Genomic DNA, 69,688 nt, shown 5'->3' on the forward strand with positions numbered 1-69,688 from the left:
GCTTCAACAAACTCCAAACAGTTTCACTGCCACACCACTGAACATTTTCTTTCTTTTGTTTCTTCCTTTCTTTGAACTTCAAACTTATTGACTCTCCTGCCTTGACCTCCTGAGTCCTGGGATGTACACTACTTGATGGGATAAAACTGATTCAATCATCCAGAAATTATTTTAAGAGAAAAGGCAGTCCAGAAATGAAAGACACATTATGTACAAGATAAAAATCCCAAGGACTTTCCATTAGAAACCATGGAAAATGGAAATCACTGGAAAATGGAGAACACAAACAAAAGTTGTGTCTGTGCAGGGAGTGGAGATACCCAGAAAATGCTAGATGGAAACCCAGACCGGCAGACCTGGAGACCTGGCATGGTGCTGGAAGGCAAAGGTCTCTCTGGCTGACATAAAAATACATCTTCTAATAGTTCTACTGAAATGATTTAAGTAAGGTGGGGGGACATCCAGGTATTTTCTTGATGGTTTACAACATAAAGAGAAGCAAAATATACCCAGCAGTGGGAGGAGCAACAGAATTGTAGTGGCAGGTGCACCAGTGGTAAATCCTAGATTGGGACTGTGCGGTCAGCCAGGCTTTTTGTTTTTACCCCTACAGCCTGTAACGAGAGTAGGGTGATTTTGGCTTGGCAAGACTGCATCCATGACTGGGGCCTGAGGCAGCACCTGATGACAGCACGTGGCTTAACAGAACTGCTCACCAAGGCCCAGGAAGAGGAGAGGCTGGGCTCACCCACGTCCAGGAAGCTCTTATCTCCAATTAAGCCACAGAAAAGCCAGAAGAGGAGTTGTGGTTCAAGTGGCAGAGTCCAGCCGGGAGCAAAACAGCTAAGCGACAGTACCCAGGCCCCCGAGTTCAGGCCCAGAGCTAGTGTGCATGCACACACGCATACACGCATGCACACACACACACACACACACACTTCAAAATAAACACACCGGGTGAGTAAAGGGGTGATACTGTCCCAATAAAAATGTACTTTATTTATTTCCCAGTCCTGGGACTTGAACTCAGGGCCTGGGCACTGTTCTTGGACACGTTTTTCTCAAGGCTAGCACTCTACCACTTGAACCACAGCACCACTTCTGGCTTTTTCTGTGTATGTGATACTGAGGAATCAAACCCAGGGCTTCATGAATTCTAGGCAAGCACTCTACCACTAGACTACACTCCTGGCTAGAAATGCACTCTTTCCCTGACTTATAATATCACCTTAATAGTAACAGAACCAATAACCAAGAAAACCCACACCAGGACATGCCAATGCTAGGCCAAGAAACAAGTCTGACAAATGTGAAAGGTTTAGAGTCATACAATCTTGTGGCTAATCACAAATGATTTAAGGAAAAAAAAAATTAGTAAAAAAAAGTTAATCTGGAAAACTTGTTAACATCTTGTATCTGGTGTACTAAAGGCAGGGTGGGATAAATATATTTAAGTGCCACCCAGAACTTGCATTATCTTTTAAAAAGTGAAAATGACGAGCCATCTGTCTCCTAAATGTGCGCTTGGAGCAGCACAAGCCCAGCCCTTCTTGTGACAATGTCCTCTGGCTGCAGGCGAAGGTGGCTTGTAGAGGTGCTTCTGGAGCATCCCACGAGGCAGACACCACCCTCGTACTCCAGAGAAAACCACAGAGGGCGCAGGGTCAGATGTGAGTGGAAAGCTTCTTTTTTTCTTCAAACTGCTTGTCCACTGCCATAGCCAGGGCCTGAAGGAAGCCCTCGATGGTGACGGTGGGTGCCTGGAAGGACACGGTCACGGCAGGTGGTCCTGGGCTCAGGAAGGGTACCGGGCAGCCACCATCCACCATGTGTGGACCCCCTGGATCACACCAGCTCCAGATGCAGCTCAGGCCCACAGCTGGGACCCACAGTGTATCTGTTCTTTTCATACAACGTGAGAACTGTGAGGACATAACTTTGTCTCCAACAGAATGGAAGAGGTGCCAGGTGAACAGTCCCCACCAACTCATTGGGGCTGTGGGACTCCAGGCATTGCTACTCAGTAACCGAGAGCGGCTAGATTCTGGTGTCCTGTGTCAAATGGCTCCACCCATGGCCAGAACAGGGGCTGCCACTGGCTGGGCGGTACACCAGGCCAGTGCCCTTCCTAAAAGAACCATTTCAAGGCGCATGCTTTCTTGTCCATGATACCAGCCTGTCTGTTCTAACGGACATTCAAGAGGCCCCACTGACCTCTGGTGGGAAGGAAAGGACAGGTAAGAACCTCTGGGTAGAAGGGCCAGGACTGGACAGGAAGGGATATGACCTGAGGTCATGGGGCAGGAGGAGGTATGAAGTTCCTCCAGACTCAGGGTGGCTTTGGCCACAGCTCAACACATGTGCAGATCTAAGTGTGTATGTGGGCATGTCTACATGGTGGAGCCACTTCCTTCTGAGAACTCACTGCCCTAGGACCATGAGGGGCCAAGGCCCTCAGAAGGACGGCATGGGACTCACCTGGATATACAGCGCATGAGCCAGAAAAGGGAGCTTCCTCAGGACCCGGCCACTGAGCCCCTGGCTCTTCCTGTGAAAGTAGCTACGTTCAGGGATGTAACTTCACACAGGAATACATACATTTCAGGACTAACCCTCCTTGTCACTGTGAAACCTACATGCAAAGGCTGGCTGAGTAACCCAGAAGTACAAGCCCCTAAGCCCCTCGGGTGGGGCAGGTTCCCTTATTCTGGGTTCCAGCTACAAGGGGGACTCGGCCGAGTTCGCCACAGAAGAGGCATGATGTCACAAGGAAGCAGCCACTGGGACAGTCTCCAAGTACACAGGCAGGTTCACATCTCTGACTTCTTTAATTTTTTGGTGGCAGTCCTGGAGTTTGAACTCGGGCCCTGAGTGCTGTCGCCGAGCGTTTGTGCTCAAGGCTAGCACATTACCAGCTGAGCCGTAGCTCTGCTTCTCCACATTTGGTATTTAACTGGATGCAGGAATCCAATGGATTTTCCTGCCCTGAATGGCTCTGAACTATGATCCCCAGATCTCCATCTCCTGAGTAGAGAGCCACTGGCACCAGCTATACATCTTCAATTTAAGTCTCTTCAAAAGATGAGCTAAGGGATCGGGAGTGTGGCCTAGTGGTAGAGGGCTTGCCTAGCACACACGAAGACCTGGGTTCCTCTCCTCAGTACCACATATGTAGAAAAAGGCGAAAGTGGCGCTGTGGCTCAAGCCGTAGAGCTCTAGCCTTGAGAACGTCCAAGGACAGTGCTCAGGCCCTGAGTTCAAGCCAAGACTGGCAAAAAAAAAAAAAAAAAAAAGATCTAAATCTTAGGAAGACTGTACTTTTTCAGTCAAAACCTCCCACACACTATTTCAGAATAACGTTCAACCTCTGGCCAAAGATTTGACTCTCCCCACCATGACTTCAACCCTCAGAGCCAGGCTCCATCCAGTGGGCCAACACTATGGCCTGCCTCCCCTCCAACCTCACCTTCCTCACTCAGTCCTTTCCCATCAGGCTCTGCCTCTGGGGCACATGCCAGCTGTGCTGAGGCTCGTGTGCTGAGGCGGCTGCATGTTTACACACATGTGTGCACTTGCATATCCACCTGTCTACCTCCTTGGCCCTCTCAAGGAAACATCACCAGTTAATTCAGAAAGTGTTTCAAACAAAACAAAACCACCACCCCTTGATTCACACCTTGAAATTTCACTCAGAAGCAGGCTCAGCTTTGACACGTTGTTCTCAATGAAGCCAATCATCTCCAGCTCCCGGAGGGTCAACAGCTGCTGGCGGGGGTAGATGATCTGGCACTGAGGGTCAGAGGCACAGGTGGTGACAACACAGTCCACACAAGGCAGGGAAGGAGCCTGCCAACAGCATTTACAAGGTCGTGCACCTCAACTTACGCAATCTGATTAGCAAGCCCTCCTCACTCACCACTCCACCCCCCCGACCCCACTCCTCTGATACATGTCTTGGCTTCTTCAGAAAAAGATACTACAAACAATAAAACCACTCTTTGCTAAAGTGTTTCCTTGCTGTACTTCAGGCTTTTCAGACCAAAGGAGTGCAAACCCAGGGGGTAAAGCTACAGGTTGGAACCAAGACCTTGAAGGCTTATCGAGTCCTAGTGTTTGTCTTTAGCAGCACCTGTGTCACTTTAGCAACGTGTTCCCCTCAGAGAGCCATCACTTACAAGTACTACCTGTTGTCCAGGTAGCACTGCTGAACTGTCAGGGTGGCATACTATTCTCCACCAATGACAAACACGAAACGCCTTCCGCCCATTTTGGGGAGCAGGTGCAGGCTCTGGGAGTGCTAAGCAGCAGGGTCCTTCCCATCTGACTCTCCAAGCTCCAGTGGCAGACAGGGTGGGTAGGGTAGCCAGGTGCTCACTCCACGTGCCAAGGCCTCACTGGCCCTTTGCACTTGTCTTCTGGGTCACAGAGACAAAGGGCCAGACAATAGATTTTTGAACAAGTAGGGCCCACTTATTTACCAGTAGCCTTTATGACTGAATAAATGTTCACGATGTTTAAATGTCTTAAGACATGCTGGGCTTCCAGAAAAGGTTTCCACCTCTACGTCAATCGTCAGCTCACCCCCAAGTTCAGTGCTCAAGCCATACCATGACTGACGACCATATCCAAGGTGCTTTGATGGCCTCCAGCACAGCCGGCTTGCTCACAGGACCTGCCCCAGGAGGGCTGTCCTCAGCAGAAATGTTGATCGACACTGCCTCACATTACATGCACCGAGCCCCGCCTGTGCAGGACAGTGCTGACCTGGGCACCCTGTCTCCGTACAAAGGAGGCCGTCAGCCTTGGTGAGGACTCTGGATTTACACAGTGCTCACAGGATGCAGGATCAACTCTGCCCCGTCAGCTGATGGCAGCACTCTACCAGTTACCACTATCAGTGCTTGCCCACTGGCCGGCTTGGTCACTACCCAGGCTCTGTACCCCAGGTTCAAAGCAAAAAACATTTTTTTTTCTTTGCCAGTCCTGGGCCTGAGCACTGTCCTTGGGTTTTCTCAAGGCTACAGCTCTACCACTTGAGCCTCAGCACCACTTCCAGGGTCTTTGTGCATGCTAGGCAAGCACTCTACCAAACTCCCGGCCCCTTATTATTATTTTTTTTTTTGCCAGTCCTGGGGCTTGAACTCAGGGCCTGAGCACCGTCCTTGGGCTCTCCTCAAGGCCAGCGCTCTACCACTTGAGCCACAGTACCACTAAAACATTTGAAACATTAGATGCTTGAGAATCACAACTTTTAGTCAGTGACAGTCTTGTGAGCTGCCCGACATTGTCCAGGTAAGGAAAGCTGGGCTAGCAAGCCAACCACACGGTGTACACTGGGTCAAAAGGACACTGAGCAGGGAGCCACAAATTAGATCATCAGTTCGACCTGCCAGACTTTCAGTGTTACTCAATTATCTTAACTACGCCAATTAACTAAGATATCTAAGAAATCTAGGAGTGAAAAAGAATAAAAAAAAGACCTTCATTAATTCTTCCAAACAAGAGAGGTAGATTTTGAAGATGGCTGCTGCAGAGGGCGGCCCGATGTACTGTTTGATGTCAGCTCTGTCCACAAAGGCCACGTCGATTTTCTCAGTGATGTTGGAAGTGGTCAGAATCACCACGTTGGAATGCCTGTGGTGGCCACAAGAACTGAGGTCACTATGTGCCTGAGGCCCTGCCCAGAATGAGGGAGCCAGGCAGGAGGCCTGGCTGCCAGGCCTGTGGTGTGAGAAAAGCTCAGCAGCCTCCTCCTGACAGACCTGCACAGCCAACACAGAATGCCTCTGAGCCTCTGAGAAGGGCTCTTCGGGCTGTGCTCCACACTATGTTGAGTGGGAAAAGACTCCAGGGAAAGACTGACTGCTGCTTTGCTTCTAGAAAGCTCTCTGAGATCCTGCATTTGTTCCCTTGCCTCCTTCCATTTTGGTCGCAATTTCACATTGGTGCAGCACTCCTATACACTTGGGAGGGCCTGGCCTCAAAGCCGCCCCAGAACCACCGTGCAGCAAACACACTTTAAAAGAGCTTGGAGCAGGACCCAAGGTGTGGGGTTGTCACACTTTTCCATCACCTCCCACATAAATCTCACGGCCAGTCCCAACACTACCTCTTAATCTGGTCAATCTGGGTCAAGACGGCGTTGACAACACGGATTGCATCGGATGGCTCAGCACCTGCTCTACAGGCGTTGCGAGCAGCTGTGAGACTTTCTACCTGTGGAACAGACAGAACAACAGGTCAAAAAGAATAGTGCCTTGCAACTCACTGGCAGCTGGCGCTCGGGGCATTCTGTGGGAAGAAAGGGTCCGGCAGTCCAGGCAGCAGAACACAGCGTAGGTCAGAACAGTGGAGGAAGAAGGAAACACGGAGCACCCAGACACAGGCTGACTGCTGGCAAGCGCTCACCTCATCGATCAGGACAAACACCAGCGCTTCCTTATCATCAATCAAGTCTTGGATCTTCTGGAACATCCTGGTCACCAGCTTGCCACTCTGGAACCAAAGCATTCTCTGAGCAGTGCAGACTTGCGCCGATGTGTTACAGGGGCATGTGAGCATTGCTGGAGCCCCCTGGGCCCCATAGGACCACCTCTCCTGAGAGCTCCCCAGATGCCTCCATAGAACCAGGCCAGCCCAAAGGGAGGTCAGCTTGCCTCCTGAGCCGGGGCACTTGGACTGGCGCCCACCACTGGATTCTGCTCAGTGTTGTCTGACACAGGTGGCTCCCATTTCTAGTCACCTGTGAACTTACAACCAGGAACCAGAGCACCAATACTCCCCAGGTCCTCCACCACCGACTACGTCCTGCTTTGTCATGCTGACACTGGGGTCCCTGGGAGCCCCGCATTAAGGATCGAGGCGTACCCATGAGATACTCTGTGCCTGGACAGTCACACGGGAATGGAAAACCTGATGGCTATTACAGGTGATCCCAATGTCCCATCCCGCCTAGCCCGAGGCTGGTGATGTGGTCAGCGGGGCTCTCAAGCTCCCTGTGTCTGCAATCAGAGGTAGTTCTGAGTTCTCTAATCAATGTTAGTCCATCGTCCACTTTCCATTTTACCCATTTCTCTAAGGAAGCTTTGGCATTTGTCTAATATATAAGATACTGTTTTTAAAGTACAAGTAGAGTAATACTTACTTCTGAAAACCACTTAGAAAACAAGCTGTGGCTGTTTATTTCAACTAACTGGCCATACCGGTACCTAAGATGACAAGAACACAGGGAGAAAATACTTTATGACCAGTTCCATGCTGGAGCCTGTGTTGCTTAACATAGCCACCCAGCTCTACGGCCACCACCTCTGCTTCCCCAGCCAACTCAGCCAACAAGTATCTGATGAAATTTAAATAAAAAAATGGTGCCCATCTACATGCTACATAATTATGAAAAATGCAACAGTTGCAATCAATAGCCTTAGATTACACAACTGAATTCTTCTAACTTCACCTGAATAGTAGAAATTCCTACTCCAATCTATTTATACTTTATATTCTACATTTAAAAAGAATTATTAATACTAATGTTGCAACATAGCAAAATAGAAGCATCAAGAGATTTTTGGCCTTTCTCCCTCCTTCCATAGACCCCTAAAACATGTAACAATACTTCTTCTAAGGTGACCCTAGAGCACACCTGACCCTGCCTGGCTCCTCAAGTCTATATCTCAGAAGGTTAGCACATACTCTATCCCATAAGCAAACAGAAGTCAGGATGGAGATGAGAAGACAGCCAATGCCCAGGCCTCTAGTTTTCTCATGTCACACACAGAAGTACTTATGGCATTACATAAATCAAAAATCACATATTATTACATAAATTGTTACTGCTTCATAGTAACAGTTAACAGTAATATGTTATAAGGAGTCTAATAAAGGTAAGGTTGAAAAGGAAACAAAATTAACTATGAAAAGGTAGTGCTGAAAATGAAACAAAATTAATTTATAAAACGTTTTGCACATTTAACAGAAAAAGGAACAAAAAATGTTAAGTTATGAAATAGACATTTCTTATAAATAAGACATTTTTTTGGCCAGTCCTGGGCTTGGGCTCAGGGCCTGAGCACTGTCCCTGGATTTTTTTCTCAAGGCTAGGTCTCTACCACTTGAGCCACAGCACCAATTCTGGCTTTTTATTATGTATGTGGTACCAAGGAATTGAACCGGGTCTTCGTGCATGCTAGGCAAGCACTCTACCACTAGGCCAAACTCCCGGCCCATAATAGACATTTCTTATAAATAATATTTCCCTCTTTGGTGCTTTAGGGTATTGTTTCAGGACATCTTTAAAACACAGATGTAGCTTGACACGAGTGGCTCATGCCTCTAATCCTAGCTACTCAGGAGGGAGAGCTAAAGATCATGGTTCAAAGCCAGCCTGGGCAGGAAAGACTCTTATTGCCACTAAACTACCTAGAAAGAGCCTAAAGTGGTGCTGTGGCTCTAGTGGTAAAGAGCTAGCTGTAAGCCCAAAGAAACTCAGGGACAGCACCAAGGCCCCGAGTTCAAGCCTTAGGACCAGCAAAAACAAACAAAATAAGGGCCAAACTGCCCAAAACAGAGTAAAACCAAAGTATTCTCCCTATGTAAAAAAATATTTATAAGAAATCATTGGAAAGAAACAAGACAGACCAGCAACAGTCCATCACCAGTACCTCTCACGGGCTTGCTCTTCATCCTATCTCAGACAATGAAAAAACTAGACAAAAATCAGTGCATCTGGTAAAGATGCTGTTCACAAGCAGCGGAGGTCCCCGACACTGAGAAAGGGGACATGACCAAGCTCAGGGCTGCCCTGGCTCTCTGTCAAGGCTGTCTTCCACCTCAGAGCTGGAAGGAACCCAGGAGAGCACCCTTACAGGTGCAGACTGGAGGGAAAAACTGGGAAAGAGTCAGGGAAGGGTGACACTGTCTAAAAAGAAATGCACTCTGTACCACTCATGAGACAGTAACCCCTTTGTACATCACCTTTATAATAACAATTTTAAAACTAAAACACAATCAGGAACTAGGGAAATACAAATCAATAGGAACAGAATATTAAAATTGCTTTTAGAACTTGCAATATCAGACTGGTAGGCAAAAATACTAAAATTTCTGTTGTCAACTTATTCAGGTCTTTAAGTAGGAGAACATGAGAGAAAGGGAATGTATAAAAAACTATATAGAGGGCAGGGAGTTTGGCTTAGTGGTGGAGTGCTTGCTTCTCAAGCACACAGACCCGGGTTTGATTTCTCAGTACCACATATACATAGAAAAAAGCCAAAAATGGTCCTGAGGTTCAAGTGGTAGAGCTCTGGCCTTGAGAAATCCCAAAGACAGTGCTCAGGCCCAAGCCCAGGCCTGGCCAAAAAAAAAAAAATTCTAAGGATATCACCAAATGGAATTAGCAACAGGTTAGATACTGTCGAAAACCAGTGAACTTAAAGATGTAGTGATAAACACTGTTCAATACTAAACAGAAATATTTTTTTAAAAACCCGAAAAAATGAATATAAAACACATCGGTGGCGTGTGGATATCATATCAAGTAGTTTAACACGTCAATAAATGACCCTTGAAGAAATGTTTTCCACATGTGATGAAAATCTAAGTCCTGAATCTGAAAGAACTCAAGGAAAAGCAGTCAGGTTTACAAGATTTCAGCTTCCCAGTACACGAGGAAACAATAGGTAGAGAGAAAACACAGAAGGCTGTGGGGCGCCCTCTGCCATTGCACAACCACACACTCACAAACACCAACTCTCAAGTGTCCTTGTGAAGTGCACCAGGACAGACAAGGCTGCTGTTATATTAGAAGGCCTGATGCTCTGTAGGCGACTGAATCAAACTAGAGGTCATGCTGGAACAGAGAATGAAGTGAAGGAGTAACCTGTACAGTGATTTATGACTTGTGCATGGTGATGGCAATAAAACAGTTTTAAACTAACTGAATCCCATTTCTGTGGCTTTTCCTCCTCAGATCACGTTACCTGCTAGACAGTCGGATGGTCAGTTTCTGGGCCAGGGCCTTACACAGTGATGTCTTTCCAGTCCCTGGGGGACCTGTGGTAAGCAAACCATACCCATTTTAAGCCAGCACTGCCACATTTCTTTAAATAGTAGCTGTAAGAGCCAGGCATGGTGGCTCACGCCTGTAATCCTAGCTACTCTGGAGGCTGAGATTTGAGGATCATGGTTCAAAGCCAGCCCTGGCACAAAAGAATCGGCACGAAAGAATCTCTCTCTGAGACTCTTCTCTCCAATTAACCTCTCCAAAACAGGAAGTAGGGCTTGGCTCAAGGGTAGGGCGGTAGCCTTGAGACAAGAGCTCAGGGACAATGCTCAGGCCTAGGGATAGGGCGGTAGCCTTGAGCCAAAGAGCTCAGGGACAGTCCCCAGGCCAAGTTCAAGTCCCATGACCCACAAAAAACAAAAAACAAAACAAAACAAAATCAGCTATACTGACAGAACATAAAGGAAAAGCTATTAGAAATATGCTATTAACTTAGACCGGAGAGGCTATGTCCTATTACCAAAAGAGTTTCCATGCCTTATCTCTTTCTTCCTAATCGAGAGTCAACCTGTATCCAGCACACTGCTTCCTGACCAGCTCCGGTTTTCAACATGCCCATAAACACTGTACCTTCCTGTCTATGTGGATCTTTGTCCTCACCTTCCTCTATGGAACTCACCCCATAAGGCACCCTTCTTGATAAATGGATGTAGATGGCCACTTCTCTGCACTCTGCACGAGACCAGAGAAGTGGTAACACAGTCTGGATCTCAAGTGTCCTGCAGAGGACTATTCTCCAACATGAGGCGCTGGGAGGAGATGGGCCCTTTGGAAATGGGCCTGCAGGTTGTAGCTTTGGGAGTGTGGCCCTTAAATGACACCGTGGGAACCATCTCTTCCTCCTTTTTACAACTTCCCTCTGTCACGTGCTGCTGCCATGTGGGCAGCCTCTCCGTGGCCCACACAGTAAGGCTGTGATCATGGACTAAGCCCAAATAAAACTTTTCCTTTGCCTAGCTGACACAGCAGGCACTCTACCTAGGTCTCTATTGTCCTGAGGGTACACTGAAGTGGCAGGGTCGGAAGAATGCTCTACCACAACACGGGGCCATATTCAACACGGTGTTCTAATGCGGTGCCAAGTGTAAGAGGAGACCATACACAATTCCAGAGAAGCAGTTCACTAACTAAAACACCCACACTACCTTCTCTGACCTGGACGCTGTGCTGGTGACACCTGCCACTTACAAGACACCTTTTTAAAACGATCACAGACAGCCAGGCACAGTGGCTCACGCCTGTCATCCTAGCTACTCAGGAGGCTGAGATCTGAGGATCACGGTTCAAAAGCAGCCCGGGCACAAAAGTCTGTGAGACTCTTATCTCCAATAAACCACCACAAAACCAGAAGTGGCCCTCTGGCTTAAGGTGTAGGGCGGTAACCCTGAGCGGAAGAGCTCAGGGACAGTGCCCAGGCCCAGGGGCCGGGAGTTTGGCCTAGTGGTTAAAGTGCTTGCCTAGCATGCATGAAGACCCGGGTTCGATTACTCGGTACCACATACATAGAAAAAAGCCGGAAGTGGTGCTGAGGCTCAAGTGGTAGAGCTCTAGCCTTGAGAAAGTCCAAGGACAGTGCTCAGGCCCTGAGCTCAAGCACAGGACTGGCAAAAAAAAAAAATTGTAACCCCTCGGTACAACACCTTAATAAGAAAATTGTTTAATTTACTCTGTCATTTTCCTTGCTGCAATTTTGTATGCTTTTGACTGTCATCAATTTTTTTTTTTTGCCAGTCCTATGTCTTGAGCTCAGGGCTAGGCACTGGCCTTGAGCTTTCTCAAGGACAGTGCTCTAACAACTGAGCCACAGCACCACTTCTGGCTTTTTTCTATGTATGTGGTACCGAGGAATGGAACCCCAGTTTCCATGCCTGCTAGGCGAGCACTCTACCACTAGGCCACACTCCCGGCCCTGCCATCCATTTTCTATCCACTGAAACTGAGGGGTGGGAGGGAGCCTCTAAATCTATTATAAGATGGAGTGGGGAAGGGTGAGGAAATGCAGTCATTGTACTCAATGTACCCTATGTAAAAATGAAATTATGTAGCTGAGGGTAGGGAGGCTATGGGGAGAAGGATGGAAGGGTGACGTTAATCAAGACCAGTGCACTTGCACCTGACTTCTGGAATTGCCACACCTACCACGAAGGTTTGGTAAGAGAAGGCTGTGCCACAAAAGGACTTCAGGAGAACAAACAGCTATACCCATGCTGAAAGTCAGAGTTACAGGTAAAGTCAGGTCCCCGTGACCCTCCTGTCACATGAGCACGGCCATCTCACCATGCAGAAGCACCACACGGTTCCAGGTAATGAGGTTGCTGTCAACATTCTTGTCTGAGAAGAGTAAGGTGGTCATCACATAGTCCAGCAGCTAGTGTAGAAAAGCAAAAGTGAAGCAAAACAACAAATTAAGGCACCACTAAGGCACAGTCCCAGTAAACACAGTTAGGGCCAAGGACAGTGTTGCCAACTGAGGGGGTCTGTCACCTCCAAAGTTAGTGATCACCTCATGTCAGTCTTCCATTCTAGAAGGTATTTCAAAAAGGTAAGAGAGTAAACGTTGGGGATGACTGCTCTACAAAGAAGAGAAACAAACTAATCACGTCCACCTAAAAGGTCAGCATCAAACCAGTGTCTAAGGCACCTACACAAGCTTCTCTTGGGAGCAGCGTGGGAGGCACAAATGGGCCTGGCCTGGAGTCTTGACAGCCCCCTGTAGTCCCACAAAGGCAGTCAACAAACCTGTCTTCATCTGGATTTGCCTATCTCATTCCTTCTGTCTCCTTCAAGAGAACAAGCTGCCCCGATCATCTATGAATCCTTCCCCTCCCCCCGCAAGGAGACACCCTCCTGCTGGGCCCTGCGGGACAAGAATTCAGGACATGCTGTTGGTGGTGGGTTTCGCAGAGCTCAGAATGCCTCCAAACGTGGGGCATGCGCACTTACATGTGACTTGACTTCCACATCATACACCAGGCTGTCCCAGAGGCCATGGAACTCAGCTGCGAGAGAGAACACAACAAAGCCCTCACATTAGAGCTGCTCAGTCTGTCTGCATCTGATGCCTTCCCCGCTCCACTGCTCCAGGCTGAGATTCTAACAGAAAGTTCAATCTTTTCAAATTTCAGTTTTTCTTTCTTAAAACCAGAGATACAAAGTAGGTGCCAGTCAAGCAGCTCTTGACTGATACAACAGTGACGGAAACAATTACGTCTTGCTATCATGCAATCATCTTTTGTGGACTAATGCTTTACCACCAGCTCTCCTCACATGACAGTGAAGTGGCTGCCGGAACGCAGCAGCCAACCTCCCAGGAGAGCAAGGAAGGTGCAGGGAGAACCACACAGGCCAAGCGCGAAGCACAGCAACACCTACCACTGAGGTGCCCGGCTCAGGTGAGTACCTCTACTTTCTTTTGCAATTGTACACTCTGGATCCGGAATGACCCTCAAGATCCACAGGTGAAAGGCCTACTCTTTAGCTTGGTGGTGTTGGGAGGTGCAACCATGTTTAGAAAAAAAAAAGGTAGAGACTGGGAATGTGGCCTAGCGGCAGAGTGCTTCCTTAGCATGCACAAAGCTCTGGGTTCAATTCCTCAACCACATACACAGACAAAGCCAGAAGTGGTGCTGTGGCTCTTTTGTTCTCCAGGTACCTGAACATGAAATGAACAGGCCGACACAGCCATGCATTTCCATGACACCCTGTCCTGCCATAAAATGGGGACCAATTCAGAATAGGCTAAAACCCATAAAACTAAGAGTCAAAAATACCCCTTCTCCTTGTAACCTAATTATCTTAACTATCTGTTACAGTAACAGAAAGCTAACACTGTTATATTTTTCATGTACTAAGAGATAAAACATCCTAAAATCATACAAAACAATCTCAATAAACTGGACCGACACCATAGGCACATGCAACCAACACCACACCAGGACTGGCCCCCCCATGCCCACAGGCAGAGCACAATAGCCCCAGTCAGATCCCACACCAGAGCAGGTACCCCACCTGCGGGCAGAACCCAATGATTTGCTGCAATTATATTTTCTGTCTCTTCGTCCAAATTTTCATTGATGGGGCCATCTTCATTCAACTGGAATATGTGAAGTGCAATGGTGCATGCACTCAAATCAATGGGCTGTCAATGAGAAGGCAAAATCAAATAGTCATACAACCCAAATGCTACCCCTTCTACTATCACCTCTACAAATCAGACGCTAAGGTCTAAAAGTATGCTAACTACCCAGAACATTAAAGGTGAGTTTTCACAGTAAATGGAAAGTTTTATTTCAGACTTGGTTCTTCCCAAGATGTTTTTACCCAGCCCTCCTCCTTTGGACCCTGATTCCTACTTGTAAAATTCATGACAAGTAAACATGCTTACTGAGAAAAACGCAAGCAGTACAGGAGGAAAAAAGACTTAAGTCCAAGCTTAAGATGTCAGTATTCAACAACACACAGAGACAAGCCTAATTAGCACTGAGTTATTTCAGGTGTAGTTTTCCTTTCTCTTTTGACTAACGGTCAAATGTGTTACACATGGTGTAGGCAACATGACCACTGACGGTCCCGCTACATGGTTAGGCAATGGAAGGACTGATGGGTACCCACACAGGGAATTTAATACACACTGTCATCCCATAGGAGTGTGGAGGGTGGGCCAGGACTTTACGTGGAACAAACACACTATATACACACCATTTGGAAATACCCAATGGAGAACGCTTCCATCTCACTCCTCCCTCAGTTACTCATATGACCATTTTCTTTCAAACACTGTGTAGTCATCTAATAGAATACTGATTACTCTGCTCCTTCTTACCAATTTGCTCACAGGGAGCTAATTCAGGTTAGCGACTATTTTCATGTGTCAAGGCCTCATTTTTGTTTTTTGAGTACTATATAACTTTCTGGCACTACAACAGGATCACATTTTCTTTACCTAGTCATCTGTTCTAGAGCTACAAGTGAGTGAGGAAGTCAAGTGAAGGTGAAGGGAGGGCAAGAATGGTCCAAGTCCCCCTCTGCATGCAGGAAAATACAAAACAATGAAATTTAAGAAAGGGAAAAGATAAATTTGATCAGGAGATACCATCCATGAAAGGAAATACCATAATGCAATCCCTCTTATACAACACCAAGATATGCTAATAAAACATGGAAAGATAATAAATAGGATATATACTGGGAGCGAGTGAAGAAGTGGTGACATTGTCCAAAAAGAAATGTACTCATTATCTGACTTATGAAACTGTCAACCCTCTGTATAGCACCCTTTTAATATAATTTTTTATGAATGTGTTGGGCATGGGACTCGAACTCTGGGCCTACGTGTTGTCCCTGAGCTCTTCAGCTCAAGGCTACCACCCTAACCCTTGAGCAACAGCACCACTTCTGGTTTTCTGGTGGTTACTTAGAGATAAGAGTCTCACGGACTTTAGTGCCCAGGCTGGCTTTGAACTTTGATCCTCAGATCTCAGCTTCCTGAACAGCTAGGATTATAAGTGTGAGCCACTACACCTGGCTTAATATAACTTTTTTTGGCAGTCCTGGGCTTGAGCTTAGAGCCTGAGCACTGTCCTTGGACTTTCTCAAGGCTAGAGTTCTACACTTGAGCCTCAACACCACTTCCAGCTTTTTTCTATGTATGTGGTGCCGAAGAATTGAACCCAGGTCTTTGTGCATGCTAGGAAAACATTCTACCACTAGGCCAAACTCCCAGCCCCTTAATATAACTTTTAAAAGCAGGACATATAGTATCTCATAATTTATATTCCAAATGTCCAGGCTTTAACTGCAAAGTAACAATATGAGAAAAGACAGTCAAGAAATTGAGCAGATAGCCAGGCTCCTGGCTCACGCCTATAATCCTAGCTACTCAGGAGGCCAAGATCTGAGGATCAAGGTTCAAAGCCAGCCCGGGCACAAAAGAATCTGAGACTCTTATCTCCAATTAACCCCTAGAAAATGGGAAGTGGGGATTGGCTCACGGGTAGGGCGGTAGCCTTGAGCTGAAGAGCTTAGGGACAGCACCCAGGCCCAGAGTTCAAGTCCCATGACCAACACATACACAAAAAATTATATTAAAAGGGTGCTATACAGAGGGCGGACAGTTTCACAGGTGAAGCCCCATGCCCACCCCACCCCCCACTTAACCATGATCCAGTCTGAAGACTAAAGATGGTAGACTGAAGAATGCTGAGAACAAGTTTTCTATTTGGTCCTTTTCTGACTTATGACGTTTGGAGACATTTCTATGTCAGTAAGTCGAAGTTACTTATTTTTTAATGACTATATCATATTTGGTACACATCATCAAATTTGTTGCCAATTTGACTAGTCAGGTTAAAACATTTCAAAGTGCTGGCTATCAACAACACGCAGGCTGACGATTGTTACAATTAGGGCACTTGAAAGGGTATGTTTGTACAAATTCAAGCTATTCAGGAGCTAAAGATGGGAAGACTCCAGGAAGTAGTTAGCTAGACTACCATCTCAGTCAGATGTAGATGAGACGAGCCAGATGTGGTGGTGTGCCTGTGATCTCAGTTATGTGAGAGGCACAAGTAGGATTTTGGTTGTTGCTGGCACTGGGTAAAAATATGAAAACTAAAGCAAAAAAGCTAGCGTAGCAAGCACAAGGCTCTGAGTTCAAACCCCACTACCAGTAAAAAATTGCAATATACATTTGTTGTTCATATATATATATATGTATATCTACAGAACTATTTCATTATCAATTCAGATAAATTTCATAAGTTAGCCTGTATATAGTCCAAGAGATCAACAAAACTCTTCCTGAATAGCCCCAGTGCCCCCCAACTAGACTGTGCTGCCTTCCATAGCAATTCTGGTAATCGTGTCCTTTGCCTTCAGGAAAGGACAGCAAAAGGACAGTAGCATCTGATCCTAGAATGAATGAAACCTTGTAAGTCATAGCCTATAAGCATTAGCCTTAACATGAATGACAAAGTCTATATTGCTAGCAAAATTTTAGGGTCATGTGTGTTGTCCAAAAAACAGAAATTGTAACTACATTATCGTTGTGCACTTTGTAACTTAGCTGCATCTCTGAAACCAATCCTTTATAGGGTATGAATTGTATAATGCTCATTGATGTCTCTTCCTTATGGAAGTGTCTTTACATCTGCAGGTCACAAAAAACACTTCATATGGCTTCATAAACCCACTTCAACACCTGCCACTTCTTACAATGAGCGGAGTATCCCATGAAAGTATTCTTGCTGACTGACCAAGCAGGAGACATGTCTTTGAGCCTCATGAACACATCCCACTATTTTATAGGCCCACATTCCAACTCTTGAATTCTCATCTGTCCTCATTCTGTCTAAAGCATCCAGACATCTGGCTGTAGGGTAGATAGCCTACCAAACTCAACCAAATAACTGGCTATCAAAGGAACAACAGATATTCCTGATACCAACTAGCACTCAGCCGAGTGAACAGTGAAATTACCTGAAGATCTTTAGCTTTCAATTCTGTGTCAACAATAGATACAGACTGTACATTTCTGGTCAGAAAAGGATCATCAAATTCAGTCCATGTGTAATCTCCAAACACAATATTATGCCTGTTGAGAAGCTTCCGGACACTTAGCTTTATATCTTCTTTTTTCGCAGTGCTAAGAAAACAGAACATTCATAGATCATGGTTAAAAATTTTAAAACAGGTTCATGGTTCAAGGCCAGCCAGGGCAGGCAAGCGCACTCTACTCCATTTCCAAAATAACCAGAGCTGGGAGTATGTCTCAAAGGAGCATGCAGGATGCCCAAGTTACAAACCCCAGCAGGGACTAGAGACAGGGTTAGAAATTAAGGCTGGCAGGGTACGGCCTACTAATCACAGTAGGACTAACCCCGGCCTGGGGCCACAAAGCCAGCTACCTTGCCCTAAGAAGCAGCCAGGCTCAACTCTCCATTCTTAGGTGACACTGTTCCTGTTTCTTCTTACACTGAAGATCAATTTGTGGTCTGGACATCAAACATGGGTACAGTGTCATAAGACTCTGAACCTGTGGTTCAGGCAGAGAAAAACAGCACTGTACACTGGCCAGGAGTCCACCCAGTTAGCGGAGTCTCAGCACCTGGCCTGCCCACAGCCCTGGGCAGACTCCCCTCAGCCTCCCTAGCCCACCTCTCCGTCACTGGGCAGACTCCCCTCAGCCACCCCAGCCCACCCCCTACAGCCCTGGGCAGACTCCCCTCGGCCACCCCAGCCCACCCCTCCGTCCGTGGGCAGACTCCCCTCGGCCACCCCAGCCCACCCCTCCGTCCCTGAGGTCGGCGCTGGCTGGCCCGTCTCTTAGACCCAGGCTGAGCAGCCAGTCCCTGAGATCCGACCACACAGCAGCCTCAGCCGGGTCTGGAAAGGCTGGACCGAGCCACGTCCTGCTCGTGGGGCGGCGCACAGTGGGACGGGGCCGGCCGCTCTCCGGCTGCACCAGGCCCCCCCAGTCTCCCCGCCGGCCCCCCGGCCCCCCTCGCCCCCCCCGCCCCGGCCCCCCCCGCCGGCCCCCGGGCCCCCCCCGGATCCCCCCGCCGGCCCCCCGGCCTCCCTCGCCCCCCCCCCCGCCCCGGCCCCCCGGGACCCCCCCGGATCCCCCCGCCGGCCCCCCGGATCCCCCCGCCGGCCCCCCGGGACCCCCTCGGATCCCCCCGCCGGCCCCCCGGGACCCCCTCGGATCCCCCCGCCGGCCCCCCGGCCTCCCTCGCCCCCCCCCCGCCCCGGCCCCCCGGGACCCCCCCGGATCCCCCCGCCGGCCCCCCGGGCCCCCCCCGGATCCCCCCGCCGGCCCCCCCGGATCCCCCCGCCGGCCCCCGGCCCCCCTCGCCCCCCCGCGCACCTGCCGTCGCGCTGCAGCACCTCCACGTGGACCGCGGGAGACTCGGGCACGCAGGGCAGGGCCTGCTTCAGGTCCCCGACCGCCTCGTCCATGGCGCCGCGGCTCGGGGCTGCGGGGACGCGGCCGGAGTGAGGCCGCCGCCCGCCCGCCCCCGGCGCCCCGCCGCCGCCTCCGCGCCCCGCCGCCGCCCCCGGGCTCCCGCCGCCTCCGGGGCTCGGCCGCCCGCGCCGCCCTCGCCACGCCCGGGCGCTTCGAATCTGCCGCGCGCCGCCCGCCGACCTGCGACCCGGAAGCGCTCGGCGGCGGCGGAGCCACTTCCGGCGGGCCGGGCCTGGCCTCAGGCCGCCGCGCCTCCGCGAGTCCCCGCCGCCGCCGCCGCCGCCGCCGCCGCCGCCGCCATGGGCAAGAAGCACAAAAAGCACAAGGCCGAGTGGCGCTCGTCCTACGAAGGTGCCTCGCCCGGGGCCGGCGACGGGAGGGGACGCCGGGGACGGGGAGAGGGGACGCCGGGGACGGGAGAGGGGACGCCGGGGAGAGGGGACGCCGGGGACGGGAGAGGGGACGCCGGGGACGGGAGAGGGGACGCCGGGGAGAGGGGGGGACGGGGAGAGGGGGCGCCGGGGACGGGAGAGGGGACGCCGGGGAGAGGGGACGCCGGGGACGGGGAGAGGGACCCCGGGGACGGGGAGAGGGGACGCCGGGTGGAGGGGACGGGGAGAGAGGGCGCCGGGGAGAGGGGACGCCGGGCCCGGCTGGGGGCGGAGGGGACGGGGGATGTCAGGGCCAAGCTGCGGGGCGGGGAGAGGAGACTGAGGCTGAGGCTCCAGGAGAGGTCCTGGGGCGGGTGGAGAGGACGGCTCACCGGGCCAAGCCCTGCCTGGATCCCGCGTGCCCGCTGTAAGACCCCGAGGACTTCCAGCTAGACAGCCAGCCCCAGGAGGGGTGTTGAGGCATGGGGTAGACTTCTGGGAGGAGAATCCCCCAGCATCCCAGGTACCGAGCTGACGAGGGCGTATTCCCGTAGGGGGGACCCATCTCTTCAGGCTTCAGAGGCGCTCTGCCTCCCGCCCTGCCCTCGGAGTCTGGGCTTCTCCCCGTGGTCACCCTGGGGGACCAGCCGTCCACCTCGGGTGTTTGCTGAGGCTGACCCTGGGATCTCTGTGTAGATTATGCAGACACACCACTGGAGAAGCCTCTGAAGCTGGTGCTCAAGGTGGGCGGAAGTGAAGTGACTGAGCTCTCAGGGTCTGGCCACGACTCCAGCTACTACGATGACAGGTCAGACCACGAGCGGGAAAGACACAGAGAAAAGAAGAAAAAGAAGAAGAAGAAGTCTGAGAAGGAAAAGCACCTTGATGATGAGGAAAGGAGGAAGCGGAAGGTAAGGCATGCGGGGGCCACTGAGCCTTAGGAAAGCTGGGGCTCGATGTACCGTCTGGGATCTTCAGGCATCCCACCTTAGCTGGCCCGTTACCTTTGAACAACACAGAAGTATGCAGCTCCGGCAGCACTGAACTATGTGAGCCCATCACCTTTTGGCCTCTGATCCTCACAGGAAGAGAAGAGGCGGAAGCGCGAGAAGGAACACTGTGACTCAGAGGGAGAGGCGGATGCCTTTGACCCAGGGAAAAAGGTGGAAGTGGAGCCACCCCCAGATCGGCCAGTGCGAGCATGCCGGACACAGCCAGGCAAGACCCTGCCCCTTAAATATCCCCCGTCAGTGCATTGTCTGACCTGTGGTGGCACTACAGCCTAGTCTTTGAGGACTGACACTTTCTCAGGCCCTGTGCTAGTGTCCCCTAGACTTGAGGTTTCTGTCTCACTTAAAGCTGGGGTTACCTAGTTACAAAGAATTTAATTCACAAACAGTGGATTAGATGCTCTTCAAGATGATGAAAAGAAACAAAACAACACGTGGTAGAGATACTATTGATACAAGGCCTACATCATTTAAATTATTTTCCTAGCTTTAGTTTGCCGATTTTTGGTCTAGAAATTTGGGGTTATGTGCCTGTTCCAAATAGAACACCCTGAGGTCTTTGTAGTAACCAATTAGAAACAAGTTCACTGGTGGAAACACAGATAGTTCTCTTGGGAAGAAGGGACTTCCAGGTTCACTTGGGAGGCTTGGACTCACCTAAAGTGACCCACCCACTTATATTTTCATCCTGGGCAGTGTCTGCCAGGAATGGCATTTCAGCCCGAACTTTTGCCTTTTGGATTTGCTGTTCCTGGTTTCTGCATAGGATTTTTATTCCTGGGGTTTGCACTTGGGTAAGTGTGTCTCCTTATGACATGCAGCATCCTGTGATTTGCAGATAATAGGGAAACTGAGGTAACTAAGTATTGTAATTTGAACTTCAGGAAAGAGGACAAGGAGAAATGAGTGCTGGAATTAGTTATTCAGACCATCAGGAACCACATGATAGAGAGTTTCAGAATTCCCATCCCCTTTTAGTCTCTATAGCCACTTTTCTTTTCAGGATTCTTCCCTTGATGAAAACCACCTCCCATTTACAAGGATCAGCTAATGGTCTTGCTGAATGTTATGGTCCTTGTGAGATGGGGTTATGCCTTGCCTGGTGTAGCTCACCGCTGCAGGGTAGCTTCCTACCAGGTAGAGCTCACTGCTGTGGGGAGCAATAGTAGTTGCTGGGCATGTTGCTGGTTATGTCATGGCGGACTGTGAACAGGGGCCTGCGGGATCGAATCATTGGGCTGGGAATTTGGCCTAGCAGTAGAGTGCTTGCCTAGCATGCACGAAGACCCGGATTCGATTCCTCGGCACCACATACATAGAATATAGCTGGAAGGGGTACTGAGGTTCAAGTGGTAGAGCTCTAGTCTTGAGACAGTCCAAGGACAGATAATGCTCAGACCTTGAGCTCAAGCCCAGGACTGGCAAAAAAAAAAAAAAGTCGCATCCTTGCTCATCTTATCTTGGTTGGCCTTATGCCTTATCTACATATTGTGTTCTGTACACCCAGCACAGCCCTAGTGACCTCAGGTGTTAATTTTGGGTGATCAATCAGGAAGGCCCTCTTGGCCAGCTGTGGGTCAGAGATGCAGTCAACAAACAGCCCTGCAAGTCCTTCCTGGGTTGGGTATGTTTGTTTGTCCCTGGTTTGCATAGGAGGACCAGAGGTTTAGGAGGCTGGTGGAAAAATAACCAAGAAATCCAGGATAAGCTATGCCTTACCTTCATTTGCCCCTATCTTGTCTAAAACATGTTGGGGGCTGAAAGCAGCTTGGTGAGTCATGGCCTCATGGGGCCAACTTCTGGGGTCTTCAGATATTCTGAGTTTCTAGGAGCCAAAGACAATTGCTACTTGAGCTTTAAAGTCCAAACAGATGCCATTGTAAGTTTCAGAGGAAAGGAAGCCGTCCTTCCATTTGACATTATGTTCTTGGCTTTTCTTTTTCACTGGCAGCTGAGAATGAGAGCACACCCATGCAGCAGCTCCTGCAGCACTTCCTGCGCCAACTCCAGAGGTAACTCAGGCCCCATCTTCCTCCTGAAGTCTGAACCTCAAGTTCCACTTGTGTGTATACCTTCTCCAGGTGTCCAAACCCTGTGTCCTTTGCCTCTACACACATCCACCTCCTCCATAAGTCTGAACCCCAAGTGTCCCCCAACTTAGGACACACACATCCTCCTCTGTAGACATTCCCAGCCCCTCTACAAGGGGTCACATTGCAGATGAGAGTCAGAGCTCCATGAAGTGCCAGAGTGCAGAAGTGTCTGCTCTGAGTGTGTTCACATAGGATGATGGGATAGCATTAGAGAGTTTGGATCTGCGTGTCAGGGATGGAGCTTGGGCACTGGTTTTAGCATAATTTTTAGTGTATTCAAAATTTCTATCACAAATTTAAAATGCATAAAAATTGCATTTTTGTGGAGCACGTGTGTGCGTGTGTGTGTGTGTGGGTGTGTGGGTGATACTGAGGATTGAATCCAGGGCCTCAGGCTTGCTAGGTAAGTGTGCTAAAACCTGGAGCTACATTCCCAATTCTTTTCTTTTTCCATTTTTGAGGTAGACTCTAACTTGGGCTGGCCTCAAACCAAGACCTTCCTGTCTCTTAAGTACCTGAGATACAAGTGTATGCTACTATGCTTGTCTTATTTTTTTACTTTTGCGGTTCCAAGGGAGAGGGGAGATGGAGATTACTGGGGCTTGAATTCAAGGCCTAGACCCTTAGCTTTTTCACTCAAGGTGGTACTCTACCACTTTTTATCAGTCAATTGGAGAAAAAAGTCTTACAAACTTTTCTGCTTGTTCTGGCTTTGAACTGTTGTCCTCGTATGTCAGCCTTCTGTGTAGCTGAAGATTATAAGTATGAGGCTCTAGTACCACCTTTTTTATTTTAAAGGAGCTTATTTAGAGCTGTGCATAGTAGGTTATGCCTTTAACCTTAGCTACTTGGGAGGTAGAGATAAGAAAAATCAGGTTCAAGGCCAGCCCGGGCAAAAAGTTAATGAGATCCTATCACAATAACTGGGTATGGTGCGGGAACTTCTAACCCGAGCTACAGCTGGAGGGTGAAGATAGAAGAGTCGCATTGTCCTCTACTGGGGCAAAGAGACAAGACTCTAGATAGAAAACTGAGAGAAAGGAATGGGGGCATGACTCAAGTGGTAGAGTGCCCACCTAGCAAGTGCAAGGCTCTGAGTTCGGACCCAAGTACTACCACCAAAAAAAAAAAGCAAACTTCAGAGTTGGTTAGTTATATCACATTTTGACTGTAAAGAGTTTTCTATCACTTAGAAATCTAGATTTTAGGTTGGGAGTGTGGCCTAGTGGTAGAGTGCTTGCCTAGCGTGCACAAAGACTGGGGTTCAGTTCCTTAGTACTACATACACAGAAAAGCTGGAAGTGGTGCTATGGCTCAAGTGGCAGAGCACTAGCCTTAAAGAAAGCCCAAGGACAGTGCTCAGGCCCTGAGTTCAAGCTCCAGAGCTGGCAAAAAAAAAAAGAAAAGAAAAGAAATCTAGATTTTAGAAACTTTCTACTTCAAAGATGTTTTTTGCTTTCAGAAAAGATCCTCATGGGTTTTTTGCCTTTCCTGTCACCGATGCGATTGCTCCTGGGTATTCAATGATAATAAAACACCCAATGGACTTTGGCACAATGAAAGACAAGATTGCAGCTAATGAATACAAGTCAGTAACAGAATTTAAGGTAACTCTATTGTATTTTTCTGAAATAATTGTTGCAAATATGTGTGTGTATGTGTGTGCTTGTGCATGTACCTGTGTGAGCCTGGTAAATGGGTCACTTGGGGTTATTTTCAGTTGCAAGCATTCTTGGAAGATGATTTTTTTTCCTTTGGCCAGTCCTGGGGCCAATTATTGCTCAGGGCCTGAGTACTGTCCTTGACTTTCTCAAGGCTGGAGCTCTACCACTTGAGCTGCAGCACCATTTCTGGCTTTTTTAATGTATGTGGTACTGAGGAATCAAACCCAGGTCTTTGTGCATGCTAGGCAGGCACTCTACTGCTAGACCAAACTCCTGGCCCAGAAGATGATTTTGTGTTTGGTCAATGATTCACAAAACTGTGAAATGGGTTGGTTGTCCCTATTTATGATAGTATTTTGTAATCTGGAAGCTACACGGTATGCTTTGTGCTATTATAAATGTACAAATGTGTTTTTTTCCTTTTTCCTTTTTGCCAGTCCTGGGACCTGAACTCAGGGCCTGAGCACTGTCCTTGGATACTTTTTACTCAGGCCAGCGCTCTGCCACTTGAGCCACAGTGCCACTTTTGGCTTTTTCTGAGTATATGGTACCGAGTAATCAAACCCAGGGTTTCTTGCACTCTACCACTAGGCTATGCTCTCCACCCCTTTTTCTTTTGGAGCTTGGATTCAGGGCCTTTTGCAATCTTATGTGGCTTTTTCAGCTAAAAGCTGGTGTTGTACCGCTTAAGTCACACCTTCAGTTCCAGCTTTTTGCAGGTCAATGAAGAGTCTCTTGGCTTTATCAGCCTGGGCTGGCTTTAAACTTTGATCCTCAGATCTCACCCTCCTGAGTAGGTAGGATTATAGACACGAGCCCCTGGTGCCCAGTTTATTTTTCCTTTTTTGAGGGGTCTGTGCTGGCATAGACAGTTCTTTCAGGCAGTGATGTTTCCTGGATGTCCATCATTCTCCTCATGTTTAGTTGACTCTTGGTTGTCTTCCTCGAGTATTTCGCTCTCTGCTTTTTGGTTCTGGCTGTATGAGTTAAGAACAAGGGAGAAGCTGAAGTAATGCTAACACTGGTTAGCCTCAGGCTGCTTTATCTAGATTGTGTGACTGGTAAAGCTTAACTTTTCTATTCTTGTTCACTGACTCAAAAATCACAAAATATCACTTTTTAGGAGGGACTTGGTAAGGCATAATTTAGTGTTCTAATCCATACCCCAGTCCTCTCTGGTCCAAGCTGTGGGTCTTTTCCACACACTGGAGCTGTGAGGTAAACAGCATCACACCACCACGTGCACAGCTGGAGCAGGACATGTCCTAGGCCTGGCCCTGCCCGAGTGCTGGCCTGGTGCTGGCGGACACGCACTGCGTACTCTCAACAGCAGGGCTGACGTCAGTCCCACGGCTCATGGAGGGAGCAGGGGCCTGGGAACAGCATTTACTTTCTAACTAGTTTACTTTTGCCGTAAATTCCTCAATAAACCTGTCTTTATTTGAGGGAGACTCTTCTAATTCACAAAGACACCATTTATAAACTATTTTCAGTTTCTCTTCTGTGAAAAAGAGACCACTACATGCTTATCCTTAAAAGAACCAGGCATGACTCCCCCTCCTCCTTCTCCTCTTCCTCCTCCTCCTCCTCCTCTTCTTCTTCCTCTCTCTGTCTCTCTCTCTTCCTCTCTTCCTTTCTCCTAGGTCTTGAACTCAGGGCCTTGGGCTCTTGTTCTGTTTTTTCCCCCGTCCCCAAGGCTGGTGGCTCTACCAGCATCCCCATGTCCAGCTTTTTGCTGGTTGATTCAAACATGTATCAGATTTGTCTTTCTGGGCTGGCTTTGAACCTCTCTTCTCAGATCTTAGTCTCCTTTGTAGCTAGGTTTACAGACATGAGTCACCAGTGCCCAGGGCCTTCATGTTCTGATGGACTGTTTACCTGGCAATGTCTGGGCTTCCCTTCCCAATAGTTTCTCTTTTTCATGCTTGGTTTAGTGTATCTCCTGCATGCTCTGGCTGAGGCAGCAGAGGAAAGGCAAGACTCTAATCCTTTCATCTACCTGTATTTGTAGTGGTGGTCTTTAAAAATACAAACTTCGAAGTCTTGTCTTAAAGTGATACGTCTATAAATGATGACTTAAGTGTTCAGAAAGTACTTTTTGAAATTAACAACTGAAATAGAAAAGCAAATGATTCTCGTGTGTTTTTCTTTCAAAAACCCTGCTCTGCAATTCAGTAAGATGATATTGAATACATTTTTCTTCCAAGGTTTAAGAGTAGGCTCTTGATTTGCACTTAGCAATTAAGCTTCAGTTTTTATTTTTTGTTCAGTGGCCTTCAGATTCTCCAGAGCTTGACTCTAAGGAACTTTCAGCTGGCTCTCAATTTGTAGGCCTCATGGCAGTTCTCACAGCTTGTTTTTCAAGTGGCTTTGCTGGAGTTTATTTTGAGAAAATCTTAAAAGAAACAAAACAGTCTATGTGGATAAGAAACATTCAGCTTGGTTTCTTTGGGAGCATATTTGGATTAATGGGTGTGTATGTTTATGATGGAGAATTGGTATCAAAGAATGGATTTTTTTCAGGGATATAACCAGCTGACATGGATAGTTGTTGTTCTTCAGGCACTTGGAGGCCTTGCAATAGCTGCGGTGATTAAGTATGCGGATAATATCTTAAAAGGATTTGCAGCTTCTTTATCCATAGTATTATCAACACTGATATCCTATTTTTGGCTACAAGATGTTGTGCCAACCAGTGTCTTTTTCCTTGGAGCCATCCTTGTGATAACAGCTACCTTCTTACGTGGTTATGATCCCAAACCTGCAGGAAATCCCACTAAAGCGTAGGTGTATACTGTCTAACTGGTTTTTAACGGTGGTGCGCTAGGAATCTCAACATTAATATTACACAAAGGACTTCTACAGATTGTATGAAGATGTCATCATGCTGAGTCTGGTCATCTTGTTCAAATGGTTTGAAAATCCACAGGCATAAGGATGTACTGTACATGTAACAAAACATTACATAGATAAATTCAAACTTGAATGTCTTTTAAGGGTTAGAATTAGAACAAGGATGGGGAGGAAACATGAAAGGTCAGTTTAAAGAGTTTACCTTTCTGATTGCTGCAGGCATTCTGTGCACTCTTTGCCAGAGCACACAAATGTCACATAGTGATTTTTGTAAATTAGTTCTACTTACACTTACTAAAATTTTTTATTGTTCTTCTGTACAGATATACCAAATCTCATAGACTATTTAGAATTTGGAAATTATACTTACCTATAAAACTGAAATAGAAATAGGATTTGAAAAACATTTTCACGTATTTGATTTAATTTATACAAAGGATTGATAAATATTATTTGTTCAGTAGTATAAAAATTTGATAAATGTTGGATTGCATTTGTCAGAGAATAAAATTCATATGTAAATTTGAAAAAAAAAAAAAAGAACCAGGCATGTTGCGATAGATATTTATTTTAGTTATTGCCAGAGAGAGGGTGAAGCTAAGGGGGAGAAGGAAGCTCAAAATGTATCCATTTCTTCTAATAACTACTCAGGAGGCTGAGATCGGAGGATCAGGTTCAAACCATGCTCAGCACAAAAGGACTCTTATCTCCAGTGAACCTCTAGAAAACAGGAAGTGGGGCTTGGCTCCAGGGTAGAGCCAAAGAGCTCAGAGACAGCGCCCAGGCCAGGTTCAAGCCCCATGACCACCCCCCCCCCAAAAAAAAAAATTACTTTAGCTCAAAGTAGCAAGTTTAATTGTTTTCCACTAAACCGTCAGCCCTTCCCTTTTGGCCCATTTTGACAGGAACTGAGTGCCCTGTTGTTGCGTGTGTGTGTCTTCAAGTCCTGACGGATTCTTTCTCTCTCTCTCTTTCTCAGGCAGATTTCAAACTGATGTGTGATAATGCAATGACCTACAATAGACCAGACACTGTGTACTACAAGTTAGCCAAGAAGATCCTGCATGCGGGCTTTAAGATGATGAGCAAAGTAAGGGAATCACTGACAGTGAGCCAGAGAGCCAAAGCGCTGTTGTAACTATCTGTTACTCTCAGGCTCACTGGACGACATGCTCCATTCATCTGCCACGCTGACCCTGGTGTTGACCCCTGCTCTAGGCCGCCTTCTCTTCCAGGCACCACTCCTCCCGCTGCTGGGTGCAGTGTAGCTGGATGTCTCCTCTAGGGTTGGTGGATGGTCGTGATCTGGGTCAGTCTTGCTGGATGCCAGCCAGTGGCTTTATGTGTACTCTTTGTGTGGTGGCCTCCCTGAGCTTTGGTGGCACATCCTTCCTCCTTGGCTTTCCAGATTGATCCTATGAGCCAGGCTACATGTGTCTCCTGCTGACGAAGGCCCCTTGCAGGGCTCCGCTGCCCCCATCACACCCCTCCACCAGCTCTGGGCTACTCCTCTGTGAGCTGAGTGTCCTCGGCCACTCCTGCTGCAGGGCCTGGTAGTGGTTAGGCCAGGTGAGGCTGTGGCCATCTCATGCCATCCATCGTCACGGTGCTATGGCTGTGAGGGAGAGGTAAAGTCCTGCTGCTCTGTCCTTTCTGATTCTAGGAGCGGCTGTTAGCTTTGAAGCGCAGCATGTCGTTTATGCAGGACATGGATTTCTCTCAGCAGGCCGCTCTCTTGGGCAGTGAAGACACAGCAGTTGAAGAGACTGTCCCCGAGGTTGTCCCAGTGCAAGTAGAGACTGCCAAGAAATCCAAAAAGCCGAGTAGAGAAGTCATCAGGTAAGGCTCCATGGCAGTCACCAGGAGGACTGAAGGGCAGAGGAGGCTGGCTCACGCTGCAGAGAGGAGCCTGAAGGCCTTTCCACACCTGCAGTGTGAGAGGGAAGTGGCTGTCCCTTCTCGCCCACTTTGAGGTGAGGATTGCATAGGCAATGTCCGCACCACTAGAGACCCCAGACACTGCAGGATAGTTCCTCCCACCTGCTTTCATGCTGTCCTTTCAGGGTCCCTACAAGCTGTGCAATGATGGACTGGGGTGCAAGAGCATCAAGACAACCCTCTGGCTCTTAACTGGTCTTTGCTGTGTATAAGTGCTGTTTGCTAATGTTTGTTAGCCCCTCCCTCAGTGCACAGCACAGCTCTTCCCTGTCCAGGGCAAAGGAAGTTTTGTGGCCATTTGTCAATAGCACTCAGGAGACACAATACCTAAGTTGGCTTTTTCAGCCCCAGAGGGAAGGGCAGCCCAGAAGTCAGCGTTAGGAATGTGTGGACACTTGTAGCAGCTCCCCGTTCCTCAGATGACAACTGATGGGGTCTTTCAGAAGCCCCTGCTCCTGTTTACATGCAACACTCAGGGGCTTCCAGTCTGCTCCTTTGTCTCGCGGAGGCCAGTTATTGAGATAGAGGTGATATCCCTTCAGTAGCTGAGGATTTGTTGTTGTTGTTGTTTGCGAATGCTGGTACTGAACTTGAATTCAGAGGCTTGTGTTCTTACTTGGCTTTTATGCTCAAGATTGATGCTCTACTACTTGAGCATACCACATACCGCCATGTCTAGCTTTTTGCTGGCTAATTGGAAATAGGAATGTCATGGGCTTTTCTGTAGAGGCCGAGTTTGAACCCTGATCCTCAGATCTCAGCCTCCTGAGTAGCTAGAATTACAGGTATGAGCTACCATTACCTATTTTTTTCTTAAATCATTTATTGTATTTAACTTTTTGTTGTCATTAGCATCTATGAATTGAACGGGGTTTCAGTAGTTGATTTGAAGGATCTTTGATGAAACCCTGGTCAGTTATAGACTGACCACTTTTCCAAGTTTCCAGGTGTGTGTGGCTGCTCTGACTCTTGTTTTAAGCTGTGTTTGTAGGCTCATGGAATATCACGGAAGGAATGACGGGGGTGCCATGGAGAAGGTGGGAGAGGACTCTGTTTATTCAGCACACATCACTTTAGTAATGAACAAGACCCTCATGGCCTGGGGTCACGTGAAGTTGATGCAGTTCCACAAATGCCCCTGTACTTTCTGTGGTCTTTCTGAAGGATTGAGTCTTGCCTGGACACACAGTGGTCTACCTGGTTTGTGGGTCTGAGAGTTTTTATTTATAGTAGCCAAGAGTTGCAGTGTTTTGTTTTGTTTCTTTTTTTTTTTTTTTCCCAATTATCCAGATAACAGTGGCCCCCAGTATCACAAGCAGTAGTTAGCCAAGGGTCTTGCTGGTGGCGTGCCCTGCCTGGGGGAGGCAGCCGCTCACCATGGCTTGTTCCTGTGCTGGCTTGCAGGCACTATGGTGGAGCACAACATCCTCCCCCCATCCTCCCTCTGCTCCTGCTGTAGCATCCTCTCGCCTGTAGACCTATGCCCAGGGAGGGGGTGGTGCCAACTTCTCGCCTGTTTGGATTGGAACTCCCCCAGGGGAGTTCAGGCCCCTCGCTGATCTAGCCAGTCCTTTGTGCCTCTTCTCCTGGGCAGTGCAAAGGATTGTTCTCCATTAGGCCCACAACTGCAGCCCTCAGTCTGTTCCCTAATGCCTCTAATATCTGTCAGCCATGGAGTTTCCTTCTGTATTTCCTTTGCTGTTCTGCAAAGCACAGAAGGTCTACTTGGCTTATACTTTTTTCTGATGACAGCTTCTTACTTTGATGTGGTTAAAATTGAAAGGGCATTCTTAAGAAGCAGGGTACTCCTCATTGCCCAGCTGGCCTCTGTGAGGGGCATCTCAGGAGAGGCTAGGTTAGGCTCTGACTCGTGGGGGGCAGGATCACGCTTGGGGTGACGTTTGGTATCCCTGTTTGCAGCTGCATGTTCGAGCCTGAAGGGAATGCCTGCAGCTTGACAGACAGCACTGCGGAGGAGCACGTGCTGGCCCTTGTGGAGCACGCAGCTGACGAGGCTCGGGACAGGATCAGCCGGTCCTTCCCTGGCAGCAAGGTATGCACATGGTTCTTTCCAGGCGGGAAGAGCCCTGGCCCCAAACACCAGTGTGCCTCTACAGCTAGGCACAGCTAGTCATCGTGAATACCACCTGGTGCCACCCTGTGCCAGAATAGTCCATAGCTGCTCTGCTTTGCTTGATACAAATAACTAAAGTAAGTGAGGGTGGGGCTGAATGCTAGAGTTGCTTGCCTAGCATTAGTGAGGTGCCCTGGGTTCTAGCACCACAGAAATAGCTACCAAATTGAAGGCTCATTTTGCTACCACCACTGCCATTGCCACATCCTCCTCCTTCCTCCCCCTCCTCCCCCTTCTCCCCCTCTCCTTCTCCTTCTCTTTGTCTTCCTCCTCCTCTTCCTCTTCTTCCTCCTCCTCCTCCTCCACTTCCTCCTCTTTCTCTTCCTCCTCCTCCTCCTCCTCTTCTTCTTCCCACTCCTACTCCTCTTCTTCCTCCTCCTCCTCCTCTTCCTCCTCCTTCTCTTCTTCCTCTTTTTTCTCTTATTATTTTCTTTTTGGTAGGGATTTGAACTCAGGTTCTATTGCTTACTAGGCTGGCGGTGATCTGTCTCTTTAGCCACGTCCTTATCCCTTTTGCTAGTTTATTTTTTCCAGGTAGATTTTCATCTAGTGTTTTTGCTGGGCTGACCTCACATCTTCCTCCCTATCCCTCCCTCCCCTTCCTTTGTGTGCCTCATACATAGCTGGGATGACAGGAGTATATCACTACCTCTTGCACATTAATTGAGATGAGGTCTTGAACCTTGATTCTCTTGCTCACCACCTCCTTAGTAGCTGTGAGCCACTGTGCCTGGCTTCCTTTCTCTTGTGAGTATGTCTACTAGAGGACTAAGTCACCTGTGTGGTCCACACAACAGTTCTGGACAGTGTGATTCTGCACCTGCTGGGCTCTAGCCCTGGACTCAGCTCTTTTTCTATAGCACTGTGGCTCCTTTCATGAAGAACCTTATTTAGAAACTGACATACCCTCTGAGTGGGTCTGAAGTACTCTCAGGTGGAGCCAAGAGTATACGTGTGTGTGCCACCAAGTATTCATGCAGCTTCTGGTCAGAAACCTTTATCCACTCTCATGTTACCAGGAAGTACACACGGGTGTGCACATATATTTGTGCTTCTATGGCTTCATCTACATTCACGTTTGCATTCACTGAAAATGCTACTTTCTCCCAGCCCTGCTCTCCATTGCTCATCCAATGCCAGAGGTCCACTCTACTCGTCTCTTGTGCCAGATTGCCCCTCCCCACTTTCCTGCACCCTGCCCAACCTGTTGGGCTTTGCCTCACGGCTTCTGTTCTCACATGAGCCTCTTCCTCTCGTGCTCAGGCAGTGATCTGTCCCCTGTGTAGCTGTTTCCCCTACTCCAACACACAGCACATGTCAGCACGTTAGTGCCTCTCCTGCTGGCCTTCTGACAGCTTTAGACAGAACAAGGTGAGTTTTCACTAGAGCTAATTCCTGTGTGTGCTAGATGGAGCCTGTAGACCACCAGATGCTGGTGCAGTAGTTGTTCCTTCTCATCTTGTCCAAACTTATGAACTTTTAATTACAACTGAATCACAGTTTTTGCTTGAAAAGCACCCTCTTTCAAAGGGTCACCAAGAGCCTTAGACATTTTTGATAGCATATACGTAGGTGTTTTCAGTTGAAAACAGGTCAGTCCCTGGTCTCAAAGGACACATGAGGGAACCTCCTCTGTTTCTAGTGGAGGAACCAGTGGCATTGTAGCCTTGGGGTTTACTCAGGCTGAACCCTTCTCTTTGGTTAGTACATCGTTTGTGCTCAGCAGAAGGCCACAGCCTCCATTGCAGAACAACATTCAGGTGTTGCTTGCTTGCAGATGGGCTACCTGAAGAAACTGGCAGATGGGAGCCTGCTCTACAGTGTGGTGAATGCAGCGGAGCTGGATGCTGACGGTGGGTGCCTGGCAACACCTGTCTGTCTGTCGCCACACAGTCCTGAGAGCTCTGTGTATGTGACAGAGGGCATGTGTTTTGTGTCCATGTATCCATATACCACGTGAGGACATCCCTCCTAGTGTGGGCACACGTGAGGACATCCCCTCCTAGTGTGAGCACACGTGAGGACATCCCCTCCTAGTGTGGGCACACGTGGGGACATCCCCTCCTAGTGTGAGCACACGTGAGGACATCCCCTCCTAGTGTGGGCACACGTGGGGACATCCCCTCCTAGTGTGGGCACACGTGGGGACATCCCCTCCTAGTGTGGGCACACGTGGGGACATCCCCTCCTAGTGTGAGCACACGTGGGGACATCCCCTCCTAGTGTGAGCACACGTGAGGACATCCCCTCCTAGTGTGAGCACACGTGGGGACATCCCCTCCTAGTGTAAGCACACGTGGGGACATCCCCTCCTAGTGGGGGCACACGTGGGGACATCCCCTCCTAGTGTGAGCACACGTGGGGACATCCCCTCCTAGTGTGAGCACACGTGAGGACATCCCCTCCTAGTGTGAGCACACGTGGGGACATCCCCTCCTAGTGTGGGCACACGTGGGGACATCCCCTCCTAGTGTGGGCACACGTGGGGACATCCCCTCCTAGTGTGGGCACACGTGGGGACATCCCCTCCTAGTGTGGGCACACGTGGGGACATCCCCTCCTAGTGTGGGCACACGTGGGGACATCCCCTCCTAGTGGGGGCACACGTGGGGACATCCCCTCCTAGTGTGGGCACACGTGGGGACATCCCCTCCTAGTGTGAGCACACGTGAGGACATCCCCTCCTAGTGTAAGCACACGTGGGGACAGCCCCTCCTAGTGGGGGCACACGTGGGGACATCCCCTCCTAGTGTGAGCACACGTTGGGGCATCCCCTCCTAGTGTGAGCACACGTGAGGACATCCCCTCCTAGTGTGGGCACACGTGAGGACATCTCCTAGTGTGAGCACACGTGAGGACATCCCCTCCTAGTGTGGGCACACGTGGGGACAGATAAGCAGGAGCATTTTGTTTTCTCAGTGTGTGCCACTCATAAATTGCGTCTTTGTCAGCGGTAGTAAACAGGGAGATGCGATAAGGTGATCAATACCTAGGAGTTTGATGTTCCTGTCAGAAATGAGGAACTGTTCTTATCCTTGAGCCGTCTGTGCAGGGTAGTCTAGCGCCGTTGATGGGTCCTCAGCTGGGAGAGTGGCGGGGCCACTGTTTTGTTACTGCAGCATGGAGAGGGAGATTTCTTGAAGGTGCTCAGTGAGCAATTTGCAAACATTGAAAGTATTGCTGGTATGATGGCCCACAGCCATGAATTTGATGGATTTTTTTCACTGTGTTGTCTTTGGGGTAATTGTGAGATGGAACTGAAATGTAATCAGTGTTGAGAACTGCTTCCACAAACTTATTTTTATCAAGTTCACGTCTTCCCTCGTCCTCTGTGCTGTGATAGCAGGTCCTTCCTGCTCACACTACCGTACATCTTCCCACAGAGGAGGAGACGCACCCTGTGGACCTGAGCTCCCTCTCCAGCAAGCTGCTCCCAGGGTTTACCACGCTGGGCTTCAAAGATGAAAGAAGAAACAAAGGTAAGTGTGTAACCAGGGGGGGACTCTGTGCTGATAATGGAGTGGTGATTTTTCTCACATTCCTGTAATCTAGATTTAGATTTTAAAACTAAGACCAATTAAAAGTGATAGGTAAAGTCACACCTGGAAAGAACTGAGCTGCTGAGCCTCTCCTGGCAGGCGCTGCCTTGCCTCGTGGGAATCTGTAAGGCTTGCTTTCGTATGTAGGGCTTTTTTTTTGGTCAGTTGTGGGGCTTGAACGCTGGGCCTAGGCGCTGTCCCTGAGCTCTTTAGCTCAAAGCTAGTGCTCTGCCACTTGAGCCACAGTGCCAATTCTAGTTCTCTGGTGGTTAATTGGAGATAGAGTCTCATGGACTTTTTTTTGTGTCTATGCTGGCTTTGAACCACGATCCTCAGGTATCAACCTCCTGAGTAGCTGGGATGACAGGCGTGAGCCACAGACGCCTGGCTGATGTGTAGGGTTTTTTTTGTGTGTGTGCATCTACATTGTAAATCTTGCTTGTGCTTAGTTTGGTGTATTCATGTTTGCATTTCTGTACTTGCGTGTGTGTGTATTTTAAGACTGGATAGCACACTGATATCCCTACATGAGCTGTTCCTTACTTTTTGGGTCAAATAGCCATGTCTGCTCTTGAGTCTCAACGGGTTTCTATATAAAATTTTAGAAACTGTGCATTTATTTATTTATTGCCAATCCTGGGGCTTGAACTCAAACCTGAGCACTGTCCTTGGACTTTCTCAAGGCTAGAGCTCTACCACTTGAGCCACAGCACCATTTCTGGCTTTTTCTATGTATGTGGTACCGAGGAATTGAACCCAGGTCTTCATGCGTGTTAGGCAAGCACTCTACCTCTAGGCCACACTCTTGGCCCCTTCAGTAACCTTTTCTGAGGTATGTGTTTCATAAACCTGGCAAGCACACTGATTTGCATCTTTTGGAGCTTTTCTTATGTTTTTTATTGAAGCCTCTTTTTCAGAAGCCTCCTTTCTGGAGGTCAGGATATATTCCTATTTTCTCTATTCCTTCATGTGGCTCTGGCCTTCACTGTGCCCTTAGAGGGTCAGCTTGGAGTCTGCACTGGCCACTTCATGGATCGTGCTTCTGCTTTTCATCCTTGTTTCACCTTTACCACAAACCATTTTCCTTGCACTGGATGGCTGGGTGTTCCCTCCAAACTTGATCATAAACGCCATCTTCCTTGCAGTGGATAGCAGGTGTTCCCTCCAAACTTTGCCCATGGATATCACCGCTTTGGAATGTATTTTTCTGCAGCTTTGTTAAAATTCTCTGTTTTTGACTTCCTTTTAAATGAAGCCATCCACAATGCACAATTCACCATATATTTCCTTTCCGAGTCTTCCTTCACTGCAGTTGATAACTTTTCACTTTGCTTTCGAGTCTTTGTCTTCATCCTCTAATGGTTCTATATGGAAGCCATTCTGTCCCAAGGGAACATGTTTATTGTCACGGAAAGAGGTCAAGGATCCGGCTTCAGAATGCAGAGCACACCTGGCCCATATTTCACAGCCCATAATTGCATTCCTGTAGAGGTGGAAAAATCTATCTCATTCTCTGCCCGGCCTCTGCCTGTAGCCACTGAACCTGATGATTTTCTCTGCCTGACTTAAAAGTTGTGTCCCTGCCTGTGTAGCTCAGTTCCTCATGGTTTCTGCCACAGGATCCTGTGAACTCACCCTGTTAATCCAAACAGGCACGTCCCTTACAGCATGACTGAGCAGCCCTTACTTTGCAGCCATGGTCCACAGAGGTGAATGAACTCTATGGGGGGCCAGGGACTGCAGTGGGACTCCAGAGGGAAGGAGAGGAACAGGGGCTGCAGTGGACTCCAGAGAGAAGGAGAGGAGCAGGGGCTGCAGTGGACTCCACAGCGAAGGAGAGGAGCGGGGGCTGCAATGGGACTGACTCCATAGGGTAGGAACAGAGGACCAAAGAACCACCTAAAGGAAACACAACTTGATTGTCTGGATCTGACGTCCTCTTGGTTCTCTCCTCTCACAGTTACCTTCCTCTCCAGTGCCAGCACTGCGCTTTCTATGCAGAACAACTCTGTGTTTGGTGATTTGAAATCAGATGAGATGGAGTTGCTATACTCGGCCTATGGAGACGAGACAGGAGTGCAGTGTGCACTGAGGTAAGGCGGGTGCTGGCTGTGTCTAAGAGCCCTTGTTTGGTGTGTGGTGTGAGCCATTTCCTCCTGCGGTGTGGCAGGAGTGTAGTAGAAATGTCCACATTATTTCCAGCAGTCCATTCTGGTTGGCTGCAAGCTAATTCAGGATAATGTGGAGAAGACTGTGATCCAGGCCACAGTGTACTAAAGAGTGTGTATGTTTAGTTACTAAGGAGGCAGTGATAGATCAGGAAGATTGTAGTTTGAGGCCAACTTGGGCAGAAAGTTTGCAAGGTATTATTTCAACAGAATAAGCTGGCAATTGAGGAGGGAAGTGGAGGAGCTGTGGTCCTGGTGCAATCCTGGACAAAAGTGAATAAAAAATAACCATTGTGAAAAGAAGACGGAGGGCAGGACTCAGCAGTAGAGTGCTTGCCTAACAGTGCTCTCAAAACAGCACCCAACAGGTGCTGGTTTCTCAGGATATTGAGATCTGAGATTTGAAGCCAGATTTGGGGTGGGGGGGTGGCGGGGCAGAAAAGAAAAACTATGAGATTTTTACCTCCAGTTAACCAGCCAAAATCCTGAAGTGTAGGTGGCCTAAGTGGAAATGTGCCATCGTTGAGTTGAAAAGGCCAAGCAAGAGCACAAGACATAAGTTCAGTCCCCAATAAGAGAGCGAATGTGTGCTTTTACATGTTTAGCCCCATGTGTATGCTTACTAGTTTTATTTCACAACAAAAAACTTTTTCAGTGGCTGTGCTCATCAGCTGGAGCCACTGTGGAATCCATAGTGAAGCTTTAACCAGCAGCCCTTCCTGGAAAGCGGGAAGCTGCATGTCTGTAGATCAGGGCCAGCGTGCCCGACCTCTTCTGCTGTGAGGACAGCAGGCAGACCAGGAGTCATTCTGGGACTGAAAGACTTACCTCAAGTGCACGCCCATCCTGAGGTCAAGAGTGTAGCTGATGGACTGTGTAGGATGGTGAAGAGTTCATCCTGTAACAGAGACTAAAATTTAATAAAGTTAAGCACAAATATAATGGTATATTTCCATAGAACTATTTTTGTTTGTTCTTTTTGTTTTCTGAGGGTCATCCTTGTATAACTCTAGTAATTTTTATGGCTGAAGTATAAATTCATTTTCAAAGATGTATGAAGTAAAAAGATGTAGAGTTTAACTTCATTTTCAAAGATTGAGAACAAGATTTATCAAATGGGTCAATTAAGTGAATATCACATAAGTGAATATCAGATGTGTTGGGGGTTTTTGGTGTGTGTGAACAAGAAAGTGGTAGAAGAGAGGAGAGAGGTTCAGGAGAAGGGTGAGTGAGAAATGTGGGCCGGGGACCAGCACTCAGAGCCCAGACCGGCCCAGGAGCCTTCGTGCTCAGTTCAGCCCCTCCAGGGCCCCAGGGGAAAGCTGTCCCCAGGCCATCTACATAGCACTGCTCTTCCCCCGTGAGTACTCCCAGAAGACCTAGAAGATCACAGCCAGCGAAGGCAGCTGTGGATGGTCCACTCTGGTGTCCACTCGGTGGTGTCCACTCTGTGGTCCCAGGCTGGCTGGTGAGCACTTCACTTAGGCCTTTGTCCTCCCCTGGTTATAGTATTCCCAGGGAAGATTTCCTGGTCCACCTCATCCCTCCCTGTTCCTCTGTGATGTTCTAGTGTGTATGGGAGCCCATGGGAGACCTTGCTTAGTGCTTTTGTCTTGGCATTGTGGATGCTTGTTCCCTGCCTACATTAGACTTTACTTCATTGTTCTGAAGCTAATGTAGTCATAGGATTTGAAAACCAAGGTGGTACTAAAACAGTGCACAAAATTTCATGTCCTTCCCTCTTCCCTACTCACCACTGCACCCTTCCAGGCTGCAGTGCTTTTAAATTCAAGCTGGTATATTTGAACGTCTATCTTTTACAGAAGTTAAGATAGCATGGACACTCTTACGGATGGGGTATTTGTGAGTGTATACCATCCCTGCCTTAAAAAAAAACAAAAACGAAAAGAAAGAAAGAAGAAAGACTGCTTCCCTGGAGATCAGTCCCAGAGGATTGTCTGAGGGAGGTTCTGAAGTCAGGATCTCAGTCACTGGAAGGCAACAAAACCTGAAAATTGGAGAGATGGTGCTTTTCAACCCATTCTCTCACATGGTCCTCTTCTAGCCTGCAAGAATTTGTGAAGGATGCTGGAAGCTACAGCAAGAAAATGGTGGATGACCTCCTTGACCAGATCACAGGTGGAGACCACTCAAGGATGCTTTTCCAACTAAAGCAGGTGGGTTGTGTATACCATGCATCCTTGTGCACAGGCTCTGGGCCCCACTTTTGGTGTTGATTCCTGTGCGAACAGTTCATCCAGTCTGCTGGACTCCCAGAACAGGTTGTGCTTAGGTAATTGGCTTTTCTCTGCCAAATTATAGCTGCCCGTTGTCTTCCAAAGAGCTTGCCACGTGTTCATCAGCAGTCTTAAGTCCAAATTCCTTCCATCTGCCATCATTTGACTTCATCTGCAGGAATTGCTTTTGCTATTTCTCACCACACTGTTTTGCAGACAAGCTCTCTTAGCCTTGCACATTGTGAGGGCAACAAGAGTGTGCGTTTGTTGTGGTCCCGGCATTTGCACACTAGGGTTTTGGTGCTGGATACAGGATGTCATTTCAGATGTTAGAAGTGCTCTTCTCTCTTTCATTGTTTGTCTTGCATCTTTGTGGATAATTTATATTGCTGTAGCTTCAAGTTCAAATTCATCAGAACCATTTTCTTGCCTTATTTAAACCCTGTTAATTCCAGCCCGGGACATTTTCATTTAAAAATACTAGTCTTTCATCTCTAGAATTCCATTTGGAACTTTTTTTAGATCTTCTATTCTCTCATATTGTGTTCATGTTTTTCTGAAAATACTTGAGCACATGTAACACTGAAGGCTTTATTCAGTGACTCTAGCATCTCTGACATTATGTACCTGCCTCTGTTGACAGCTCATTGCTGCTAATCTGTTTTGTGTTCAGAAGTTCTGGATTTATTTCATGGGGAATGCAGCCTTGATGGTCTAGGAGACAGCCACCACCCAGTGTGGCTACTTAGAAATGTGGGTGTGGGTAGCCTGAATTTAGATGCGACATAAGTGTGAAATGGAAATTTAGAATTCTCAAGACAAATACAAAATAGGAAACATATATTTTATATGAGTTATATGTTAGAATTAAAGTGTTTTCAATATGGGTAATTAGGGAGTAAATATGACTAAAATATATAATATACACTGAAGTAACAGTCTGTAAAGTAAAAGATGAAACTTAAGAACTTGGAGATTAAATAAAATTCACACTGTATTGGGTCAAATTTGTTACAAATAATTGCAAATTAAGACAATTTTAGACTAGGATCAGGTGCATATACCTATAATCCTACCACTCAGAAGGCTGAGATCTGAGAATCTTCGTAAAAAGCCAGCCCAGACAGACAAATCTGAGAGCCTCTACTCTCTAATCAGCAAAAAGCTGAAACGGGAGGTGTGGCTCAAATGGTAGAATGCCGATTGTGAAGTGGAAAGCTGAGAGCATAAGGACCAAGTTTAAGCCCCAGTACTGGGACACATTTCATACCCAAACATACACATACAAATGTAATTTTAATGTGTGGCTGCCAGAACATTTCAAATTAGGTATGTGCTTATTGTATATTTAGATTGGGCAAAAGATTACATTGCTGGTCCTGCAGCACTCTCCTTAGATTCCTTTTACTTAAGGCTAGCGTTGTACACGTGAGCTACTTTACACTTTGGCTTTTTCTGTGATTAGTTGGATAAGAGTCTCATGGACATTCCTGTCTGGCCTGACTTCAAACCGCAGTCCTCAGATCTCAGCCTCCTGAGTAGCTTGGGTTACAGGCGTGAGCCACCAGCACCCAGCTGTTTGCTCTGTAGTTATATCACTGTTCATTTTGATAAAAAAGGTAAACTTCCAGGTGTAGGTAGCGTCAAGGATGGCCCTCACTGCTGAGCTCATTTAATCTTAACGCTGAGGAGAAGCCCAGCTTTTCTATAAAGCTTCTGCTCTGTCTGCATGGGTTTAGAGAGAAGTTTGGCTCCCAGGGTTCTCCTCGCCTCAGCCTGCTCTAATCATGCACGGATGAGTGTGGAGACCCCACAGCAGCTCTCCAGAGCCGCTCCCACTAGTATGAGCTTAGTTCATGTTGTGGTTGCCATCTTCCTGATGAAGATTCTTGACAGGTGGGAAGCCACCCTGGCACATGCCGTTTCTATGCTTTGTCACTGAGACGGGAAGGAAGTTGCTAGCTGTGGTCCTGAAATGACACTGCAATGTTAGCTAACCCTTGAGTTCTAGGGGACCAATCACATTGCACTAGGATTGAACAATTTCACGTGTATAGCAGCATTAAATAATACTCAGTCAGCATTAAAGCATGTAATATTAGTAGCCTTTTCTGTGTGGAAACATTAAAATGATAGCCACATTTTTAACAAGAGTTGGTGAAAATCACAACATAGTTGCATCTCAAGTACTTTTTTAAATTAAAATCATGGAAGTATATACTAAATGACCCTTTTAAAGAATGTGTGCAAAACTAGAACACTTTGGACAGTTGTGCTATAGAAAATGATGCCTGCCTGCCTCAGCAGGGATGGAGTTGCATCTCTGTCAAGATGGACCCAGCATGTTGTGTCCAAGCTAAATTGATAGACCTGTGTTTTTCTTCAGCTGCCCTTCTTGGTCTAAGACATTTTCAACTGCAAGTGTAGCCTTGCGTGCCCTCTTGCCCACACCCTCACTCCTGCACATCTTCCTTGGAGCAGTCTCTGGGCATCTAGCTAGCACACGAAATGCTTCTCCTGCCTCCCTGCCAGCTGGAGTTGTCATATGAGATCCCCAGTCCGTCTCTGCACATAGCGAAGTGTGTTGAGGCTGTTGTGTATGTGGTCAGCGCATGAAGAAATACCCTGAAATACGGGACTGTGTTGAAAAAACTGCTTTCTTACCCTGTTCCTTTGCAGAGGAGAAATGTTCCAGTGAGGCCTGTGGATGATGTGAAGGTGGGTGTCTCCAGCACGACCTGAGGTTTGTTCAGAGGCTGGCCCTCAGCCCTTCCAGGGGTGGCAGGATGACCTCATGTCAGTCCACTGAGGGACTGCCTCTGCTTTCGTGGCCTGAAGGGAGCTCTAAGCTGCAGCACATTGTTCCAAGCCCAGTGCCAGGGGTTTTAGAGCAGTGGCCCTATTAGGCCATCCTTGGGCCAATCACATCCTTGGGCTACTGAAGGCCCATAGCAAGTATATTCTGGCATGGTGGGCAACGCTGCAGTGTCTCCACTGACCAGTACTGACCCATGAACCTTGGGTGATCTGGTGGGACTGGGTTTGGGCCCTTGGGAACTTTCCGAGACCTGAGTACAGATTGAGGGCAAAAGCTGGGCAGCAAGAAGCAGCCCGGAGCCCTGGAGAAATACAGGCTTACTCTCAGAATAGTCCTTGCTGGAAGAGAAAGCCTTGGTTTTGAAATAGGCCCCTATCACTCCTGAAAAGGTCATGGCCCATTAGAGGCTATGTCTCTGCCTATGTCATGCTTCCTTCCACAGTCCCAGAATGCCTTGTGAATCTTCTACCAAATTAGCAGAGGATGGTTTGCCTCAATGGACAGCAGAGTTACCAAGGGCAGCACTGGTCTGAGTTGATTTTTAGTGTGAATTTGTGTATCCGTTCATGAGTTCAAATCCTGGGTTTTGCAGAGTGCAGTTTCAAGGACAAGGGATGAGTTCAAATTTAGTATGTTATATATCATTTCTGCAGCTAGCATTAACTGTGTCCTGCTTCATTTGTGTCTTACCTTCATTGTTGTTCAGCGCTTGCCTTGTCTCCTGCAGGTTGGCGATGCACTGGGCAATGGCAGTGGCTCTGTTCTCGACTTCATGTCTGGGAAGTCCTACTCTGATGTCTCTCTGGACATCTCCATGCTCAGCTCTCTGGGTGAGTCGTGCTGGGCACTGGCTCATGGGGCCGATGCCTGGGCTGCAGAAAGAACCAAGTGTTTGCTTTCCCTGAGTTCTTGGAGCTGTCCTGGCACGCGAAACATAGGAAAATTGATGTGTGACTATTTGGGGATTGAAGGGAAGCCATCTCAAACAAACTCTCAGCCTGTGAAATGACACTGTCTCAGGGGGAAGCAGTGCCAGTTGTGTTGAATTAGAGATGCCCAGCTGTGCACTGAAGATTTGGGCTCAGTCTGGTGTCAGAAATGCTGTGTTGGGGTCATTAGTGGTTCCGTCCATAGCACCACCAAGGAAAGAAGTGTGGTGTGTGACAGTAGGAAATAAAAATTCATGGTATGTGTGTGGTTTGTTTTGTTTTGGTTTGGGGTTTTTTCTTTTGGTGGGGGGAGGTACTGAAGTTTGACTTCGGAGTCTCAGGTACTCCACCATTTGAGCCATGTTCAAAGCCCTTTTTGGTAGTTCTTTCTCAGGTGGGGGCTTATATTTTTGCCTGGGGCTGGCCTTAGACCATCATCTTCCCCTGTGTCTCCCATGTGGCTAGGATTATAGGTCTGAGCAACCATACCTAGCTCATTTTTTTTTAGATTTTTGTTGCCTCCCTTGCCTCCCATGTAGGTGGGATGAAAACTATATACCACCACATTTGGCCCCACATTTTCTTCAGAGCTTTCTTGTCAGATTGTCGGGCTCAGGCCGAGGTTGCTGGCCCCAGGCAGCCCCAGCGGAGATGGGACTCCAGGCAGCTCGATCTCAGGCTGTCTAGGAAGACCCTTGTTGTTCTCCCTTGTGGCCCACCTGGGTGTCATTCTTATGGCTTGATCTGTTACAGCAAGAGACAGAATCAGAAGAAGGAGTAGGTGCACGGAGTGAGTCCAGTGGAGTGACACAGGCCAGCCCCAATGCAGATGCAGGGTTGGGTGGTTAGATCCATGGTTATGGAACCCCTCAGACCTAGGCCAGGGCCAGCAGCCTCCTGAGACAGTGACCAGGCTGCACACTCGTTTCTCTCGATGCTCATGGGATTTTTTTGGAAGTTTGTAATATTCTTGGGATTTCTTTTCTTTTTTTCAGTTGTTAGGCTTGGACTCTGGGCCTGAGCACTGTCCCTGAGCTCTTCAGCTCAAGGCCACCGCCCTACCCCAGGGCCTGGGTATTGTCACTGAGCTCTTCAGAGCAAAGCTGCTTTGCCCTATCCTTTGTGCCCCAGCGCCACTTCTGGTTTTCTAGTGGGTAACTGAAGATAAAAGTCTTGTAGTCTTTAGGGCCCAGGCTGGCTTTGAACCGTGATCCTCAGATCTCAGACTCCTGAGTAGCTAGGATTATAGGCGTGAGCCACAGCCTCCAGCTTTTCTTTAGCTTGATTAATTCTTAGCCCCACATCCACAAAGCTTTGATCAAATATGGAAATAATTCACCTATAATTTACTGCCCCCAGCCTGCTCGTGTTCTAGGACACTAGTTCTGTGTGCATAAGACCCCATGGGCTGCTGACGTGGCCACATGGACCTATCCTCACCACTCAGTGGTCTGTCATCAGCCTGGGTTGGTGAGGGTTTGTCATCACACGCCTTGCGGGTGCCTTCCCCCAGGCTCAGGACAGGCCTTCCTGAGATGGAAGGGTTCTCCATCTCAGCTCTGGGCCAGGCGGAGGGCCTGTCCTGTGGCCCCTATTGCATGCTCTGCAGCTCTCTCCTTGTTTGTGGCAGGAGGCCAGGGCCACCTGGTCCTTCATTGTGTACAGAGCTCAGCCTAGTACATATCAAGAGGCTGAGATTCAGGGGGCACTTCGCTTGAGTCTTGATCCCTAGGAGTTTGCATCCCTAGCTTGCTGTCCTCTGTTGTAAACACTCACAGTGACTATTCTGTATGTCCAGCGACAGGCCAACAGTAAGACCTGGGGCTGGCTGAGCTCACCAGCATCCTGTCGACCCCATTTGCAGGAAAAGTAAAGAAGGAGCTAGAACATGACGACGGTCACTTGAACTTGGATGAGACAGCAAGGCTGCTACAGGACCTGCACGAGGCACAGGCAGAGCGTGGAGGTTCCCGGCCGTCGTCCAACCTCAGCTCCCTGTCCAATACCTCTGAAAGAGATCAGCACCCCCCAGGTATGCTGCCAGTGGAGCCCAAGGTACGGCATGTGGTCCTGTGGTAGGAGCTTGTAAGCCAGCAGCTTGGTGCTCCAGGCCTTTGAGTAGCCCCAGGATCCCAGGTTGGAGCCAGTCCACGGCAAGGAGCCAAGTTAAACTTCAGAGTATCTGTCCCCACAGGGCTTTCTGCCATTCCAGATTTTTGTCCAGATTGTGTGTCAGCCAGTGTGGTATTCTTTAGTGTTCTTGGGGGCAGTCAAGCTGTGTTCAAGGGATAGATCATGGCCGTAGGTAGCTGCAGATGTTGGCTCCATGGCTCCTTGAAGGCCCTTGAACACATCCAGTGCTTCCATTCTATCTTTCTGTTGCTGCTCTTGGTAGTGTGAGTGAGGCACAGTTACCACCCAGCCACACCCAGCTACAATGCTTGGCCTCCCTTCAGCGTGAAAACTGAACCACATTCTGTAGGCAAAATAAATCCTGACCTTTGGGCCTTGAGCATGGCCTAGTGGTAGAGTGTTTGCCTAGCATGCACAAAGACTTGGGTTCGATTCCTCAGTACCACATGCACAGAAAAAGTCAGAAGTGGTGGTGTGACTCAAGTGGTAAGAGCGCTAGCCTTGAATAAAAGAAGCTCAGGGACAGTGCCCAGGCCCTGACTGCCCCCCCCGACCCTCCCCCGAAAAAAGATATCTTGACATTGTCCAAAGAAGAATTGCACAGTTTTGGCCAGAGCCAAAAGGACTTACATTTCTGGTCCCATTCACCTTGGATCGGAGGTCAGCAGGGTTTTGCCTGATGCAGCTTCAGGGTCGCACTGGGTCGGTTGAGAACGTGAGGTCGCTCACGTCCAGGAGGCACACCACAGCTCTGTCTGCAGGAAGCCCTTCGCGCCTGAGTGTTGGGGAACAGCCAGATGTCACCCATGACCCGTACGAATTCCTCCAGTCTCCAGAACCTGCAGGCTCATCCAGGAACTAACCTGTAGGTAGATCCAGGGAATTTCTTGCTTTGTAAGTTTTATTTGCATGTAGTTTTTGTCCTGAGACAGACTTTTGTCTTTCCTTTCTGGCCTTTGGCAGTGGCCTAAGGAGTTGGTGGCTTGTCTGCAGTCACATCAGCCATAGAGGGACAACAGCTCCATGTAGTCCTGTGAGTTCCAAGCAGCAAAAGCCACGAAGAGGGTCTGCAGCTGATGGCACAGCCATGTGGACTGTGCTGAGTGCCAGTGTGGGTGGACACTTCCATGCTGGTGTGGAGCACAGGTGAGAGGCCTGTGCATCTCTGCATAGCGTGTTTCTCGGCGGATTACAGAGGATCAGCACAGGAGCCCGTGGGGACCCTCAGGCAGGCTGAGCGAGGCAGTCTCTGCTTCTGGTGACCCTGAGGACGGTGGCGTTCTGCTGGGAAACTGTGAGCCAGACTCTGTGGTACTGTAAAGTACTCAGAGCAGTGAAGTGTTTTGTAACTGGATGTGTTTACTGGTGCCTGCTTGTATTTGCAGAATACTGTAAACACAGATCCTAATAAAGAGATTTCTAAAATGGATGTAGTATGGTTGTTCCCTGGCTCGCTGCATTGCTGAGTGAGTACCCCATTCCCTGACGGGGAAATAGAGAAGTTTTCAGGGACCAGATGAAGATGAAGGCTCAGTCCTGGGGGGGTGAAGGGTGTAGCTGGAAACATGACAACAACCTTTGCTGAGCTGTGTTGCTGGCTGAGTATACTGATACGGAAAGCTAAGCATCTAACACTTGAAAAGTGGCTACAGCTAATTCTAGCCTGGCTAGGGGAGCCACTCCTCACTTGTGATGTCCTGGCCTCAAGCCTGCCACCTCCCTCTCCTAGGCTGTCCTTCATCTGTGCTTCTCACACCCCAGTGTCTCGGCTGTGTCCCCCTGCAGGAGAAATGTCTAGACCTGCACCCTTGGCTGGAGTTCCACTCTGATCCACCAGCCTCAGGTTGATTCCTGAAGCCCAGTTTCCATGAAACTGACAGTTGTGTCTGCCACACTGACCCAGGCGACCATCCTCTCAGAGGCAGAGCCTCTTCTGGCAGCTTTTACTCACCAGCAGCGTGTAGCTCTGAGTGGTGCACACAGCAGACATGGCCCGTCTGGAGGCCTGCATCTGTGTCTGTGTTCATTCTCTGTGGACCCGCTTCCCAGATGCCCACCAAAAGCCCTGAGGGAAGGAGAAAAGACCTGTGCCTTTCACTGTTCAAAAAATTAACTATTGGTTTATTTTGTGTGCCGGTCCTGGAGCTTGAATCGGGGCATGGATGCCATCCTTGAACTTTTGTGCTCAGGACAGCACTCTACCATTTAGCCACACCTCCATTTCCAGCTTTTTGGTAGCTAATGGAGATAATAGTCTCACAGATTTTCTTGCCTGGGCTAGCTTTGAACCACAGTTACTCCTCTTATTTTGGTAAAACATAACACTAAACCAACCACTGACAATTTTAAAGTGTAGTTTATCTGTCATAATGTTGTGCAAGTTTAGAACAGTCATTGCTCCGTAAAGAAATCCTGTGGGCACTGCAGTCACCCATTTACCTGACTCCATGGAGTTGTATCTGGTTTTTCAAGATCCATGCCCTCTCCTGTCTGGCTTCACTGTCATCCCCAGCTGGGACAGCCTGGACCCTGCCACACACCAGCTCCCATCACTGTTCTGCTCAGCACAGGGACACTAAGGTAATCCTGGATTTTGTCTGCACTGGGGCCTCCTTCCCCTGGAGGCCAGGGGTTACCTGGCCTCCTCTTGCTCAGAACAGCTGATAGGGCTCAAGTGATCCTTCATCTTCTTGAGTCAGATACACCTGTGGCAAGTTGCAGCTCCTCAGCCGGACAGCAGAGCGGGCTGCCAGGTGTAACCAAACACGTCTTTCACCTTCTCAGTTGGAAGCTACAGAGCAGTGAGGAGCAGAGGAGTCAGCAGCAGTTGTGTGTGATCTCCTGCTTCCATGCCTGGTCCTTCCTGGGCCCCCAACCTGCCCTCTGCAGAAACAAGGCTGGGTCAGAGCACAGCATCTTAGGCCTTCATTTTGGCCATTGAGTTCTCTGTGATAACCAATCACAGAGTGTTTGGGCTGAGGTGCTGAGACAAACCTATCATAACCTGAAGCCGACAGATCCACTCACTCCAGTCATGAGTCAGCGTGTGCATCGAGCGTGGTGTGTCTGGTTGCTGCAGTTTGCGTGGTGAACGGTGCATGTGAGGGTGTTTCACAAGGGGCAGACTGTTCCACCGGAGGTCACTTCTGGAAGTCCTGACTAGACAAGGTTGACTGGGTCAGTCGGGGTGGCCCCCACCACCCCTGATCGCTCCTGTGCACCCCAAGTCACATGAGTTACACCTAGGCCTACTGTCCAGGGCAGATACCCCGTCAGCCTCCAAGTCCTGAGTAGCTAGTGTACAGCCAGGATAGAAATCCCCGTCAGCCTCCATGTCCTCACGTGGCCAGCATGTGGCCAGGGCGTGACCCGTCAGCCTCCATGTCCTCACGTGGCCAGCATGTGGCCAGGGCGTGACCCGTCAGCCTCCATGTCCTCACGTGGCCAGCATGTGGCCAGGGCGTGACCCGTCAGCCTCCATGTCCTCACGTGGCCAGCATGTGGCCAGGGCGTGACCCGTCAGCCTCCATGTCCTCACGTGGCCAGCATGTGGCCAGGGCGTGACCCGTCAGCCTCCATGTCCTCATGTGGCCAGCATGTGGCCAGGGCGTGACCCGTCAGCCTCCATGTCCTCACATGCCCCTTGTGAACATGTGGGGCAGGCCCTGCTCGTTTCTAGTCCAAGGCTGTCCACTGACCCCTTGCCTTCCAAATTCATCTCAAGGCACCTCTGAGGGTTTGTGCAGATGGTTCTCCCCTCAGCCCTCAGCATGGTTGAGTTTTCCCTGGTTGGCTGTTCCTAGTTTCTTGGTGTCGAGTCTTTGCCTAATGGGGCGACCAGAGCCCTCTGTAGGCCTTATGTGGGTTGAAGCTCTGAAAGAACTCAGCCTTTGAGACCACTCTAAATCCTACCTAGATAGGAAAATGCAGGTATACATTGTGTGTGTGTGTGTGTGTGTGTGTGTGTGTGTGTGTGAGAGAGAGAGAGAGAGAGAGAGAGAGAGAGAGAGAGAGAGAGAGGGGCATTTGTGTATATGAGGGACAGTAGTCGGGCCATATGCAGGTATGTGCACAAATGGGATATGTGTATGGGTGTATGTGCAGGTGGAGTGTGTAGACAAGGATAGCAGGTTTGTGACTGTCTTTGAATGTGAGGGCGTAGACGAGAGAGGTCCTCACCCCCTTCTTGTGTCAGTCCCAAGGAGGCACCAGTGGTTGGCCCTCCGAGGGCATTCACATAGTCTTGGATCCCACAAACCAGAACAAAAAAATCTTGAACTTAAGATTTGAGACACTGAGGGTAGAGGCCACATGGGGAACGGAGAAGGCAGCTGGTAACTCCTATCCAGTCATTCTCCAGAGAGCATGGGCTTCTCGCGCTTGTCATAGAGCAGCCACAATAGGAAACAGGAGTAAGTCATCCCAAATCCTGGTCACCTGGAGGGGCAGCAGGGTGGGCAGCGGTGGGCAGGCTCAGGGTGGGCTCTGCTTCGAAGCTGATGGCTTTCCTGTATGGGTTGCAGTAGTACTTCCCTCCCCTGTGTGCAGGGCCTTGCCTGAACCATAAGAATTTATAGTCAAGGGGCTGGGAGCGTGGCCTAGTGGTAGAGTGCCCACCTAGCATGCACGAAGCCCTGGGTTCGATTCCTCAGTACACATGCACAGAAAAATCCAGAAGTGGTGCTGTGGCTCAAACGATAGAGTGCTGGCCTTAAGAAAACTCAGGTCCTGAGTTCAAGTCCAGGACTGGCAAAAAAAAAAAAAAAGAATTTTATAGTCAAAACTCAGAACATGTGAAACAGACACAAATGTGGACGGTAAGTAGTGCCTCTGCCTTGACGCCACTTGTGGGGACCAGTTGGCCTGTTCCCAGTCACTCTGACACCCTCTTCTCTCACCTCCCTCCCCACCCCCGTGGTGGTCTCTATGGCTCCTGACCTGGCTTTGTGAGGCGCCCGAGTTCCAGGGCCATCCTGTGCACTCAGCTTGGCCAGTACCGACTGAGAGCTATCTGTCCTTTGCTGCTCAGCCTCGTGAGAGAGGTGAGAAGTCAAGAGTGGAGGCTGGACATGGCTTGGCTTCTTCCCTCTGGACCAGGACCCAGTAGGGGGAGCCTCTGGCTCAGAGGAGATTCCAGCATCAAGGCGCTGGCAGGATTTCTGTTTAATGACACTCCCCAAGGGACAGCAGAGTGAGGCCAGGAGTCGGGGCAGGACTGATAGCACACCCTGGTCGCCCCCTGGATGGTACTGCTGGTTCTCAGTACTGAGCTATGGAGAAAACTGCAGGGACAGAACAAGCAGGGACGGTGGTAGATAGTGGAAAGTGAGACGACCTGCACAGGCAGGGCTCAAGGCTCAAGCAAGGCCTGCAGAAAGCTCCAGGACTGGCTGTGGTTAGGTTGGTTGAGATGGTAGCCTTAGACATCTTCCCACTGAAGCTAAATAACCCTTCAGGAGCCTCAAACAAGAGACCTGTGTAGAAATGACCTAAAAGGGTGCTACTTACCTGGATCCAAAGTCACAAGTCTCCAGTAACATGCATCACAGACGTCCCTGCACCCGAATGGCAAGGGGGTTTATTAATATGTAGCTGGAATGAATAAACCAGAGGGCCCCAGTTCAGAGAGGAGGCTGTGATTTTGAAGGAGGTAACCCAGGGTATCGGTGAGGACAGAAGGGACAGCAAAGTGTAGCTGCAGGTTGCATGTTTTATGCATGGTGGTGTGGAATGTATAAAATGATGTGTTTTGTGTATGTGTATATGTGGTATATGTGTTATTCTATTGTGTATGGGGCTGTGAATGGTGTCATACTGTACATTGTATTTGGCAGTATGTGCCTTATATAGATGCTGTATGTTGTGCAAGTTATGGTATGCTAAGCATGGTATGTGCTGTTGTACGCAGTGTGATTACTGTGTGCTGTGTGTGTGGTATATATGTTGTCTGCTCTGTATGGTGTATAGTGATTTAAGTGTTGTGTCATTGTATACTGTGTATGAAGAAAACATTGTGTGTGTTGTGTATAATCACGTAGGACGTTGTGAGTGGTGTGCTCTCTCTGGCAGCTGGCGACTGAAGATTTCAGTCCCCTCCCTTGTATGGTCAGTGCCTTGAAGCCTGCGGTCCTCTGTCTCCTGTGGCCTATTCTGCTTCCTGCTGCCCCAGCCCAGGTGAGGTGTCACCCTCTAGATAGACTGACATTTCTCACTTGGAACATACAGGATGTCATTTTCTTGAGAGGAAAATAATGTCCATGCAGGCTAGCCTAGTGGGGCAATGGCAGGCCTGGAGGTACTGCAGCCAGCTCAGCAGGGGGAGCTGCGCATAGGGGACTGGGCGCTGGGAGGGAGGGCATTACCAATCACTGAGTCTATCCGTCAGTCAGCCCACCTTCACACCATGGGATCTGACAGGGAGGGGCCTGCTCCACAGGCACAGAGGTGGGTTGGGAAGAAGCCAGGACATCTGCACCAGGTCCTGCCTTTTCATGCCCATTCTTCCACCAGGCACTGGTGACTCATGCCTATAGTCTCAGGAGGCTGAGATTTGAGGATGGTGGTTCAAAGCCATCCCGGGCACAAAAGTCCATGAGACTCTTGTCTCCAATTAACCATCAGAAAACTGGAAGTGGCACTGTGGCTCAAGAGGTAGGGTGGTAGCCTTGAGCTGAAGAGCTCAGGGACAGCGCCCATGCCCATAGTTCAGTTCAAGTCCCACAACCAACAACAACAAAAAAAAAAAAAAAGAGAGAGAAAAGAAAGGAGAAAGGAGAAGCAAGAGTTGCTCCTGGCTTTTCCAAAGTGATTATTTGCCAGTAAATAAAGATTTGGAACAGAAAATTACATATGTGACCCTTTTTACATATTTCAAAGTATTGGAAATACTATGTGGGCTCTTATAAGCAGAAATGTCTGAGAGAGGATTTGACCCATCAAGGGACAAGCATGTTCTGTTCTTGTCCTGCTCCAGGGAACTCAAACCCTTTCTGTTCTCTCCAGGTCCCCTAGACTCCAGAGAGCCCACAACACTAATCTGCACGTCTGAGTAAGTCAACGGTGTGTATAGAGACCACTTCAGTCCAGGGTCTGTGTCCTGGAGGGCTGGGAAAGGTGTGCTCTCACCACAGTCTGCGACATTCTCCCCCCTTGAGGACACGTGTCACACAAGGAGCACATCGAGGACACGTGATGTACACCAGGGGAACACCGAGGACACGTGATGCACACCAGGGGAACACCGAGGACACGTGATGCACATGAGGGGAAGACAGGACATGTGATACACACGAGGGGCACACCAAGGACATGTGATGCACACGAGGGGAACACCAAGGACACATGGACTCACACAAGGAAAACAAGACATGTGATGCACACGAGGAGCACACAGAGGACACATGTGATGCATACAAGGGGCACACCAAGGACACGTGACTTACACTAGGGACATACTGAGGACACATAATGAACATGGGGAGCATACCAACAGCATGTGATATACACAAGGGGCACACTGAGGACACACGATGCACACGAGGGGCACACCAGGGACACGTGATGCACACGGAGGGCACGCTGAGGACATGTGATACACAGGAGGGGCAGACAGGAGACGTGATACACACGGAGGGCACACTGAGGACACATGATACATAGGAGGGCACGCTGAGGACACGTGATGCACACGGAGGGCACACTGAGGACACGTGATACATAGGAGGGCATGCTGAGGACATGTGATGCACACGGAGGGCACGCTGAGGACACGTGATGCACACGGAGGGCACGCTGAGGACACGTGATACATAGGAGGGCATGCTGAGGACACGTGATGCACACGGAGGGCACACTGAGGACACGTGATACATAGGAGGGCATGCTGAGGACATGTGATGCACACGGAGGGCACGCTGAGGACACGTGATACACACGGAGGGCACACTGAGGACACGTGATACATAGGAGGGCACGCTGAGGACACGTGATGCACACGGAGGGCACGCTGAGGACACGTGATACATAGGAGGGCACGCTGAGGACACGTGATGCACACGGAGGGCACACTGAGGACACGTGATGCACAAGAGGGGCAGACAGGAGGCGTGATGCACACGGAGGGCACACTGAGGACAGCTGCACCCAGTCACAGTTGTACCAGGTACTGCTTAAGTTCAATATTAGTTTGGATTTGTTTAAATTTGAGACTAATATTTTTATTAAAGAATTTATTAACATTGATTTTCACATATTTCAAATGTGTTTAACAAGCAAGTATTCAAGAAGGGAATTTTTATATACAATCACTGACACATAGATTTTAGAACATAATCAAAATTAAACTGAGGGTTTGTATGTCATAGATACATATTAATATATATAATAAAACATTATGTCTATAGAGCAGAGAGTAATTTTTAAGTTTTCTCAGTGATAATTTTCAGGGGGTTAGTATCTTTTATCAGCATGCCCTTGATATGACCTGTGAATACTCACATTTCTCCATAGTCCTGATCATTCTCTCATAATTACCATGAGAGGATATCTATTTTAGGCTAAATATCCTCTCAGGCCTGGCACAGTGGCTGGTGCCTATAATCCTAGCTACTCAGGAGGCTGAGATCTGAGGGTCTTGGTTCAAAGCCAGCCCGGGCCCTACAGAACCTGAGACTCTCATCTCCAATTAATCATTAGAAAGCAGGAAGTGGGGCTATGGCTCAGGGGTAGGGCAGTAGCCTTGAGCTGAAGACCTCAGGGACAGTGCCCAGGCCCAGAGTTCAAGCCCCATGACCCCCCTCCCCATACACACAAATCCTCTCAGAAGTTGACATTTTTCCTGTGTGATGCTGGGGAGCCTTATGGAATGTGGACAAGCCCTACTGCTAAGTTACTCCACCCTATGTTGTGAATCTTTTTGTGTAAAATTCTGGTAGGTGTTGTAATCTTTCTTTTTCCAAGAGCCCTTGTACAGTTATCTGCCTTTTCCCAGCATGGATAATATTCTGAGGTCCCTCTCTGCCCCTAGGACAGGCTTCAGTCTAAGTATGCATGGCGGGGAGCTCCCTCTCCTTAGAGTACATCTCTGCACCCTCTGTCTTTTCCCCTCTGGATGGAGATACTGAGTTCTAACTTCAGTCTTCATCACACTGCTCCCTCCTACTCTCTGGTCTGAGATGTCTCCTCTACAACCTTCCATTGGTATTTAGATTGGTCACATCTTCTGTCACCTGGCCTTGGGTTACAGCTACACTGCTCTCCTAAGGCCCCCACAGCGTGATATCATCAAAGAAGTGCCAGCTCCACAGGCTGTGTTTGCCTGGGAGCTCCTTGAGGCACAAACAAAGCAGCCCGTGTGCCCTGGGGAACCCACAGGGGAAAAGAGTATTGGAATGTGCCGCCGTTGAGCTGTCTTCTCGTAGTGATAGGTTAGGTCAACCTCACCTTCTGCATGTTCCGCTCCCTAGGGGTATTCTGCACAGACTAATGCCATCCAATTTCCTGAAGCCCTCTCTAGATGGCTCCCAGTCTCCTCAAGGTTCGAGCTTGCAGTGACCTAGAGCATCTTCCATGCCCTCTTTCTAGTGCTAGGACCCCCTTTTGGCAAGAAGTAGACATGGGCTCCTCTAGCTGCACCTGAGCAACCTGGGGACACCTACAGGTTCTAGAATCTAAGGACACAAAGTTTCCTCACCCCTGGGAGAGGAGATCCCAGGACCACCTGCTATGTGGCCCCACTCAATCTTCATGAGGAAGTGGCAGCAGAATTCCCCAAGGTTCTGGTAGAGGAAATGCCAACTAGTTTACTAATACTTGCCTTTTCCTGTATGATCAGTTTCCCCTTGCCCACTATGACCCTGCCATGAATGCTTTCCTTTGGTTTTCCAGGGCTTGCACATTTAATGCTGGATAGTGGTAGCAAAGGCTTCTGCAGGGCACGGGAAGCCTCCAGTTTGCTGAGTCCTGGCTGGAAGGGCATGTGGGGCCCACAAAGCCTTTATGGGTTGCTTCCCAGAGCTGTAGCAGAACAGTTGCTTAAGAAGGGATTCTCCATGTCCACAGCTGGCCCTAGTTCTCCCTAAAATGGCCCTGGGCCATACCAGGACATTGACTCAGCTCTGGTCTTGGTGGTCCTTTCCTGCTGGTCGTGAGTGGATGTGACAGTCCATGCCCCTCTGTCTGGCCAAGGCTCACACCTCCGTGCCCTCTCCGTCTTACAGATGGACAACTGTGGCAGGAGTCAGAGACAGGTCCTTCCGGAAGCCCGGGACACTGGTGTGAAGAAGACCCAGCCACGCCCCTTGTCCAGGGTGAACGGCTGGTCTCTGCCCCTCCACGTATTCCAAGCCGTCTCCTGTACCATGTACCTGCTCTTGTCCTTCATCGCCTTTGGGATCTTCATCCCCTTCCTGCCAGGTGGTGGGAGATATGCTGCTTATGCTGTATCCTTTCCCTGCGTGGGCATCCGTGGGCTGCCTGTGTGCAGGGGGGAAACCCCCGATGAAGGTCTCCAAGAGAGCTGCCCTGACCCTGCCATGCCTGCTCCATGGGCAGCTTCCCATCGGACCACTGCCTCTGTGGCCATACTGCTATCAGTCCTGGGTTCCCAAGGGCCTTACACCTGGGACTGGAAGATGGGAATTAGCCCAGCAGTGAGGAGGGGCTGGGAACAAGGTGGTGGGAACACAGGGGACACGACGGCCTAGCAGCGAGGGGGAGGGTGAATATGGTGGTGGGAAGGAGTGGACCTGCTGACCCTGGAAAAGACATAGGTCTCCTCAACCTTTCCCACTTGCTGCTGCTCGTGTCCTGTGAAAGGCAGTGGAGCAGTTAGAAAGGAATCCAGAAGGATGTGTATTTAATGGGGCTTCTGGTCAGTATTGAGGGGGCTGCACGCCCTGGTTGTGGGAATCATGCACCTCTGCTCAGTCCCCTGTTATGACAGCCTCCCCCCCCACCCCCTCACCCCCTCACCACTGACTGCAGGCCAGGGGCTACCTTGAAGGACACACAGGGACCCACAGCTATGGGTCCCCGCAGGTCACAGCCAGCAACTTTGGCCACTGTGGCCACTGGAGGGCGCCTGTGTCACTTGGTGCATACCAGACACAGGTGGAACTGGGGAGGTCAAGGTCCAACCTGCAGCAGGATCTGGGGCTGCTGTGTGAGGACCTGAGGTGAAGCCAGGGGACAGAACACAGGCTGAAGCCCCCTCCCCCTGGGCCTGACATTTGGGCAGCCGTGCAGACTTCGATGGTCTGAGTCCGTGTCACTCCAGTGGCTTCCCCACCATAGCCATATAGTTTCTAGAAACCCCACAGTGTGCTGTGGACCATATGGGTGTCACAGCACTGCGTGAGTGTTCCCAATTCAGCTGCACAATTTGCCCCGGAGGCCATGAGTCCTGATTGTATGGGGCTGTGGGGAGGCTGGCTGGGCTCCTCTACCTCCCCTCTTCCTGTGGAAACAGGATGGGGAAGAGGTCACCAGTGCCAGAGGCCATGGCGGGTGTGGCCTGGCCTGGTGCCCTTGTGCTGTTTGTTTACTAAACACAGATTGTTGCTATGGAATGTTCCTGCCAGCTGGGTTCTCACAGGCTCCCAGACAGAAGCTTCCAGAGGAAGGCCCTGTGGTAATAATGGAGGGGCCTCGCCCTGCCTGTCTCTTTCACCTTTATTTCCATTTGACCTAAGACACCACAGAGGTAGGGCTCATGCGGGCAGAGGCGGAGACCAGGAGATTGTCAAGGGTGGCATTGGAGCAGTCAGGTCCCTCGGGTCACCAGTGTTTGTGTGGATGTCCCTGGCAAGCAGGGCACGTGAGGACACAGTACAAGGTGTGGTGGAACTTAGTCCTTCCGTGCTAGGGGCTGGGGACGCAGGGAGCTGCCTGTGGTTCTGGGTGGAGCCACTCGGGGTGCCTAGCTCTGAGAACTGGCCCAGGTGGGGTTTGCCTGGCTAGTCTAGGCCCAGGAGAAGCTCGTTGCCTCCACTTTGGGGTTGCGGGGTCCTGTAGATGTGCCCGGCTGTCCCAGCCGCCCAGAGGCCGCAGTGTAGAAGGTGGTCTGGGGTGGCTGTGAGAACCTCACAGGCTGTGGTGGCAGAACACTAGGTGTTTTGGGCCACCTTAGCGCCACCTGCTGTCCGGTGGCCTTCTGGGGTAGACGAGGCCTGGGGAGGAAGGTCTTCACCTGGGACGGCAGCTTTGTGCTGTGCCTGGCCTCTGCCCTCACAGCCTAGGCAGGGCCTGGGCCCCAGCCTGGCCTCTAGGAGTGGAGGCTGCCGGGCCATGTGCAGTCTTGTGCTGACCGCACCTACCCACGGGCTGGTGGGTCCTGCCCGCCACACCCTGTGGATCCCAGCCACCTCAGCCTCTCTGCTAAGTGATCCTGCCCTGCCCAGGTCTGCAGGCTATGGAGGGGCTCAGCACCCGTCTCTGGTCCCCAGCAAGGACACCTTCCCACGCTGTCCAGCCCCTCCTGAGCCAGGCCTGCCTACGTGAGCCAGCCTGCCCGGTAGTTCTGGACCTCTCAGTGTCTGGCTCATACCCCCCTCCACCACCCCTTCTGTGCATCCTGAGGCTTTTCTAGCCCTGTGCCCAGGCCCTGCTCATGCCAGGCCACAGGATGTCTGAGTCTGGGGCAGAATCAGCACTTCACACAGGCTGCCTTGCCTCACCACAGAGCTTTCGAGACCCTTCTCTGGGCAGGGCCTGTCTGTAGCTTTGTGACAGAGCTGAATGCTTCAGGCATCTGAGGAGGAGCTTCTGCCAGGATTAGCCTTGTTGGGCCTGCTTTAACAGTTCCTGCACAGCCACCCACAGGCACCCAAGGTCTTTGTATTGCCTAGGAACAAGGTAACCACCTTTTGGCACAAATACAAGCTCCACTGCCAGGGACACTATTGACTCCCTCTAAAGAGATTGAACACTGTCCACCCAGCCCTAAAGTCTTCACGTCCGCAGGGGTGGACCCGGGCCCCCTCTCACCTGTACTGTGTTCACAGCATGCTCACGTCTGCCGGGTGGACCTGGACCCCTGTTTGCACCCACCACTCCAGATAGAAAGCTGTGGGTCTTTGAGGCACTCCTCCCCTGTACCTCCTGCTGTGTCGGTGGTCATAAGGAAATGGGGACATGTACCTACTAGGGCAAGTGGCTCCGTGATCAGAGCTTTGAAAGGATGGAGGTGTCTGTAGATTAGTCCTGAGATGCAGTACAGAGATCATCCAGAGGTCCAAGGGGCTGTCCTTGACCTTGCACCCGACCATTCTTCCCGGGAGGCCCTCAAGTCCACCCCGTGAGCCACGAGCACACACACTATCCCAGGGCAGGTGCTCCTTGACACTCTAGGTGGTTGGTAGTCTGTTCCTGTTCCATCTCGTCGTCCACTTGATCACGATTACCATCGATCCAGCTGACCCCAATGTCCGACTTAAGAAGAGCTACTCCCAGCCAGTGCCAACCTTCGACCGGTCCAAACATGCACATGTGATCCAGAACCAGTACTGCCACCTGTGTGAAGTCACTGTGTGAGTACCTGTGCGTCAGGGGACCTCCAGGGTTTACGCACAGGGTAGTGGGGGGGTCCCTTGGCCTGCTCACTGTTGTATGAACAGGGTAGTGGGGGTCCCTTGGCCTGCTCACTGTTGTATGAACAGGGTAGTGGGGGGTCCCTTGGCCTGCTCACTGTTGTATGAACAGGGTAGTGGGGGGTCCCTTGGCCTGCTCACTGTTGTATGAACAGGGTAGTGGGGGGGTCCCTTGGCCTGCTCACTGTTGTATGAGCAGGGTAGTGGGGGTCCCTAGGCCTGCTCACTGTTGTATGAACAGGGTAGTGGGGGGTCCCTTGGCCTGCTCACTGTTGTATGAACAGGGTAGTGGGGGGTCCCTTGGCCTGCTCACTGTTGTATGAACAGGGTAGTGGGGGGGTCCCTTGGCCTGCTCACTGTTGTATGAGCAGGGTAGTGGGGGGTCCCTAGGCCTGCTCACTGTTGTATGAACAGGGTAGTGGGGGGTCCCTTGGCCTGCTCACTGTTGTATGAACAGGGTAGTGGGGGGTCCCTTGGCCTGCTCACTGTTGTATGAACAGGGTAGTGGGGGGGTCCCTTGGCCTGCTCACTGTTGTATGAGCAGGGTAGTGGGGGGTCCCTAGGCCTGCTCACTGTTGTATGAACAGGGAAGTGGGGGGTCCCTTGGCCTGCTCACTGTTGTATGAACAGGGTAGTGGGGGGTCCCATGGCCCTGCTCACTGTTGTACGAACAGGGAAGTAGGGGTCCCTTGGCCTGCTCACTGTTGTATGAACAGGGTAGTGGGGGGTCCCTTGGCCTGCTCACTGTTGTATGAACAGGGTAGTGGGGGGTCCCTTGGCCTGCTCACTGTTGTATGAACAGGGTAGTGGGGGGTCCCTTGGCCTGCTCACTGTTGTATGAACAGGGTAGTGGGGGGTCCCTTGGCCTGCTCACTGTTGTATGAACAGGGTAGTGGGGGGTCCCTTGGCCTGCTCACTGTTGTATGAACAGGGTAGTGGGGGGTCCCTTGGCCTGCTCACTGTTGTATGAACAGGGTAGTGGGGGGGTCCCTTGGCCTGCTCACTGTTGTATGAGCAGGGTAGTGGGGGGGTCCCTAGGCCTGCTCACTGTTGTATGAACAGGGAAGTGGGGGGTCCCTTGGCCTGCTCACTGTTGTATGAACAGGGTAGTGGGGGGTCCCATGGCCCTGCTCACTGTTGTACGAACAGGGAAGTAGGGGTCCCTTGGCCTGCTCACTGTTGTATGAACAGGGTAGTGGGGGGTCCCTTGGCCTGCTCACTGTTGTATGAACAGGGTGGTGGGGGGTCCCTTGGCCTGCTCACTGTTGTATGAACAGGGTGGTGGGGGGTCCCTTGGCCTGCTCACTGTTGTATGAACAGGGTGGTGGGGGGGGTCCCTTGGCCTGCTCACTGTTGTAAGAACAGGGTAGTGGGGGGTCCGTTGGCCTGCTCACTGTTGTATGAACAGGGTAGTGGGGGGGTCCCTTGGCCTGCTCACTGTTGTATGAACAGGGTAGTGCGGGGTCCCTTGGCCTGCTCACTGTTGTATGAACAGGGTAGTGTGGGGTCCCTTGGCCTGCTCACTGTTGTATGAACAGGGTAGTGGGGGGTCCCTTGGCCTGCTCACTGTTGTATGAACAGGGTAGTGGGGGGTCCCTTGGCCTGCTCACTGTTGTATGAACAGGGTAGTGGGGGGTCCCTTGGCCTGCTCACTGTTGTATGAACAGGGTAGTGGGGGGTCCCTTGGCCTGCTCACTGTTGTATGAACAGGGTAGTGGGGGGTCCCTTGGCCTGCTCACTGTTGTTGAACAGGGTAGTGGGGGGTCCCTTGGCCCTGCTCACTGTTGTATGAACAGGGTAGTGGGGGGTCCCTTGGCCTGCTCACTGTTGTATGAACAGGGTAGTGGGGGGGTCCCTTGGCCTGCTCACTGTTGTATGAACAGGGTAGTGGGGGGTCCCTTGGCCTGCTCACTGTTGTATGAACAGGGTAGTGGGGGGTCCCTTGGCCTGCTCACTGTTGTATGAACAGGGTGGTGGGGGGTCCCTTGGCCTGCTCACTGTTGTATGAACAGGGTAGTGGGGGGTCCCTTGGCCTGCTCACTGTTGTATGAACAGGGTAGTGGGGGGTCCCTTGGCCTGCTCACTGTTGTTGAACAGGGTAGTGGGGGGTCCCTTGGCCCTGCTCACTGTTGTATGAACAGGGTAGTGGGGGTTCCCTTGGCCTGCTCACTGTTGTATGAACAGGGTAGTGGGGGGTCCCTTGGCCTGCTCACTGTTGTATGAACAGGGTAGTGGGGGGGGTTCCCTTGGCCTGCTCACTGTTGTATGAACAGGGTAGTGGGGGGGGGTCCCTTGGCCTGCTCACTGTTGTATGAACAGGGTAGTGGGGGGTCCGTTGGCCTGCTCACTGTTGTATGAACAGGGTAATGGGGGGTCCCTTAGCCTGCTCACTGTTGTATGAACAGGGTAGTGGGGGGGTGGGTCCCTTGGCCTGCTCACTGTTGCTGGAGCCGAGCTGGCACTGGTGGAGGGGCACCCTATAGACACTGGATTTAAGTCTCTGCAGCCTCTTTGAGGCCACCACCTGAGCTGAGCATGGGGACCCCTCACCTAAGCCTGGCTGGTACATGGAACCAACTGGTGGTTTCTGATTTCTCTCCAGGAGCAAGAAAGCCAAACATTGCAGTGCCTGTAATAAGTGCGTCTCTGGCTTTGACCACCACTGTAAATGGCTGAACAACTGTGTGGGCAGCAGAAACTACTGGTGAGCGCCGGGAGTCTGGCCTAGTGGTAGAGGGCTTGCCTAGCATGCATGAAGACCCAGGTTCAATTCCTTGGTACCACATACATAGAAAAAAGCCAGAAGTGGTGCTGAGGCTCAAGAGGTAGAGATCTGGCCTTGAGAAAGTCCAAGAACAGTGCTCAGGCCCTGAGCTCAAGCCCAGGACTGGAGAAAAAGAAAAAAAATAAACTACTGGTGAAAGCTCAACTGGGGTACAGGGTCAAGGACAGGACACTAGAGGGGAATCTGTGAGTGAGGCCTTCTGGACAGTAGGTAGAAGGGCCATGATACAGGGGGAAGGGTCATCTTTGGGGCATGCCCTTGGCCTGGCACAGTAGAGCTCCAGGCCACGTCTTCTGGTTCTGACACACATTTGGTCAAGCCATTTTTCCAGCCAATGACGACAAAACCCATCCCTGTAGATCCCATAGTGGGCAATAAGGAGCTAGCCTCTGTCTGCAGGAGACAGCCTGTATTTACTATCGCCAGCCCCCCTCCTGTGGACACTGAGAAACTGGCCTCTGTCTGCAGGAGACAGATGGATTGAGCCACTGCACTTGACATCGTGGGCCCTTCCACCTCCGGACGCGAAGGCGATCCACAAGAGTGATGTCAGATGCGGAAGCAGGGAGTGATCTTCAGGCCCAACAGAGATCATGTCTCTGACCACGAGACAGGCTCTCCCGCATTCTCAGGGTCCTGTGTCTGGTCCTAAGGTGGACAGGAAGAATGTATTAGGTATCCTGACTTGAACAAGGCCCAGGTCCGTGGGTTATGAGTCTCCAGTGGACATCCATGAGGAGGCAGCTGGGCCTTTTGAAGAGGGGCAGGGCATAATACCGTCAGACTGCCATGGTGTGTGGGTGATCCCACCATGGCGATGACAGTTATTAGAGCTGCAGGATTGGACGGGCCTGGGCGGCAGCCACCCCCAGCTCACCAGCCATTCTCCTTTACTCCTTGGTGTATCTGGCTGGCTGGCTGGCCATGGGATGCGTGCATTTGCCTGTGGGCCAGATGTCTTTCTAAGAAGTCATGTTAGAGCAGGTGAGGGTATGGCCCCACCCTTGAGCAGACAGAGGGCAAAGAGAGGTTGCTGACTTCCTCTAAAGAGCACTTGCCTTGTATGGGGAAGGCAGGCAGGCGAGGGGGGAGAGCAGCTGATTGATGTCATTCACTCACGAGAGCCCCAGTGTCTACACCAGCCCACCCCTCTTTGCCTCTTCATGTGCCAGGAACTGAGAAAGCAAGCAAGAAAGACAGACAGACACACAGACATACAGAGGAGAGTGTAAGAGAAAAGTAGAGGGGAGAAAGGATGGCATTTAAAACATAATTTGACCCCCACAGTTGACAAGACAACAGAGGTCCCAGGACAGGTTGGCAGGTTTCTCATCCCTAAGTGGGGCAGCACAGAAGGTCAGGGAGACTGTGGGGCAAAGTAAAGGCTAGGAGGAGTCAACGGGTGCCTGAGGATGTAGCAGAAGTACAAAAAACAAAGGGTTGTGGAGGCCTGAGGGAGGCAGCTGGAAGATGAGGGTCCATGCAGTGTGATAGGCTTTGGGTGCTGCTAACGTGGGACCTGTCGTTCTCAGTAGTTAAGGATGGAAGATCTGTCTAGATGTCATGACGTACAGATGTGGGACTGCAGCCAGGATCCTTGCGTGGGGAGTGTAATAGAGGGAATGGTTAGAAAAAGGGAAGTGAGAACTGAGGGGACATCTATCTATCCCACATTGCCATGCTCTACAGCCTTGGATTGAGTATCGGTCTGGCCTGTCTTCATCTCACCCAGTTCTATGCATGTTTCTGCTTCTTCTCCAGGTTCTTCTTCTGCTCTGTTGCCTCAGCCTTGTCTGGTATGCTTTGTGCAATGATCATCCTGCTGTATGTCTCCATCAAGCTCTTCACCAACCCCAGTGAGCTCCGCACAGACCCCCTATATAAAGGTACCTCCTGGGGTCTGCTTCTCTGGTGTTCCCTGCATGCATCCGCTGGCTAGATTTGGTCTAGGCTGAGCCTCTAGGGAGCAAAGGTAGAAGAGTGGGCCTGTCCTGCTCCTGTGTCATTCCTAGTTGGGTCTGAGTGGCCCAGACATGCTGAACTCTGCGCCACGTGCAGGTACAAAGTAAGGGCGTGTCTGCCTGTATGAGCTGATGTCTGTGAAGGGCAAAGCAGAAACCAAGGCTTATGATGAGGGCCTCAGACTCTGAGGAACAGTTGAGCAGTGCTCCAGGGAATGGGTCCAGGAGCCAGGCTGTGGACACAGATGTTGGCCCTGAGCAAGAGGAAAAGATACGTGAGGTAAATGTCCCCTGAGGTGTGTCTGTGTCCTGGGCACACTTACAACCACACCTTGTTTGGAGAATGAGTCAGTACACTTCTGATCAGGGGTCCTGCACTGAGGAGTTTATCTTGGTGCCCCCAAAATCCAGTGACAGTGTAAGACACAAGAGGAGATGTGTGTGAGCGTGCGTGCATGTGTGCATGCACACACACACATACACACGCACACATGCACGCACACACATACACACACAACCACACCTTGTTTGGAGAATGAGTCAATACACTTCTGATCAGGGGTCCTGCACTGAGGAGTTTATCTTGGTGCCTCCAAATCCAATGACAGTGTAAGACACAAGAGTAGATGTGTGTGAGCGTGCATGCATGTGTGCGCGCACACACGCACGCACACACATACACACATACACACACACGCACACACATACACACATACACACACACGCACACACATACACATACACACATACACACGTGCACACACACACATACACATACACATACACACATACACATACACACATACACACACGCACACACACATACACACATGCACACACATACACAGACATACACACACTACACACACACATACACATACACACCCACATACATGTTGGGGACCGACTGTGGGGTCAATGACCTTGGACCTGACCTTGGACCTGACCTTGGACCTACACAACTGTATACACTAGGAAGTACCTCTTATCAGGATAACTTTAAGCAATGTCAATCAGTTCTTATCAGGATGACTTTAAGCAATGTCAATCAGTTCTTATCAGGATGGCTTTAAGCAATGTTAATCCTTTCTCATTTATCCTATATGTGACTTGTTTACTATTTTGTATGAATGTAGCCTCTGGCAGTTCCCTAGTTTTAAGAAGAGTATTTAAGGTCGGAACTTAAAATAAACAGGACAGTCTTAGGCAGCAGTCTGGAGCTCACAGCCTTCTTGGACTGCTGACTTGGGCTGTAGTCCTCCCGAACTCCATCTGTTTGTCTCTCTTTTAATTTTTCCTAGTCCTTGCCCCTATTTCAGGAATCCCAATCTGTGAACCCTGGTTTGCTGCCGGCTGGCCCCAGCACATACACACACACGCATGCACACACACACATACACACACATACACACACACACACACGCACGCACACACGCACACACACACATACACACACATATTCTCTCTCTCTCTCTCTCTCTCTCTCTCTCTCTCTCTCTCTCTCTCTCTCTCTCTCTCTCTCTCTCTCTCTCTCTCTCTCCCTCCCTCCCTCTCTGAGTGCTCAGAGCTGGAAGTGGCAAGAAGAAACCTCCCTTGAGCATCTGAGGAAGGGTAACCCTGTTCCACCATGGCTCTAGACATGTTCCCTCAAGAGTGTGTGTTCTAGAATGTTCTGTGAGGTGAAGGTTCTTGAGTGTGGACCGAGCCCTCCACTCTACACACAGCCCCTCAGGGCGCCATATACCCGTGCTTCGCAGCAGTGCCGCGCTGAGGCCCGGAGCGGACCCCGCCCTGGGAATGCCTCTGGTGGGGCCCCAGGTCAGAAGGTGGAGGTCATAGCAGCACGGGCCACCAGGGCCACAGCGGCGTGGGAGAGCCTGCCCTCGCCGACTCCCTGACCCACCCGCCTGCATCCCTGTCCCTCTGCCCGTCTGCCCGTCGGTGCTGTGGTGCGGGCAGGCACCCCAGATGGACAACGTCCCTGTCTACACAGAGGTCGGCACGGTGGACACCTGGCTGCTGTTCCTGCCGCTGTGCACTGTGCAGGTGAAGACCCCCGTGCTCCTCTCCATCCTCATGGTGGTCCTGCCGCTCATCCTCACCAGCGTCGTGCTGCTCGGACACCTGCTCGTCTTCCACTTCTACCTGTGTGCGTACTCACCCCAGCCCTCCGCGAGCTCACTAGTCCCAGACAGGTAACACGGGCAGGTTGGCAGACCCGGTTAGGAACTGACCTCACACGACAAGATCTGCAGAGATTGCAGGAGAGTCTTGGAAATATCCAGGGAAAAGCAACAGGACTTCCAGGAAAGACCAAGACATTTTGAAAAGGAACAGAAGGGCCTCTCTCCCTCTCTCCCTCTCTCCCTCTCTCTCTCTCCCTCTCTCCCTCTCTCCCTCTCTCTCTCTCCCTCTCTCCCTCTCTCTCTCTCTGTCCCTCCCTCTCTCCCTCCCTCGCTCCCTCCCTCCCTCCCTCGCTCCCTCCCTCCCTCCCTCTCTCCCTTCCTTTCTTTTTTCTGTTATTCATGAAGCTTGAACTCTATGCCTGGATGCTGTCCCTGAGCTCTCCAGCTCAACCCCTGGAGCCACAGCACCACTTCTGGTTTTCTGGTGTTGATTGGAGATAAGAGTGTCATGGACTTTAGTGCCCAGATTTCAGCGTAACTCACGCCTGTGATCCTAGCTACTCAGGAGGGTATGGTTTGAAACCAGTCTGGGCAATAAAGTCTATAGGATGCCATCTCAAATTAACCAGCAAAATTCTGAAGGTGGAAAGCCAGCCGTGAACAAGAAAGCTATGTGGTAGTTCAGGGCCCGACTTCAAGCCAGGTACTGGTACTAAAGAGAGAAAGGCGGGAAGGAGCAAAGTGAATGCACAAATTTAGAAAGCGTCAGTAAGCTGGGTGGACAGCAGCCTCACTCAGGTGCCTCTGGAGAGAGCTTGCATGGCCCAGCACAGTGTGCAGGCCCTCCCACCGCCTCTGGAGAGAGCTTGCACGGCCCAGCACAGTGTGCAGGCCCTCCCACCGCCTCCGTCTGCCACGGCCAGTCAGCTGGCTGCACACCTCTTTGGGCATTGCACAAGTGGTCAGTGGGCCACTCCTGTGGATGCACACTCTGCAGAGAACATGGGGATTCTTTAAAATACTCAAGGGAAGGGGCGAGAGCTAGAAAAGAGCAGGATATGTTGAAAAGGAACGGACGGGGCCCTGAGGCCAGTGGCTCAGCCTGTAACCCTAACAGTTCAGGAGCAGAGACTGGCAGGTCTTGGTCTGTAGCCTCCCAGGGTACAGGTCTGTAATATTTGGGCTTTCCCTGCAACTTGGTGCAGGGTGGGGAGGGGGCCCCAGACCCCAGCAGCACACAAGAACACTTCGTGATACACATTTTCAAGCAATACTGTCTTTATTGGATTGTTTAGTGAAAGTAAAATGGAGGCCACTGGATTACATATTGTGGTGTAATTCTGGATGTTTTCTTTTCTCTTTAATTTTCTATTTAAGTCGCTGTACAAAGGAGATGCTATTTAACCAGTTTATAAACACAATGCGCCTTGATCGGTGTCATCCCTCCAACATTCTCACCTCTGCCCTCACTTGCCTTAATTTTGTTTGTACAATGAATTTTTAAGGTTATTTGTTTTTGTGGGTCGCAGGGCTTGAACTCTGGGCCTGGGCGCTGTCCCTGAGCTCTTCAGCTCAAGGCTAGTGCTCTACTCCTGGAGCCACAGCGCCCCTTCCCATACAATGAATTTTTGAGTGCGTTCTCCCCCTTGGTTCGTCTGCCCCTCTCCCCTGGTCCCCACCCCTCTTGCCTATACCATTTCCGGGTGCTGACCTTGCGGGGCTTTGACCGAGTCTTCCTTAAAAACTGGTGTACGCGCCCTCGAGGAGGGCTGCGTGCTCTCAGCTCCTTCGCATGTGTTCAGTGACGGTGTGTAGGAACATTCTGTCTGCCACAGATGTTACGGTTTTCTGTTTTCAGCACTTGAGTTAGGGATGATCCAGTACTTAGTGCAGTACAAGTAAACCTCAGACACAATGCAGACTGCAGTCTGTCTTCACCGACACCAGAGGCCACTCTGCCAACAACAAGGCGGGGGGGGGAGGGCTCTTGTCCTCCGCCTCCTCTCTTGGCCTCCTCGGATTTGTGCACCAGAACGGCTGCTCTGGGCAGGGCAGCGGAGCCCTCAGGAGTCCTGGAGGGAGCTCCCGGTGGGCACCACGCCGCATGCCTGCTGAGACTGTCCTCCCTTCCCTGTCCTCCTCTTTCCAGTGGCCAAGAACTTGAGCACATTTGACTACATAATGCAGGCCCGTTTCCAGCAGAACACCAGTCCCACAGAGAGGAAGGACCTGTGTGCACAGATAGAGGGGGGCCTTCCCCAGGTGGGCGCCGGGAAGAAACACCTGTGTGCACAGCCGAAACGAGGCCTTCCCAAGGTGGGTGTGCACAGACCAGGGGCGCTTCCCCGGCCACGCCTGGGCCTCGCGGTTTACCCTGGCCTGGATGCCCTGTGTGCCGTGTAGGCTGGTGGTATGTGTCTTCATTTGGTGTGTGTCTGTCTGTCTGTGGTGTGCACGGGGTGTGTAGTACGTAAGCATGCTGCATGATGTGTGATGTGTACATGTGCGTTGTGAGTTGTGGATGAATGCCTGTGTGGTGTGCGTGTGGTGGAGGGTGCTGTACATGTAGTAGTACATGATGTGTATCTGTGTGCTGGGCATATATGGTATGTGCATGTTAGCGTGCGTGTTGAGTGCAGTCTGTGTGACACATGACGTGGTCTGTGTGTGGTGGGTGTGCGTGTTTACGTGTTGAGTGCAGTCTGTGTGACACGTGATGTGGTCTGTGTGTGGTGGGTGTGCGTGTTTACGTGTTGAGTGCAGTCTGTGTGACACGTGACGTGGTCTGTGTGTGGTGGGTGTGCGTGTTTACGTGTTGAGTGTAGTCTGTGACACGTGACGTGGGTCTGTGTGTGTTGTGGGCATGCGGGGTGCGTGCATGTTATATGTAGAGTGTGATGTCTGTAATACATGATATGGGGGTGGCAGGTGTGTGTGTTATGTGCATGCTGTAATACGTGTACCGAGCAGTCTGTGTAATATGTGACGTGGGTCTCTATGGCATGTATCTCTGTACCAGAGGTAGAAAAGGAAGGCGTGGATTCCAGGGTCTGGACGGGACCTGGGCTCTGGTTGTGACCAGTTACCCTATACTTGCTTCTGTGTGCACGGGAGAAGGGCTCTGTTCCTGGGAGACTGTGCCCAGGTCTGGCACATCCAGGCACCCTCCCTTCAAGTCTACTACAATGGACTTGAATCGTGTCTAACAGAAAGCTCGGCTTACTGTGGCCAGCTTCTCATTTTCTGCATTCTCATTACTCCACAGGAGAAAACGGGCAGTCCAGTGTCTCCTCCATCTTCGTCAAGGTGAGCCAGAGCTGCTGCGGTGGTTCCTCCACCTGAAAAGCTGGAATTTCCTTCTCACTTCAAGGGTTTTAGAAAGAAGTAATTAATGTCATTTAATTGACAGAATGACATGATAGAAAACGTATTTGTTTCTCTTAACATTCTCAACATTTTTTAACTTTAACTTTATTGTCAGGGTGATGTACAGAGGGGTTACGGTTGCTTACCTCCCATCTTCCCCTCATCAAGCTGTAAAGCTGTAACACATTGTCTGGTGAGCATCTCTGTCACCTTGGTTCACCTTCTGCCCTTTGTCTCACCATTTTGTGCTCCCCTTCCCTTTCCCAAATCAGATAAATGTACATACAAGACACGGGATACCAAAATCAAATACGGTGACAGCAGGGGATAAGCCAAGGGGGGAAAGAGAAAGAAAACAGAACTAACTTCACACAGCGCATTAAAAACAACAACATTGGGCCGGGGAGTTTGGCCTAGTGGTTAAAGTGCTTGCCTGGCATGCACGAAGACCCAGGTCTGATTCCTCAGTACCACATACATAGAAAAGGCCAGAAGTGGTGCTGAGGCTCAAGTGGTAGAGGTCTAGCCCTGAGAAAGCCCAAGGACAGTGCTCAGGCCCTGAGCTCAAGCCCAGGACTGGCAAAAAATAAATAAATAAACAAAAATTAAATCCCCCAAAACAATCCCCAAAGAAATAACCACCCCATAAACAAGTGGGCTAAAGACAGGCTTCTCTGAAGTGACACTGTGGCTCTAGTGGTAGATTGTTAACCTTGAGCTGAAAAACTCAAGGACTGCACTCAGGCCCAGAGTTCAAGTCCCATGATAGACCAAAAAAAGAAAAAAAGAAAATGTCTGGTAAAGAGAGGCTTCTCTGAAGAGGACATAAGAATGGCCAATTGACACATGAAGAAATGTTCAACATTTCTGGTCCTAAACATCTGGTCCTAAAGGAAATGCCACCATACCCCGGTTAGAATGGCCATTGTCAAGAAATCAAATAACAACAGATACTAGT

At 50.1% G+C, this 69,688-nt stretch overlaps 3 protein-coding genes and 1 pseudogene across 7 annotated transcripts in view; 3 read left to right on the forward strand and 1 right to left on the reverse strand.

Annotated features, from left to right (window-relative positions):
• Positions 1-953: 953 nt before the first annotated feature.
• Positions 954-19,048, reverse strand: Trip13 (thyroid hormone receptor interactor 13). Its single transcript, XM_090331194.1, has 13 exons — positions 18,921-19,048; positions 17,534-17,699; positions 14,066-14,195; positions 13,001-13,056; positions 12,335-12,425; positions 9,975-10,047; positions 7,145-7,208; positions 6,409-6,495; positions 6,110-6,216; positions 5,481-5,634; positions 3,677-3,789; positions 2,479-2,548; positions 954-1,760 (listed from the first exon to the last, which is right to left on the reverse strand). The coding sequence occupies exons 1-13, from the start codon at positions 19,010-19,012 to the stop codon at positions 1,665-1,667; spliced, it is 1,299 nt and encodes a 432-aa protein (XP_090187320.1). The 5' UTR covers positions 19,013-19,048; the 3' UTR covers positions 954-1,664.
• A 245-nt stretch (positions 19,049-19,293) lies between these two features.
• Brd9 (bromodomain containing 9) lies at positions 19,294-46,327 on the forward strand. The gene is made up of 17 exons (XM_090332159.1): positions 19,294-19,370; positions 20,087-20,301; positions 20,476-20,608; positions 22,352-22,412; positions 23,956-24,100; positions 27,990-28,100; positions 28,674-28,849; positions 30,869-31,001; positions 32,860-32,935; positions 34,466-34,561; positions 36,582-36,714; positions 38,855-38,966; positions 41,706-41,744; positions 42,572-42,674; positions 44,638-44,805; positions 45,668-45,771; positions 45,870-46,327. Exons 1-16 carry the CDS (start codon positions 19,319-19,321, stop codon positions 45,766-45,768), a joined length of 1,854 nt encoding a protein of 617 aa, XP_090188285.1. The 5' UTR covers positions 19,294-19,318; the 3' UTR covers positions 45,769-45,771; positions 45,870-46,327.
• Positions 24,462-27,006, forward strand: LOC150064725 (UDP-N-acetylglucosamine transporter pseudogene; annotated as a pseudogene).
• Positions 46,328-50,956: 4,629 nt separating the features above from the next.
• Positions 50,957-69,688, forward strand: part of LOC150064726 (palmitoyltransferase ZDHHC11-like) — a 31,946-nt gene continuing 13,214 nt past the window's right edge. For 3 of the 5 annotated variants that reach the window (XR_016535288.1, XM_090332160.1, XM_090332162.1), the window contains exons 1-9: positions 50,957-51,080; positions 51,909-51,954; positions 55,124-55,345; positions 58,254-58,432; positions 61,095-61,196; positions 63,039-63,163; positions 65,232-65,387; positions 67,514-67,680; positions 68,630-68,670. Coding sequence is in view for 2 of the 5 variants with exons in the window: in XM_090332160.1 (XP_090188286.1) it covers positions 55,124-55,345; positions 58,254-58,432; positions 61,095-61,196; positions 63,039-63,163; positions 65,232-65,387; positions 67,514-67,680; positions 68,630-68,670 (992 nt within the window). In the remaining 3 variants the exon portion in view is untranslated. Of the gene's footprint in view, positions 51,081-51,908; positions 51,955-55,082; positions 55,346-58,253; positions 58,433-61,094; positions 61,197-63,038; positions 63,164-65,231; positions 65,388-67,513; positions 67,681-68,629; positions 68,671-69,688 lie in introns of those variants that run through there. The other 2 variants (XR_016535290.1, XR_016535289.1) reach the window with 2 other exon arrangements.

Source organism: Megascapheus bottae, chromosome 4, assembly GCF_031878675.1.
Source record: "Megascapheus bottae isolate mThoBot1 chromosome 4, mThoBot2.hap1, whole genome shotgun sequence".
NCBI classification, from domain to species: domain Eukaryota; kingdom Metazoa; phylum Chordata; class Mammalia; order Rodentia; family Geomyidae; genus Megascapheus; species Megascapheus bottae.

Excerpts from the sequence above, each read along its gene's own strand:
- Brd9 (XM_090332159.1), top strand. The coding sequence starts at position 19,319 with ATGGGCAAGAAGCACAAAAAGCACAAGGCCGAGTGGCGCTCGTCCTAC. Across the intron at positions 22,413-23,955 it reads TTCCTGCGCCAACTCCAGAG|AAAAGATCCTCATGGGTTTT; the intron begins GTAACTCAGGCC and ends TTTTGCTTTCAG. Across the intron at positions 34,562-36,581 it reads AGATGAAAGAAGAAACAAAG|TTACCTTCCTCTCCAGTGCC; the intron begins GTAAGTGTGTAA and ends CTCCTCTCACAG.
- Trip13 (XM_090331194.1), bottom strand. The coding sequence starts at position 19,012 with ATGGACGAGGCGGTCGGGGACCTGAAGCAGGCCCTGCCCTGCGTGCCC. Across the intron at positions 14,196-17,533 it reads TGAAAGCTAAAGATCTTCAG|CCCATTGATTTGAGTGCATG; the intron begins GTAATTTCACTG and ends TCTCATTGACAG. Across the intron at positions 7,209-9,974 it reads ACCATCCGACTGTCTAGCAG|GTACCGGTATGGCCAGTTAG; the intron begins GTAACGTGATCT and ends TTGTCATCTTAG.